The 71,957-nt window shown below is 38.6% G+C and overlaps 5 protein-coding genes across 6 annotated transcripts in view; 4 read left to right on the top strand and 1 right to left on the bottom strand.

Annotated features, from left to right (window-relative positions):
* Positions 1–19,723: 19,723 nt before the first annotated feature.
* On the top strand, positions 19,724–28,726 carry LOC136747763 (uncharacterized). 2 transcript variants are annotated; one of them, XM_066700941.1, is made up of 9 exons: positions 19,724–19,808; positions 22,248–22,427; positions 22,759–22,883; positions 23,233–23,299; positions 23,402–23,558; positions 24,312–24,457; positions 24,655–24,765; positions 25,095–25,285; positions 28,474–28,726. In XM_066700941.1, exons 2-8 carry the CDS (start codon positions 22,275–22,277, stop codon positions 25,275–25,277), a joined length of 942 nt encoding a protein of 313 aa, XP_066557038.1. In that variant the 5' UTR covers positions 19,724–19,808; positions 22,248–22,274; the 3' UTR covers positions 25,278–25,285; positions 28,474–28,726. The 2 variants fall into 2 exon arrangements, with proteins under 2 accessions (XP_066557038.1, XP_066557037.1); XM_066700940.1 differs by lacking the exon at positions 28,474–28,726 and having other exon boundaries at positions 25,095–26,967.
* Positions 28,727–29,676: 950 nt separating this feature from the next.
* LOC136747761 (uncharacterized) lies at positions 29,677–33,515 on the top strand. The gene is made up of 8 exons (XM_066700938.1): positions 29,677–29,922; positions 30,319–30,499; positions 30,970–31,094; positions 31,279–31,345; positions 31,456–31,612; positions 32,242–32,387; positions 32,878–32,988; positions 33,293–33,515. Exons 1-8 carry the CDS (start codon positions 29,708–29,710, stop codon positions 33,467–33,469), a joined length of 1,179 nt encoding a protein of 392 aa, XP_066557035.1. The 5' UTR covers positions 29,677–29,707; the 3' UTR covers positions 33,470–33,515.
* Positions 33,516–35,461: 1,946 nt separating this feature from the next.
* Positions 35,462–42,426, top strand: LOC136747762 (uncharacterized). The gene is made up of 7 exons (XM_066700939.1): positions 35,462–36,488; positions 36,788–36,912; positions 38,004–38,070; positions 38,173–38,329; positions 39,148–39,293; positions 39,811–39,921; positions 40,532–42,426. The coding sequence occupies exons 1-7, from the start codon at positions 36,336–36,338 to the stop codon at positions 40,712–40,714; spliced, it is 942 nt and encodes a 313-aa protein (XP_066557036.1). The 5' UTR covers positions 35,462–36,335; the 3' UTR covers positions 40,715–42,426.
* A 3,037-nt stretch (positions 42,427–45,463) lies between these two features.
* On the bottom strand, positions 45,464–58,045 carry LOC136747760 (nucleobindin-2). The gene is made up of 13 exons (XM_066700936.1): positions 57,911–58,045; positions 56,100–56,240; positions 55,585–55,692; positions 53,530–53,662; positions 52,589–52,692; positions 51,110–51,295; positions 50,645–50,735; positions 50,383–50,441; positions 50,003–50,095; positions 49,672–49,761; positions 49,233–49,403; positions 46,726–46,786; positions 45,464–46,505 (listed from the first exon to the last, which is right to left on the bottom strand). The coding sequence occupies exons 1-13, from the start codon at positions 57,923–57,925 to the stop codon at positions 46,417–46,419; spliced, it is 1,341 nt and encodes a 446-aa protein (XP_066557033.1). The 5' UTR covers positions 57,926–58,045; the 3' UTR covers positions 45,464–46,416.
* Positions 58,046–64,866: 6,821 nt separating this feature from the next.
* Positions 64,867–71,957, top strand: part of pik3c2a (phosphatidylinositol-4-phosphate 3-kinase, catalytic subunit type 2 alpha) — a 37,476-nt gene continuing 30,385 nt past the window's right edge. Inside the window, exons 1-2 of the mRNA XM_066700935.1 lie at positions 64,867–64,949; positions 71,172–71,957. The exon at positions 71,172–71,957 is cut by the window's right edge and continues 385 nt beyond it. Coding sequence (XP_066557032.1) covers positions 71,248–71,957 — 710 coding nt within the window. The 5' untranslated portion in view covers positions 64,867–64,949; positions 71,172–71,247. The remainder of the gene's footprint in view (positions 64,950–71,171) is intronic.

The raw sequence follows: 71,957 nt of genomic DNA, 5'->3' as shown, positions 1-71,957 counted from the left end.
ATAGAAAGGAATAATTTAATCAAGAAAAAAAAGGGCGAAGATCTTACATGCCCAGGCCATGCAAAATGAGTAACTGTGCTTTGGTACAACTTTTTGTTAAAACCATGAGCCAACGGGGTAACGGTTAGAGGAAACTTGATTGTGAACAGCTTTCTAGTATTTGTATCATAATGTCACTGGACGTTTCGGTTTCAGGTGAAACCCAGCCATGGTTTGGAATGCTAGGTTGAACAGACCGAGTGAACTGCTTTTTGATGTCTTCTGGCAGAATTTTTTTTTTTTTGGAGATTTCCAGAGCAGATTCCACCTTGACAAATTAAGGACAAATGTTAAATGCTACTTACAAAAGTTAAATGATACTTCTATTACTTTTAGACTCATAAATATGCCATTTACATCAATCTACATCAAACACATTAGCCAAAGGGTCACTGGCACTATTGTACACTGAAATATGATTTTCATTGTATAGACTCAAATCATCAAATTGAAAGCACCAGTTTCTTCCTCACCTCTTCTATCTCAATTCCAGGGTTTTTATGTACACAAAGCTAATCTCAGTAAAGGCATCTTCCCCCAGCCTATAGTCTCCAAAATCCACCACACGGATATTCATTTCAGTGTTGCTGGTCAAAAGGTACCCTTGAATCACAGACAATAATATCATTATTTGTTAGGAAAAAATAGGTTTACATGCAATATTTATAGATTTAGAAAATGTAATAATAAATATCCTATAATTATAAAGCATAGATTAGGAGCAGACATATTTACAAATGTATTACATGTATGCATGCCAAAATATTAAAAACAGGAACTGAAACGCAAACTAATTTAATGAGTAACATTTTCAACATGTTTTTAATTTCTGATTCATAAAATAAATGCTGTAGTTGCTGTATGCTGAACATGCTCACAGAAAGAACAAGTGTACTTAAACTATCCTAACAACAACAATAATAATAATAATAATAAACCATCATCAACATTTTAAAACTTGTATAAGTATCGCATACAAAAATACCAACACTATTTACACTATATGGAGCGAAAGGTCGGTACACATTAATGTGCAAGATAATATAATAAAACAATTGTGTAGACTCGAGTCTCACATGACGCACTTTACCAGATCAAGCGGCTTTGGGGTTACACACACCTCCGGTACAACGCGGCGCATTTCATTTGATCCAATTACACGTGTATATCCACTTTATACGCACTTGAATGTACTGCCAGAAATGCAGTTTAGTTTCGATCTTTTTTGATTGGACGTCATTCCGCATTTTCATCCTATTAAAACGTCTCTCAAAGATGTTCACATGTCCACACCCCCTCTTCAAATCTGCCTAATTTCATACTCTTAAGCTTTCACCTATTTACTTTCACCAGCTGAACTGAATTGACTTCAATAATAATAATAATAATAATTATTATTATTATTACCCGATTTCTTAGCAGACAACCTTATCCAGGGTGACTAACAATTGTTACAACATATCACATTATTTGTATATTTGTACCCATTTATACAGCTGGGCAGTGTAGGTAAGGTACAACAGCAGTGGCCCCCACCTGGGGATTGAGCCCACAGCCCTCCACGCCCTAACCACTACTCCACTCCCGACAATTAAGGCAAACTACAGACAAGATTAACTTCAATTACGGCAAAGTTAAAACCAAATGAGCAATGCTAAGACTGTCTGAAACGAAAACAAACAACAAGATGGCTGCCTCTCATCTGTACTCTCCTGTGTCTGCTTGTGGCAACTTTAATACTTCTGTTTACTTATCTCCAGATAGGCTATGTAGGGTGTGTTATTGATTTTCACAAATTATGCTTATGATTCACAAGTAAAACAAGGTTGTGACAGAATTCACAATTGTCCTTCTTCGTGTGAGAGTTGGGTTGTAAACGCTAGCCGTGCTTGGGATGTCGGGCAGCGCGAGTGGAATATCAAACCCTCACCTTCTTTGGATTGGAAGAACTATAAAGGAACTAAATAATTTCACTAAACTGACAACTATCTAAATAACTAAACCTAAAAAATATGGAATTAATACCTACTTGAATACCACAAAAATGAACAAAGGTTCACCTGGTCACTCGAGGCCGGTGCTCGAAAGCCGCCTGCCCTTAAACGACCAACACTAATGAAGACGAGATCTCCAACTTTATTTTTCATACATTTTCTATACCAAGTAAAACTATCATCAAAAGTAAAGTAATATATATTATATATATATATACTTAGTTATGTTTTTTTTTTTTATTTATTTTACATTAACTATGTACAACAGCGTTTCCAGAACCGGGCCGATTCCGCTGTCTGGGATGATTTGTGTGTCTGCCAAACAGGTCTGGTATTTTTTGGTTTTTAGTACTTCATTCACTAATATGTCTATGGTTTCATAATGTAATCTGAATCTGTAAAGTTTAAGTTATATGTGTAGAGTTGAAGTATGCACAGCCTCTATTTGCAACAATTAGGAAAATAGTGTTCAACACACTTAAAAAATCTGTTACTCTCATGTATAGTTGAACATTGTTTCAAGTCTTCAAAATCATGAAGCATCAACCACATCAAACCAGAGGAGCTTTTCCAGATCAGCAGGGACACACGCACCCGGGGACACAAATGGAGATTGGGCTTCAAGGCATTCAAGATGGAAAACAGGAGACACTTCTTCACACAGAGAGGCGTCACAATCTGAACAAACTCCCCAGCGATGTGGCTGAAGAGACAATTTGTAAACCTTTAAAATCAGACTGGATAGGATCCTTCGACCACTCAGTTATTAATGGACACCAAACGAGCACGATGGGGCGAATGGCCTCCTCTCGTTTGTACACTTTCTTATGTTCTTGTGTTCTAAGTCAGGAATTTCAACGCAGAGCAATGGTGGACAGACGTGTTTCAATGGAAGTTAAAACTTAATAGTTTCCATATTGTATTTTGTATTTGGAACATTTACAAAGACACATCTACTCACTCACATTACATAGTATAGATCACCTCCCTTTATCTATACCAGGGGTTTTCAAACCGGTCCTGGAGTACCCCCTGCCCTGCTGGTTTGTGTTCCATCCAAGGTCTTAATTGCTTAATTGAATCCTTAATTGACCTGACAAAGCAATACCTTTCAATTAAGTAATTAAGACCTAGGTTGGAACACAAACCAGCAGGGCAGGGGGTACTCCAGGAACGGTTTGAAAACCCCTGGTGGTGTTAAATTAAGTCCTACATTTCACTGTATTGCATTTATTTTAGGCTTTATACAATTTATTGTGGAGCTATAGAACACATATACATAGGCTATACATATAGTGGTTAAACTAAAGCGCAGGACTCTGAGTCTGGTATTTTGCGGGTTCGAATTATGATGTATGGATATTTTTTATGTATATATGTATGTATATTAAAAAAAAATACACAGAGAAAATAAATACATGATTGAATAAATACATGGATATTTAGGCCTATATTTCAAAATCTATTTATTCGTTTATTTATTTGAAAATGTATTTATTAATTCATTATTTTCAACATGTATATATTTCACTTTTGTCTCTTTTCTATTTACAGTGCGCTTTTAAATTTCGTAGCGTCTCTTGTATTGCATTTTCTTTTTCAATGTTACAAAACATTGAACTCTGTCAATCAGGGGTAGTGGGCGGTAGCCAGTGTGCGTATTGGCTAATCCAATACGTCTGTCCGCCACTGCTCTGCGTGGAAATGTCTGACTTTCGACCAGTTTTTATGGCAACATTGTAATATTCATGTCAATAATGATCTTCATGTTCATAACCACGTTCATCTTCATTTTGGCACTGATCACCCTCCATACATGTCAATTGCAACGAATTGAAAGCGCTCGCATGAGAGAGGCACTCGCTCCCTGGGCCCCCTCATCGCATCCCATGGTTTCTCCTACCACCACAGATGATGCTCAGATCTTCCTGTCTTTTCCCTCTTCCGACCCTCTCATCCCCTCTCGCACCTCTTCCTGCTTGTCTGCTATCTCTGCCTGGATGCACTCACAACACCTCAAGCTCAACCTCTCCAAATCGGATCTCCTGTTTTTCCCCCCCACTCTTCCTCACCTTCTTCCTATCTCTCCATCTCAATCCCCTTGGAATCCACCACACTCTTCTTCTTCCACTAAAACCCTAGGAGTCACCCTCGCGATTCAGCAGCCAATAGCAGGGCGGGAATGAGAGCCAATCGTAATTCAGTTCATCCTGGCCAATCAGAATGAAGTTACGAGTGAGTCCTGGCAGGGATAGGCCTGACACTTCATGATACCTTTCTTTTGCGAGCGCATTGTACACGACACCGGAGCTCCCTCGTTCAATTCCCGGCCCATGTGTGGAGTGAAAAAACGAGACAGGTTTATTTTTATTATTTTTTAAAAGATAGTACTTTGCTTCGGAGTGAAAGCTATGATCATTTTCTTTTTAGAACTTTTGTAAAATACATAATCGATTAAACAATGCAAATTATTCGCACGCCTCTGTACTGATGCTTGAGTATGCTATTACATCTTAAATAATCATATGTGAAGACTTTGCTTTTATATTTTTAGTTCCACAGTGTGAAAATGAATAAAATATTAAAAAGCAATTTTTAAAATTATCTGTTTTACGACCGTGTGTGGAACTAGAGAATGAGCATCATTTTAGTTTCGCTTTCAACTGTAATATTGTGTTAAGACTGTGTGAAAGCCTAATTCGTTTACACCACGGTTTACATACGGTGTCTAGAAAGTCTACACCCCCTTTAATAATATTTACTTTTTGTGGCCTTATAGTAATACATCTTATTTCCAGGCTATATAATATATATGCATTGTAATTAATGTAGCCCAAAGTGGATCACAGATTGCAGGCAGAGGTTTAAAAAAATGCCCCAGCTTTTTTTGTTATATATATATATATACACTCACCTAAAGGATTATTAGGAACTAATACTGTGTTTGACCCCCTTTCGCCTTCAGAACTGCCTTAATTCTACGTGGCATTGATTCAACAAGGTGCTGAAAGCATTCTTTAGAAATGTTGGCCCATATTGATAGGATAGCATCTTGCAGTTGATGGAGATTTGTGGGATGCACATCCAGGGCACGAAGCTCCCGTTCCACCACATCCAAAAGATGCTCTATTGGGTTGAGATCTGGTGACTGTGGGGGCCAGTTTAGTACAGTGAACTCATTGTCATGTTCAAGAAACCAATTTGAAATGATTCGACCTTTGTGACATGGTGCATTATCCTGCTGGAAGTAGCCATCAGAGGATGGGTACATGGTGGTCATAAAGGGATGGACATGGTCAGAAACAATGCTCAGGTAGGCCGTGGCATTTAAACGATGTCCAATAAAGTGTGCCAAGAAAACATCCCCCACACCATTACACCACCACCACCAGCCTGCACAGTGGTAACAAGGCATGATGGATCCATGTTCTCATTCTGTTTACGCCAAATTCTGACTCTACCATCTGAATGTCTCAACAGAAATCGAGACTCATCAGACCAGGCAACATTTTTCCAGTCTTCAACTGTCCAATTTTGGTGAGCTTGTGCAAATTGTAGCCTCTTTTTCCTATTTGTAGTGGAGATGAGTGGTACCCGGTGGGGTCTTCTGCTGTTGTAGCCCATCCGCCTCAAGGTTGTACGTGTTGTGGCTTCACAAATGCTTTGCTGCATACCTCGGTTGTAACGAGTGGTTATTTCAGTCAAAGTTGCTCTTCTATCAGCTTGAGTCAGTCGGCCCATTCTCCTCTGACCTCTAGCATCAACAAGGCATTTTCGCCCACAGGACTGCCGCATACTGGATGTTTTTACCTTTTCACACCATTCTTTGTAAACCCTAGAAATGGTTGTGCGTGAAAATCCCAGTAACTGAGCAGATTGTGAAATACTCAGACCGGCCCGTCTGGCACCAACAACCATGCCACGCTCAAAATTGCTTAAATCACCTTTCTTTCCCATTCAGACATTCAGTTTGGAGTTCAGGAGATTGTCTTGACCAGGACCACACCCCTAAATGCATTGAAGCAACTGCCATGTGATTGGTTGGTTAGATAATTGCATTAATGAGAAATTGAACAGGTGTTCCTAATAATCCTATAGGTGAGTGTATATATATATATATATATATATATATATATATATATATATATATACACACACACACACACACACACACAGACAGGTGACACATTATAGGAAAAAACAACATAACGTGTCTCAGTAAGGTGTTGGGCCACCATGACCCACCAGAACAGTCAATGTGCCTTGGCATAGATCCTACAAGTCTCTGGACTCTACTGGAGGGATGAACACCATTCTGCCAAAATATATTCCCTCATTTGGTGTTTTGATTATGGTGGTGGAGAGTGGTGTCTTAACACGTCAGTCCAAAATCTCCCATAGGTGTTTAGTTGGGTTGAGATCTGGTAGCATATGATTCAGATCATTTTCATACTCCTCAAACCATTCAGTGACCCCTCGTGCCCTGTAGATGGGGGCATTGTCATCCTGGAAGAGACCACTCCCATCAGGATAAAAATGTTTCACCATAGGATAAAGGTGATCACTCAGAATAACATTGTAATGATTTGCACTGACCCTTACCTCTAAGGGGACAAGTGGACCAAACCATGTCAGGAAAATGCCCCCCACAGCATAACAGAGCCTCCGGACCCCCTCACTGGCAACTTTGCAAGAGCTACAGGCTTATGTGGTCAAAACATGTGAATGTGACAACAATATCCCAAGCATTCCACAAAGCTGGGATTAAAACTGCACCGCACAGATGCTTCTATTCCCGCTCCACACTGTAGCAGCTCCACCCAGTAGAGCGATAAGCCCACTAAGCATGACAACAACCCAAAGAACACAGCCAAAGCTACACTATAAAAAAAAACAGACCTAAATCCATTCAAAAATGTGTAGCATGACTTGAAGATTGCTGTCCATCAACACTCCGCAAGGAACTTGACAGAGTTTGAAGAGTTTAGTAAAGAAGAGTGGTCGAATATTGCCAAATGTAGGTGTGCAAAGTTGGTACTCCTATCCCAACAGACAATAACTTTTTCCCCGCTTAACAGTGCAGAGTATAGTGTGTAGGCACTGACACAACAAAATAAAATGAAGAAGTTAAAGGGTGTGTAGACTTTCTTCACTTTGTGTGTATGTATATATGATATATACACCGATCAGCCATAACATTATGACCACTGACAGGTGAAGTGAATAACACTGATAATCTCGTTATCATGTCACCTGTCAGTGGGTGGGATATATTAGGCAGCAAGTGAACATTTTGTCCTCAAAGTTGATGTGTTAGAAGCATGAAAAATGGGTAAGGATCTGCGCGACTTTGACAAGAGCCAAATTGTGGTGGCTAGACGACTGGATCAGAGCATCTCCAAAACTGCAGCTCTTGTGGGGTGTTCCTGGTCTGCAGTGGTCAGTACCTATCAAAAGTGATCCAAGGAAGGAAAAGCAGTGAACCGGCAACAGGGTCATGGGCGGCCAAGGCTCATTGATGCACGTGGGGAGCGAAGGCTGGCCCGTGTGGTCCGATCCAACAGACGAGCTACTGTAGCTCAAATTGCTGAAAAAGTTAATGCTGGTTCTGATAGAAAGGTGTCAGAACACACAGTGCATCGCAGTTTGTTGCATATGGGGCTGCGTAGCCACAGACCAGTCAGGGTGCCCATGCTGACCCCTGTCCACTGCCGAAAGCGCCTACAATGGGCACGTGAGCATCAGAAGTGGACCACGGAGCAATGGAGGAAGGTGGCCTGGTCTGATGAATCACGAGTTCAAGGTGTTGACTTGGCCTCCAAATTCCCCAGATCTCAATCCAATCGAGCATCTGTGGGATGTGCTGGACAAACAAGTCCGATCCATGGAGGCCCCACCTCGCAACTTACAGGACTTAAAGGATCTGCTGCTAACGTCTTGGTGCCAGATACCACAGCACACCTTGTAGTGGAGTCCATGCCTCGACGGGTCAGGGCTGTTTTGGCAGCAAAAGGGGGACCTACACAATATTAGGCAGGTGATCATAATGTTATAGCTGATCAGTGTATAATATACAGTTAGGTCTATACAAATTTGGACAGTGACACAATTGTCATAATTTTGGCTCTGTACACCACCACAATGGATTTGAAAGTAAACAATCAAGATGTACTTTAAGTGTAGACTTTAATCTTTGACGGTGGTTACATCCAAACAGTGTAGGAATTACACCCATTTTTATATGTGGTCTCCCACATTTTAGTGTCTCAAAAGTATTTGGACAAACTAACATAATCATGAATTACATTGTGAGTTTCAATACTTGGTTGCAAATCCTTTGCAGTCAATGACTGCCTGAAATCTGGAACCCATAGACATCACCAGATGCTGGGTTTCTTCCCTGGTGATGCTCTGCCAGGCCTGCACTGCAGCTGTCTTTAGTTCCTGCTTGTTCTTGGGGCGTTTTGCCTTCAGTTTTGCCTTAGAAATCAAAACAAACCAATCAGAGAGATGGCAAAAGATTCTTAAAAAGAAAGAACGCACTGGTGAGCACAGGAACATCAAAAGGCCTGGAAGATCCATGAAAAAAACAATTCTGGTGGATGACAGAAGAATTCTTTCCCTGGTGAAGAAAAACCCCTTCAGAACATTTGGCCAGATCAAGAACACCGTCCAGGAGGTAGGCGTATCTGTGTCAAAGTCACCAATCAAGAGAAGACTTCATCAGAGTAAATACAGAGGGTTTACCACAAGATGGAAACAGGAAACAGGAAGACCAAAAAATAATCTAAAGAACCCTGTAAAGTTCTGGAACAACATCCTATGGATAGATGAGACAAATATCAACATACCAGAATGATGGGAAGAGAAGAGTATGGAAAAGAAAAGGAACTGCTCATGATCTGAAACATACCACCTCATCTGTGAAGCACGTTATGGTACGGACATGTATGGCTGTCAAGGGAACTGGTTCCCCTGTATTTATTGATGATGAATTCTGAAGTGTTTAGGGCTATATTATCTGCTCAGATTCAGCCAAATGCTTCAAAACTCATTGGACAGCGCTTCACAGTGCAGATGGACAATGACCCAAAGCATACTGGGGAAGCAACCAAAGACTTTTTTTAAGGCGAAGAAGTAGAATGTTCTGCAATGGCCAAGTCAATCACCTGACCTGAATCCAACTCAGCATGCATTTCACTTGCTGAAGGCAAAACGCCCCAAGAACAAGCAGGAACTAAAGACTGCAGTACAGGCCTGGCAGAGCATCACCAGGGAAGAAACCCAGCATCTGGTGATGTGTATGGGTTCCAGACTTCAGATAGTTTCAAAGGATTTGCAACCAAGTATTGAAACTCATAATTTAATTCATGATTATGTTAGTTTTTCCAAATACGTTTGAGATGCTAAAATTGGGAGGACCGACATGACAATTGGTGTAATTCCTACACCATTCACCCAATTTGAATGTAACTACCCTCAAATTAAAGATGAAAGTCTACACATCTTGTTTAATTTCAAATCCATTGTGGTGGCATACAGAGCCAAAATGATGAAAATTGTGTCACTGTCCAAATGTCCAAATGTGTGTATATATATATTATATATTAATTAAATATATTTAAATGCATATGTTTATTTATTATGTGTGCTATGTACCCTGTGTAGGCTACTCAGTGTTGCATTTTCCCTGTTGTATAAGAGTATTACATTATAATAAATCTTTATTCTTTTGTTAAATTTAAGTCTATTCATGTCTGTGATTGTTTTCAGAGTAACTGTAAGACTTCTGAACCCCAAAATGAATATTCCTGTGGTTGATTTTGGAGCCTATATGCCAGAGGGAGATAAGGTTCTTGATGAGCAGCTGAGAAACATAGTCGAAGAGATGAAAGAAGCCTTCACTGAGATTGGCTTTGTGTACTTGGAAAACACTGGCATTGACCAGGAACAGGTGAGCAAGAAACAGTACTAAAATATAGATCAGATCATGATGTTGTTGTGTAGAGAAACACTATTCGTTTTGCTTCTAACCTGTTTACAAGCAGCAGCAGTAAAACTGTCACCCCCTCCAATTGAAACCAAACTGCAGTTAATCAGGCAGACAAGAGATGGATTGGTTGCAAGACACGACATTCCTTGCTCCTTGATAGTTTGTGCCATATGCATTTATCTTAAATCAAATGAAAGAAAAATGTGTGCCCTTTCGTATTATAAATCAGCTGACCGCATCTGTATAGTTATCATAAAAATACAACTTATTTCTCAGATCATCGTCCATCCGAAAATAATGGGGGATGTAATGTAAAGGATTAACATTGAATAAGTGTGTACAATACCAGTCAAAAGTTTTAGTACGCTCTTATTTTTCCAGTTTTTATTGAAATTTAAGCAGTTCAGGTCCAGTGAATAACCTGACATGGTACAAAGGCAAGCAGCGAACTGCCAGAGGTTAAAAATAAAGTTTAGGTTACCAAAAACTGAAAAATAACGTACATTTCTCTAGATGTACTGTACTGTGTTACTACATCCTCTTAAGCATTATTTGGCAGTGTTACGTGCAGCTCCTGTGCATAGAAGTTACACTGTATTCATGCAATGCGCACATCATTTGAAAGCTTATTCTCTTGGCTTCAAAGCTTCATTCTCAAACACATCCGATTTACAGTTTCTGTGTCGACCGCAGTCATTCAGAGCCCGGGGGGGTAAACGTGCAGTCTGCTCCAGGGGGGAGGGGTCTCATTCAGATGGTCACAGATCACTCAGTTTCAATATTATTTGATGTTCTATCAAACACAGAGAAGTTCAGATCCAAATATGTAAAATCGTTGTGTATTAGTACACTGTAAACAGAGTTTTCAGGGACATCGCTAGACCCTATTTATGTATTTTCTCTCAGCCCCCCTAAAAATAATACGGTTTTGAAGAAACGGCACGGCCAAACAGTCCGACAAAACACTATCAGCCGCCCCTTGTGTTTGCTTCCCCCCCCCCCTAAAAAGAATACAACAAAAGAATACAAGAATGAAGAAGTAACTCCACATAACACTGTCAACAACCCCCTTGGGGGTATAAAAACCAAATTTTTCACATCAGAGAATGCTTCACATCGTTAGAAAGCTGAGAGTCTCAATTTTCAATGGATACAAAACACTTGGCAAACAACACAACAGTGAAGAGTACACATGGGATTAAAGATTTTATCTCCAATTGTTTATTTGTTATATGCTTTAATTTCAGAGTACATTGAGACATTAAACTGTCAATTTCAATACAAACTGGAAAAATCAAGGTGTTCTAAAACTTTTGTCCGGTAGTGTATGTCTAAACATCTCTCTATGAGACCCAAAATCACCAGATTTTTTTAACAAATACATTAAAGTTTTTTTGCGAGTGTGTCATAAAAAAAGACTCATTCTTACACATTTAAATTATTTTAAATACATACCAATTCAAAGATTATATGGTGTATGGAGGAAACCAGAGTACCCGGAGAAAACCCACACAGACACAGAGAACATGCAATTTCCACACAGAGAGGCAGGACTTGAACCTGGCAATATCCACTGCATCACTGTGCCACCCACCACAAATGCAACGTTGTTGAAATCATGTGCCAGAGAAAAAACTAAGAAAAGCTGGGAGCAACAGGCATCTTTCACGTGTAAATCCAGAGCTGGAAGTGCCCTCTGATTTTGAAAGTGTAACTAACAAGAAGGCCAACAGGGGCTAATTGAAGAAAAACATTGTTATTAATTATGCAAGCCTTATCCAAGGCTTACAAGGTTTTCATGCACTAAAATACAATGAGATATATAATATTATATAATTGTATAATAATATACAACATTGTGCAGGGTGACTACCAACAATTTTGTATTTGTATAGAACATTTTCTTTTGATTACTAGTGTTAAGTATATCATTAAGAAAACTGACAGTGGAAATGGTCTCTTAGAGTTTGTTTTTTTAATTAATATTGATAATGTTAAGAAACATAAATAAACAATACAGAGAAATGGAAAAACAGACCAACTAATCTGGGGTTTCTAAGAATCTTAAGTTAAATTCAACTTCAGATTTGAATCTCGAAAATCAAGGACTTGGACTCGGACCATGGTGATTCGGACTTTGACGCACACCCAGAACATCGTGACTCAGACTCAGACTTGAACTATGGTGACTCAACTACAAGTCTGCTACAAGTACACATAAAAGTATAGAGAAATATAAACATATGCAAAATGTAGTAATCCTTATATCTTGTTTAGGGGCATGATTTTAGAAAATGTACTATTTCTTCTGAGAGTTCAAATGTCAGCAAATATGTGGCAAATCAGCTTTGCCACTGCTTCCCATAGGCTTCACAATTCTTTGAACTTGCATTACTTCTAGTCAAACTGTCACAGTTTCATCCCATTATTCCCAAGTTCGCCATCAGAGGTCATCATCACCCGAATTATAAACCCTGGCTCAATCACATCACTCAACCAGTCTTGCAATCACTCAATCACATTCCTCAACACCATATGCACTTGCTCAATCATCCTCTGCTACCATTCAACCAGAACTCCCCATCACGACTCTCTGCTCCCCTCTACCCCTTTGTGACTCCCTGTCATTGCTAAGTCGTGTCAACCTTCTCCTGCATGATTATAATTTCCTGCCTTCGACCTCACCTGTATTTTTGACCACCGACTCCTGGATTTTCCCTACTATTTTGTTTGCCTGGTCTCTGACCTCCTGCTTGCCTTATCGGCCATGCCTTCTGGATTCTCCTGGACATTATTGATTGTCGGCATTGACCCCAGCCCGTTTCTGACTATCTCTCTGTCCCTATCTACTGCAGTGCTTCGTTATGCAAACGATTTCATATTGCCAATATTTAAAAAAATAATCACACTCCTAATCAGAATTGTTACACATAAATTAGTCCCTCCAGAAATCTGCGGACATTGTTCTTAAATTCTGCGATATAAAATGGTGTTTTATGTGGTATTCTGCCGCAGTGATTAAGATCAGAAACATTGTGTTTCATGTAATGAAAAGAACAATTAAAAAGCATTAATTGCGACAATGATTGCTGCTTAAACTTTTGAGACAATTTCCATGTCTCAAAATGAACATGCAACACTATGAATGCCAATTTCAATGACAATGCTAATATATTTGTCATAACAAATCAATATGAAAATCAAATCTGATCTGATCTAAACTATAAATGCATAAACATACATTACTTTTAGATGGCATTACTGTAAATGAAAAACTTTAAATACAATTGTCTATATAAAAGCTATTTATTTTTTAATCAAATTAAATGTCTATTATAGTATACACTCACCTAAAGGATTATTAGGAACACCATACTAATACTGTGTTTGACCCCCTTTCGCCTTCAGAACTGCCTTAATTCTACGTGGCATTGATTCAACAAGGTGCTGAAAACATTCTTTAGAAATGTTGGCCCATATTGATAGGATAGCATCTTGCAGTTGATGGAGATTTGTGGGATGCACATCCAGGGCACGAAGCTCCCGTTCCACCACATCCCAAAGATGCTCTATTGGGTTGAGATCTGGTGACTGTGGGGGCCAGTTTAGTACAGTGCACTCATTGTCATGTTCAAGAAACCAATTTGAAATGATTCGACCTTTGTGACATGGTGCATTATCCTGCTGGAAGTAGCCATCAGAGGATGGGTACATGGTGGTCATAAAGGGATGGACATGGTCAGAAACAATGCTCAGGTAGGCCGTGGCATTTAAACGATGCCCAATTGGCACTAAGGGGCCTAAAGTGTGCCAAGAAAACATCCCCCACACCATTACACCACCACCACCAGCCTGCACAGTGGTAACAAGGCATGATGGATCCATGTTCTCATTCTGTTTACGCCAAATTCTGACTCTACCATCTGAATGTCTCAACAGAAATCGAGACTCATCAGACCAGGCAACATTTTTCCAGTCTTCAACTGTCCAATTTTGGTGAGCTTGTGCAAATTGTAGCCTCTTTTTCCTATTTGTAGTGGAGATGAGTGGCACCCGGTGGGGTCTTCTGCTGTTGTAGCCCATCCGCCTCAAGGTTGTACGTGTTGTGGCTTCACAAATGCTTTGCTGCATACCTCGGTTGTAACGAGTGGTTATTTCAGTCAAAGTTGCTCTTCTATCAGCTTGAATCAGTCGGCCCATTCTCCTCTGACCTCTAGCATCAACCAGGCATTTTCGCCCACAGGACTGTCGCATACTGGATGTTTTTCCCTTTTCACACCATTCTTTGTAAACCCTAGAAATGGTTGTGCGTGAAAATGCCAGTAACTGAGCAGATTGTGAAATACTCAGACCGGCCCGTCTGGCACCAACAACCATGCCACGCTCAAAATTGCTTAAATCACCTTTCTTTCCCATTCAGACATTCAGTTTGGAGTTCAGGAGATTGTCTTGACCAGGACCACACCCCTAAATGCATTGAAGCAACTGCCATGTGATTGGTTGGTTAGATAATTGCATTAATGAGAATTGAACAGGTGTTCCTAATAATCCTTTAGGTGAGTGTATACTATTGTGACTGCATAATAAACAAAACAAAAGCATAAGCTACAGTTTTAATCTTTCTCTTATATATGTTTTGTGAACATTATGTTTGTAAATACCAGCGTAACTTTAATATAATTTTCATTAGATTACACATGCACACAGCGATGCTTGGAATCCAAAATACATAGTACCACATGTAACATGTAACAGACTGATAATGATTTAGCTAAGTTAGGCTAGGATGCAAGTGGTTTGCATTTGTTAACATGTTAACGTTAGGTAGCTGTGTGTGTGCTTGTATGCAGGGCTGTTGTCTTCAGAAGCCACCATTGTATGTAGAGTTGTTGTCAAGGATGGCGTTTTAAAATTAGTTCAGGCTGGGAGGAACAGTGCTACAGGACTTTCACTTTGTGTGCTGATTTGATTTGAGATGTGTGGTCAAGGACTTTGTTACAGACCGTACAATATAACTTGGTGCCATCCTCGTGAAGATCTGTGTACTCCCATGCCCCCCCATCCCCCTGTACCTTCTGTTTAGCTGATTCAATTTCCAACATTACTTTTTGATCTAATGCTATTTGATCTAAAAAAAACACTCAATTTTAAACCTGCCTCTATGGGTAACTGATTGTGTTGGTAAAGTTCAGCGATTTAGTTTGAGCCCTCCTATAACAGCAATAGCAGATCAAACAATACAAAAATACACGATGGAGATCAGTAAGAAGAGGTGGTTAAATGTGAATGAAATGCAAATTAGACACTACTTACTTCATGTACATATTACATACATGGTACATATCCCTGGTGCCGTCCTGATTAACATTGCAGACCTCATGCAGAGATGGACTTGCGATCACTTTGTCTCTGTGGTGAGATGCAATAGTTGTGCAATGACTGTCAGAGCCACAGAGCACTGTGCATGTAGAAGACAAAATATGTATGTTTTTAGATTTAAATAAACCTATTGATATTAAGTGGTAAAAGTAGTTTATTTATTTATGTTAAATGGTTCTGCATTCTCACATTCTCCCACATTCTCACTGAGGACCTGGGATCGGTGCAAATATTAAAATGCTCTAAATGATTAAATTTGTAATTGGAGAAAGACACTTTTGTTTTTAATAATCTTATACATTAGAAAACAATAAGCATGAATAGTGTTGCTTGTTTTTATCTTTCAATAGAAGCACAGAGTAATACTGCCCCCCCCCTGGCGACAAGAGTACGAGGCAGTCTCTGGCCTTCTTTGTGCACCCTGACGACAATGCAATGATATCTTCCTTTGATGGGTCAGACAAATACGCTCCAATCAACGCACTGGACTACCTTAATGAGCGTTTGAGTGATACTTTTTCAATGTAGTAGCAGGAAATAGAAAATAGAGCGGCGTCTGTGTTGGGTTGCTTCAGCTTAGTGTTTTTCAGGTTCCTAATGTTCCACAAATTACCATTCATCAAGGTATGTTTACATGTATGTGGAAAAATAAATTGCTCCGCAGTGCTTAGCTTTTGGTGCAGCTTGAGGAATATAAGTATTTTGTGCTCAGAAACTGTTTCCAAGAGTAGAATCATTTTAATTATTATTAAATATCTGAATCCTTTCTGTAGTGATGCACAAACGTGATTTGACTTTTCCAGGAATGGTACTTGCCATTGAAGATCAGCCATAGTGCAATGGGAAGAAATATGAACAACCCATTCACCTGGCATCAGAGAATGTAATATGCTTCTGTGAATTCCTCTTCTGTTCTGCCAGGTGAATGGCTTTCCCAAGCAGATGAATTTGTTACGCAAAACATTCAGACTTGTTTTTTAAATGTTCAACTGCTTTGTTTGTACCTTGCCTATTACTTGATTACTATTACTATTACTATCATTTGATACTTTAATATGTAACTTATCTAAATGTGTAACTTGATTTATACTTGGTTTATACTAGTTGATTTTATATGGCTTATTTGTTACGCATTTTTTATAAATAAAATATTTAGCAGGTACACAGAATGGAATCCACTTCAATCAATGTACACACCACTCGGTAGTTGGCAGGCAGAACTCAGAGATGTTTGGTTCAAACTAGATACTTACATATCTGAAGCAGTTAACATTACCAGTGAGGTTAAAGGTAATGGTGTTAAGAAACGCCTGTGGTTGTAAACGTCCTCCAATTCAGATCCAGTCTGAATGGGTTCCTATTCCCATCTTTTTAGCAGTATGTTTGTTTTCAGACTTTAGTTATCTTTGAAAGGCAACCTTTATGAATGGAAAAATCTCAACAATGGAGACCCATAGCCTCTTCGTTATGTTAACCAGTAATGCATTTTCCTCATTTCTGCTGTTCTAAACTTATACATGTATTCTTGCAGTTTCAAGCAGATTTTGTAATCTTCAGCCTTACACAGAAATGGACCTCCTGTAAACGTGACTGGAACTAAGACAATTCAGTTTAAATATTAACTATGTAATAAGTCACAATACAGAGCACAGTATATAGGTATACTGGGTACATCAGGTCAAGGCTTTACAAAGACTTGATTGAGAAGTCAGTCTTTTATAATTTGAACCCTTGTCCAACTCCACCTTCCAGAGTGACCACCCTACCCCCGAGAGTAGCCAATGGCAGCTGCCTATATAATACTATACAAGGTGACAATGGAGCCCTCACTTCCCCCCTCTCCCACATTCCAGAGTAACGAATTTGGTCGCCACAACCGTACCTCTGAGGTTATTAATGCCCAGTTTCCACTGCCAGATGCGTCCGGACGTGTCTGGCCCCAGACCCTTAAATGGGTGTTAAGCGTCTGGATGCGTTCGGGTTTTCTGGATGCTTAAGTATCTGATGCCAGACGTGGCTGTAAGCGTCTGTCATGCCCGCTAAGGATATACTGACAGGGAAGAGAAACACATCAGAATCAGCTACATTATAAAGTGCTGTGTGCAAACACAAATAAATTACAGTTTTATTAGCAGCTTGGATGAAGTCCACATACAAAAACAATTACTGCTTACAGTTAATATAGAATAAAAACTTGCCAAACATGGATTTTACAGGACCACAGGGGATGCTGGAAAGATTTACAAAGACTTCCAAAACTGAAAAATACTTATTCTGGTCTATCGGAAACTTGTGTTTGAATTGAAAATATTGTATTATATAGTGTAAATAATATTAATACTGATCTTTATTACTAATAATAACAACAACAATAATAATAATCATACTAATGAATACACATTTTCTACAATTTGTCCAACTGAACAGAATTTGTGAAAGTAATCTGGCATTAAAAGGTACAATAGTACAACAATAGTTTCATGCTGGGAAATTATTTCTGAAACTGGGAATAGACATCCAAACAGGTGTCCCCCATGCCTAAATGTAGTGTCTTGTGAGCGTACTGGAGCTGGCTTTTTATTCATTAAAAGACAGTCCCCAGAACCATTTTGGGTCCTTTGGATAATAGAAAGGATCCCCTTTAAACCTACAATAGTTTCATGCTGGGGAGCTATTTGTGGGGCTGGGAATAGACAGCCAAACTAGTGTCCCCAATGCCACCAGTTTGTGTGTTAGATTGGGTTGTTAGCTTTCCAAGGGTTGCTTTCCAATATTGAAAAGAAAGTCACCACAACCATTTTAGGTCCAATTGATAGAAGAAAGGTGTCCCCTTCTTCAGTAAAATTGTGTTATCCTGGGGAACTATTTATTTGAATTGGTATTTCTCACCCACATTGTTGTCCCCTATGCCACACATTTGTGTTTTAAATTGCATTAGGGGTCCTCTGCCTCCACCTCTGCAACTTAAGGTAGTTTCAAGTAACATACCCCTGAAAGTATGCAGAAAACCCCCAAGGCCACAGATGAGGAGAAGGTTCTCGTGAAGCTGAAAAGACTGTGCAGAGCTGTATTGAACTGAAATGTAGGTATACAAGGGAAATATCTATTGGCTTGGGTTGTCAACTTTCCAAGTGTTCGTATTCCTTCGGTTCGGTTCGGTTCGTTGCCACAACGTTATGTGTTAGCAGGGATGGACTTCAGACTGATTTATTCCTTATGATCCTTCCATTCTATGCGTTTAACACTGATACCCAAAGCTTTCTAAAGATGTTTAACAAGCAAAAATTACAACAGGCCACCGGACACCACACCCTCCGAATCAAATTAGCAAAAGTGAATAGGCCTAATTCTGTTGTGGTATTACAGTTATTGCTGTGTACACCTGAAACGTAGGCTGTGTTAATTTTTCAGAGCATAATGTGTTCATGTTATCCGGAGCGCAAACACTCTTTTGTTGTTGTTTCAATCCAATGTATTGATTTGTCACATATGCAATATTTAATGGTAGTATAGCTTTTAGAGTTGAAACTGTTCATCTTTGCCTTTTTCAGAGAGACACATAATGTATTGTTCTGAGTGAAACGCTCTTTTGTTGCTTCAATCTAATTAATTCTCTACAAACGCAATATACTATAGTTGTGTGTTTGATAATACAATTTGATGTACAGTAAAATAGTAGGCCCTACTTTGTTGTGCGTTGTGTGTAGGTGGTGTATGTGTGTGTGTTGGGGGATCATAGTCTGACTGTCCCGAATTTCACCCTATTGAATCTGTCACCCTATTTAAAAGCAGAGCAAAGGTACTTTGTACACACAAGTATTTTTACACAGTTTATATAAAGCATTCCAAAACCCATATTTTCCCCTCATCAAAAATCATTCATTACACCCAGTCTGCAGTGGCTTACTGTGGCTCAGCGGGATCTCAAGCAGCAGTTCCATGTAAACGAGAATAAACAAATGCATTAAAAACTAACATGGTTGCCACCAAATTATAAAAATAATTTGTTCCACAGAAAGCCTTCCATTATCAGTTAGGATTGTTTCTACTATTCATTAGTTTAGGTAGTTGTGAGCAGATTTCAATCAATTAATATTAACTCGATTCAAAAAGAGTCGAGTTCTTAAAATAAACGCGGGTCGAGGTTGGTAGAGTGGGTGTCGTGGGTGGAAGTTTCATTACGTGCTAAGCAGCACTTAAACACAGTACACGGTAAGATGCAATATTAGGTGAAATTCAAGGGGAAAAGGGAAATGGTGTTTAACTTGGTTAGTGAAGTGGTATGATCATTTCAACTTTTGACTCGTTATCGTTCCGGTAAATCACTGTGTGTGGGTTGGACTTTGCAACCTGTCTAGACAGCTTTCTAATAAATCCAACCAGGGAATTGTGCTGCTTTACTGGTAAGAGTATTCCTATTCAATGTCTATTATACACAGGAAAGCTGATCATTTTATATATACATATAGTCTATATGTGTTGTATAGATGTGTGTGTGTAACACGAAGGTCGGGGCAATGTGTTCGACACACACATTCTCACAGACTCTTCACGATAAAACAGTATTAGGAAAACACAGGTTAACTTCTTTATTTTAAAATCACAATAATGCAAGAACTGGGTATGGGTATGTATCCAAAAGGAATAGCAAAATAGATATTTACATACCAAATCAATATCACACACACAACCTCACACAGTAGAATTATGAGCTCAGAAAAAACATGCAGAACACAGATGATCCAGTGGTTAGTACGCAGCTCCCGTAGTAAACTAGTCCGCAAGTTAAATACCATTGCAACGAACTTGGTGGCTAAAGTTATTCCCAGTTGCGGACTAAACAAGGTCTCCATTGCAACCAGCCTCAAAATCACTGCTGCTGCCTCCAGAGGAGCCGAAGTCCGGGCATTGACTACTTTTGTAACTGAACTACTCACGCCTCGATTCATAACCATTGATCGTTTTGTTTTACATATTACATAGTTACGTTTTTGACATTGACAAAATGTAATTTATTAATAATGTTCTGGCGTACACTGGTGAAATTAACACCACAGCTAACAAAAAAAAAAAAAAAAAAACATAAAATAATAACCAGTGTACACATTGTCGGTTGAAAGGTTTTATTAAATACTATGAAATAACTGAGAATATATTGAAAGCTCTACATGAATTATTACCCAGCTGGAATTGAAATGCAACATTATATTAATAATATAGAGTTATAATACGATTGTGCTGTATGTAGCCTAAGTCGACTTAGTATTAGTATTAGTATTAGTATTAGTATTAGTATATGCCAATATCAAGGAGCGGTGTTGGGCTGCGGTGTGAGAGGCGCCGGGTCCGAACCTCAGCGTGTGCATCACACATATTTTCGTTTTGGGAAATAAAGTGCAATTGGAAATGAAATTAAGCTTTAGCTATATATTTTTTGCCATATATGTCTTGAGTATATATATATATATATATATATATATATATATATATATATATATATATATATATATACACCGATCAGCCATAACATTATGACCACTGACAGGTGAAGTGAATAACACTGATAATCTCGATATCATGGCACCTGTCAGTGGGTGGGATATATTAGGCAGCAAGTGAACATTTTGTCCTCAAAGTTGATGTGTTAGAAGCAGGAAAAATGGGCAAGTGTAAGGATCTGAGCGACTTTGACAAGGGCCAAATTGTGATGACTAGACGACTGGGTCAGAGCATCTCCAAAACTGCAGCTCTTGTGGGGTGTTCCCGGTCTGCAGTGGTCAGTACCTATCAAAAGTGGTCCAAGGAAGGAAAAGCGGTGAACCAGCAACAGGGTCATGGGCGGCCAAGGCTCATTGATGCATGTGGGGAGCGAAGGTTGGCCCGTGTGGTCCGATCCAACAGACGAGCTACTGTAGCTCAAATTGCTGAAAAAGTGAATGCTGGTTCTGATAGAAAGGTGTTTAGTTTGTTGCGTATGGGGCTGCGTAGCCGCAGACCAGTCAGGGTGCCCATGCTGACCCCTGTCCACTGCTGAAAGCGCCTACAATGGGCACGTGAGCATCAGAACTGTACCACGGAGCAATGGAAGAAGGTGGCCTGGTCTAATGAATCACGTTTTCTTTTCCATCACGTGGATGGTCGGGTGTGTGTGTCTCGCTTACCTGGAGAACACATGGCACCAGGATGCACTATGTGAAGAAGGCAAGCCGGCAGAGGCAGTGTGATGCTTTGGGCAATGTTCTGCTGGGAAACCTTGGGTCCTGCCATTCATGTGGATGTTACTTTGACACGTACCATCTATCTAAGCATTGTTGCAGACCATGTACAGTATAATAAAAATGTGTTACTTGTGTGTGTATATGTATTGTGACAGCTTGAGAGGAGTGGTACACGAAAAGGGAGGGGGTACTTTAGGGTGAAATCTCCACGTCACGCACCTGTCCAGCTGGTGAAATTACACACCTGTCCTGCATTGAGCACCCACCACACTCACAGCACAACCCAACCGACAGTCCAGGCAGGGTACCTGTGGGGAAAGCACAGAGTGAGAGCAGAGAGAAACTGAATTAAGGGAGAAAGATTGATTGATCGATCAATCACACGGCACACTACCTACCTTTGACTAACAGCCTTACGTGGAAAATGAAGCCGGGACGGACATTGATAACTACACTGTTACATCCTCCAAAACAACCCAAACCAGACACAGCTCACCCCCCACGTCGTGCCAAAGTATATGTATATTTGTGTTCTTTCTCTGTATTTATGATTATTAATTAAAGAAACAAAACAAAACAAAAAACATCGTTGACAAGCCATTTCTTGTTTCTGAATGCTTCCAGAGTACCTGAGAGACCTGACCTCCTGAAATGAAAATCCCTGTGGTTGATTTTGGAGCCTATAGGCTGGGGAGAGAAGAGGTTCCTAATGACAAACTGAGAACCATGATCAAAGAGATGAATAAAGCCTTCACTGAGATTGGCTTTGTGTACTTGGAAAACACTGGGATTGAGCCAGAAGAGGTGAGGAAGAAACAGGTGCAAATTAAATAGTGCATACCATCTGCGGGTTAGTTTGAGTGTGTTTGAATGAAAGTTACAATTTCATTTAAGTAGTGGTGGTAACCATTTGACTATTGTGTATCTTGTAGGTTGGCTGGAACCATTACCAGATGCTGTTTTAAAACAAGAGCATAGTACCTCATGCAAAGCTTTTTAAAGTTGCTTGATGTCTTCAAACATTTATTAAAATATTGCAGAATTGAAAGTAGGCAGACATGGGAAATGCACCAGTCTACATAATAACAATACTTTTGGTAAGCAGCATTTGATATTTTGTCCTTATTTTTTTTAGGTGAAATCAGTGCTTGACATCTCCAAAAAATTATTTCTTCTGCCAGAAGACATTAAAAAGCAGTTCACTCGGTCCAGTCAACCCAGTGTCCCAAACCATGGCTGGGTTTCTGTTGAGACTGAAAGGTATGGTGACATTAAGATACCAATTAAACTCAAGATACGAATAAGGGCACCTAGTCTGAACAGAAACTATATTGAAGAGAATCTTATTCTGTTGTCTGTTAGACCTTGAAGCACACAGGCTGCTCACAGTGTATTCAGTGTTTCTCTCTTTCTCTTGTAAATGTAATAACGTGAAATAGCAGACTTGTCACTGGTTTTGCTACATAAAATATATTGACTTGGTGTTGAAAACTCAATTAAAAGTTCACAGTGTCACACAGTTCCACTTGAAGCCTGATTAAACCCTATGTGTTCATGATGTTTTCACTTTAAGAAACCTTAGCACCTAATGTTCCCTTTTATTTTTCAGGTTAAATCCACTTTGCCCAGGAGACCTCAAAGAAGCGTTCAATATTGTTTCCATACAGCCTGACATAGTAACTACCCTATCTTATTATTTTACCTATGTGGCTATTGTTTCTTTTAGAAGAAACCTATTTTATATATTTATGCATTTGTTTTTCACTGAACATCAACAGATGTGGCCCTCTGAAGAGGTGCTTGCTGGTTTTCGGAGGATTATGGAGTCGTTCTTCACCAGATGTGAGCAGCTGTCCCTGAGGATACTCCGAGTGATGGCCTTGATCCTGGGTTTGGACAGTGACTACTTTGTGAATGCACACAAATGGATGAATGGTATGTAGAACCATTCTGCAGAGTAGATTGTCATAATATTTTTTCTAGGTTCCTTATAACGTGTATCACAACATCCAAAAAGAGGAGAAAAAACGTATTGTGAGAACAATCATAATTGCTCTTTTTCAGTACAGAGGTTGAGTATGAAATAATCTTAATCTGCTGTGTCAAGAAATAAATTGTAAATAATAATGTAAGCTGTAAGTTAATCATCTTTGCATGACATCTACTGTTGTGGTTCTTTTTTAACTCAATGTTTAGGTTAGTCTTTTGCTGAGCAACAATGAGGTTGATTGTGGGATTTAACCATTAACCAATCTGAACTAAATAATGCAGTACTTTGTCCACTGTATAAATAAATTATTGATGGATCCTCATTGACTCCAGTGCTGACAAGATAAGTATGTAGCTGTTTAAAGCCACCTCCGTTTAAAGTAAATTTCCCATTACCACAGATGTCTTGAGCATAAAAGTTCTTCAGAATTACTACTGGTACTGAAGGGGGCTTGTGTTGCTTCAGATGCATTTCCTTCAAAAGTGAACCCACTTAGTAAAGACAGAGGGTTATAGAACATTATGCTCAGTACCAGCAGAGACCATGTTCTGTCAGTAGCTCAGTGTGTGTGTGTCAGTCAGTGGTGGGGGGTGTGGTTACTCTTTAAGATCTTTAAGGTAAACCTCACTGAGCAAGTTTTCTGAAGAACCACCTGTGCTTGCTCTCTCAGTGTATAATGACAATGTTGTTTCTCACAGGTGATAAAAATGCCACCACTCTCAGGACCCTGTACTACCCCCCAGTGGACATGTCCTCAGTGAAAGAGGGACAGATCCGGTGTGGAGAGCATTCAGACTATGGATCTATTACCCTGGTGTTTCAAAGTAGTGAGGGCGGACTACAGGTATCGGTCAGATGTTGTGTTTCTTGGCTTGTGCCGGCCATTCTGAGTTCATCATTTCCAAAGTAATTTTTAATTGGGTTGGAAAAAAAAAATTTGAACATAAAATACAAGGACTGAAAAAACGTAATTGCCACATTCTATTAGGTTTCACATGCCAAAGCTACATCGACTCTAAGGAGATTGTTTGTTTATAACAGGTAATGAACAGATCAGGAGAGTACATATCAGCACCTCATATTCCTGGCACCGTCCTGATCAACATTGCTGACCTGATGCAGAGATGGACAAGCAATCTCTTTGTTTCTGCGGTAAGATCCAGAGATTGCAATTCACTGATTTTAGTTAAACTGTTAAAGGATGGTAGTAAATCATATTGTTATTGTCATACGGAGATATACGTGTATGTCTCGGGTGAAATCAGTTCAAAATATATCCAGTACCTGTAACCCTCAGCCTTCTTCTCATCATTTAGTCTCAAAACAGTTTATAAAGGAAGAAAGCTGTAATATGTGTTGCTTTAAAATGACTAGATGCTTGTAACTGAAAAAACAAATGAGAGAAACTATGGCTTAAATTAATCTTAAATGTAAAACATTATAGTTGTTTGGCTTGATTTTTTTTTTTTATATATATATAGAAGCACAGAGTATTACTGCCTCCTGCTGATGACAAGAACACAAGGCAGTCGGTGGCCTTCTTTGTGCACCCTGATGATGATGCAATCATATCTTGCTGTGACAACTCAAACAAGTACCCTCCAATCAAAGCGCTGGACTACCTCAATGAGTGTTTTTATGCATCTTATGGAAAGCGGGATTAGGAAACAGTGTAAGTCTACCACTGGCTAGTGATTTTCAGCTCCATACATCACACCAGTAATATATGGGTCTTGATCATGTTTGTCACTGGTTGAACACGTTTAGGGGCAATTCCAACATTATGTATTTGTTACCTTATTCAAAGCCTCCTTTAATAATTAACTAAATATGATCGATTACTTAGATAATGTGCTTTCTGAACTCTGTCATGTTCAAATATCAAGGTTCAAAGTTTCACCATTCATTCTTTATTATCCAAATAAACTTATGTTATTATAGTCATGACATAAATGGACAAGCATTGCTAAATCATTGCTAAATTGCTAAATCCCAAAATCATAATAAGTAATATATCAGATTTTTTATATTTTCATAATTACCTCGAAGTGGCACGTTATGCATGTCACACCGCCTGAACTGTATTGAAAAAATGTACTTGCATATTATTTTCAAAAACACTTTAAATTGATATCTGTTATTGGAAGCTTGACTGCAAGAGCAATTTGAACAAAAAAACAATAACAAATGATGAGAGTTTTTATAATAACCAGGAATCACACCACTCTAGTCAATTTCATTTAAGCAAGTTAAAAAAAGATAATTGGTGTAAATGAACAAAAACTTTCAAAACAGATGCATTTTACGCAACACTGCTGTTCCTTGTTTAGCTTCAAAGCTAACAAAACTTTTTAAACTTATTCAGCCAGGAATTTTTCACTGCAGTCTTATCTGTGTTGGTTATCAACAACTGGAATAAGTTTCCTGACAGCCTGCTCAGTTCCAATACAGCCTTTGTCTTCCTTTGCTGACAAGACATTTACAAATCCAAAAATTGTTCTAAATGACTAAATTTCACAGAGGTGTTTACAAAAGAAAAAACAGATAACATGCCACAGGTTAACAACCAGCCCAGTCAAACTCTAAGAGAGATCAGGATAAATGAGGAGGAGGTACTAAAGGGACTAGCAGAATTTAAAACTAACAAATCAGATGGTATATTCCCAACAGTACTTGGGGACATTATTTATAGACCATTAATTAAAATATTCCAAATGACAACAGGGGATGTGCCAACTGACTGGAAGATGGTAAATGTCATACCAATCCACAACAAAGGGGACAAAACTGAGCCAGGAAATAACAGACCAATCAGTCTCAACTGCATTATTTGTAAAATGTTGGAAAAAATGAAAATGATTCGACAGAAAATCGAAGAGTATCTTAATGAAAACCATATTCTTGGAGATAGTCAACATGGATTTAGATGAGGCAGATCATGTCTTACTAATTTATTAGAATTTATTGAACATGCAACTGCAGCTGTGGATCATGTGAAAGCATATGATATGATATACTTAGATTTTCAAAAAGCTTTTGATAAGGTTCCACACCAAAGACTGGTCCTCAAATTGGAAGCTGTAGGCATTCAGGGTATTGTAAGTAGATGGATTATGAACTGGTTGATGTATAGGAAACAGAGGGTGTCGATTAGAGGAGTTGCCTTTAACTAGAGTGAGGTTGTTAGTGGAGTTCCACTGGGATCAGTACTAGGGCCTTGCTTTTTCTAATCTACCATAAAACTTCCAATACTTGCCGGGTTTCAAATAGCAGCTGGTCTCCAAGAATTGCTGGGTTGATTTGCATAATCATGTAAACAAAAGCCGGTCTCTAATAAATGTCGAGTTACACGTCTTTCTTGTTTTCAGTAAATGTATATACCTTATATTAAAAAAACACCATCACTTGTGTTTTTATTAATGTATTTCTCACTTAACTATATATACACTACCATTCAAAAGTTTGGGGTCACTTAGAAATGTCCTTGTTTTTGAAAGAAAAGCATATTTTGTGTTCGTTAAAATAACATCAAATTGATCAGAAATACAGTGTAGACATTATTAATGTTGTAAATGACTATTGTAGCTGGAAACAGCTGATTTGTAATGGAATATCTACATAGTGTACACAGGCCCATTATCGGCAGCCATCAGTCCTGTGTTCCAATGGCACATTGTGTTTGCCAATCTAGGTTTATCATTTTAAAAGGCTTTAGAAAACACTTTTGCATTTATGTTAGCACCGCTGCAAACTGTTGTGCTGATTAAAGAAGCAATAAAAGGCCTTCTTTAGACTAGTTGAGTATCTGGAGCATCAACAATTGTGGGTTAGATTACAGGCTCAAAATGGCCAGAAACAAATAACTTTCTTCTGAAACTCATCAGTCTATTCTTGTTCTGAGAAATGAAGGCTACTCCATGCGAGAAATTGCCAAGAAACTGAAGATCTCATACAACACTGTGTATTACTCCCTTCACAGAACAGCGCAAACTGGCTCTAACCGGAATTGAAAGAGGAGTGGGAGGCCCCGGTGCACAACTGAGCAAGAGGACAAAAACATTAGAGTGTCTAGTTTGAGAAACAGACGCCTCACAGGTCCTCAACTGGCAGCTTCATTAAATAGTACCTGCAAAACACCAGTCTCAACGTCATCAGTGAAGAGGCGACTCCAGGATGCTGCCCTTCTAGGCAGAGTTGCAAAGAAAAAGCCATATCTCAGACTGGCCAATAAAAATAAAAGATTAAGATGGGCAAAAAAACACAGACACTGGACAGAGGAAGATTGGAAAAAGTGTTATGGACAGACAAATCTAACTTTGAGGTGTTCGGATCACAAAGAAGAACATTCGTGAGATGCAAACCAAATGAAAAGATGCTGGAGGAGTGCTTGACGCCATCTGTCAAGCATGGTGGAGGCAATGTGATGGTCTGGGGGTGCTTTGATGGTGATAAAGTGGGAGATTTGTAAAGGGTAAAAGGGATCTTGAAGAAGGAAGGCTATCACTCCATTTTGCAATGCCATGCCATACCCTGTGGACGGCGCTTGATTGGAGCCAATTTCCTCCTACAACAGGACAGTGACCCAAAGCACAGCTCCAAACTATGCACGAGCTATTTAGGGAAGAAGCAGTCAGCTGGTATTCTATCTATAATGGAGTGGCCAGCACAGTCACCGGATCTCAACCCTACTGAGCTGTAAATGCATCACGTTATATGCATATTGTTTTGGAGTGCTGTTTAATACAAATACTAATTTTAACGTATGCCTATTTGTATAGTTACAATTATTAATATATATTGTTATTTTACAGCTGTTTTACCAACTACATAACAACAGGACATTTACTTATTTAATTGCAGATTCTGAAGATGTCAGCCCCATTTAAAAAAAAAAAAAAAAGAAAAACTAAGTTCAAAGAGAGGACCTTTACGTTGAAGTGTTGGAACTGCAGAAGGGAAATATTTTGTTGTAAAGGGAAAAACTTGATCTAGAAATGAAAATGTTAAAGTTAAAAATGGCAAGATTCGATTAAAAGGGGAAGGAGAAAAGTATTATCGTAATTTATTGAGTTGTTGGTTTTTAATACAGTTGTCATTGTTTATAATAGATACTAGATAATAGATTTGAATTTATATTGTCATAGTTCACCTAAAGTATTAATACAGTTTTTATTAATTAAATTAAACATTTCAGTATCAAATTAGTTGCTACTATTATTAGTTAAACTTCCATTACTTGGTATGTATGCCCTTTCATATAAAACATCTAAATTACCTGGCATATGTGCTGCCATGTTGGTTTCAGTTTCTATAGCAAAATATACATTTTTTCCCCATTTAAGCCTGGTGTAGGGTAGGCTTAAAACATTAATTACATTTAATACCAAACTGATTTTTTGTTGTTGTTGTTGTTGTTGATTTTTTGTGTGCAACAGGGCTATTTATTTTGGGCTTAAATTTAAGTCTAAGACCTAACAAATTGTTTTAAAACCATGTAAGACCTTTTGTGCAACTGGTCCCTGGGCTCCGCACTTCAAGAAAGATATCGCTGCTCTAGAGGCAGTTCAGAGGAGAGCAACCAGACTTATTCCAGGTCTGAAGGGAAAGTCCTACTGAGAGACTGAGGACCTGAACCTTTTCACCCTGGAACAGAGGAGACTACATGGGGACTTGATTCAAGTCTTCAAAATCATGAAAGGCATCGACCACATCAATCCAGAGGAGCAGTGTCACTGAACTGTCATTCTTAAGGGGCAGCAGGTCGAGCTGTTTAGCAGCTTTTTCTCCACACAAAAAAATGCATCATCCGTGAGCCGCTGTACATTTACTTGGTTGTGTAATATGTTATTAAGAAGGAATGGAAAGAAAAATGCCGCTGAGAAACGAACTTGTCTTCTTTTTAGGTTTGTTACCATTCGTTTAACATATACTATTATAAAAGTTTCACCTATTAAAACGTTTCCAGTTAAATACCGTATTGCCGCAGGGAAATGGAGTTCACTCCATGTGTTCCGTCTTTTTAAAAGTACGCATGCGCAACATTGCGTAGCTTCTATGAGACGGAACCGGAAATAGGTGTGGGAACTAGGAAGCAATGGATTTAATGAAAACAATGGCTCCACCCCTAAATACACCGACGAGAAAGAGACAAGGTGACAACCAAACAAAAGAAATTAAGCATGCAAAGGTGGATATTCACGAAAAGAGAAAAAGCAGATCTGCGACCACGCCAGAAACTGGGCAGGTGCGAGGAAGCCGCGGCCATGACAGGACCAGGAGCCAAACGCGCGGCAAAAATAAGCGAGACAGGTCCGTGCTCTGCGGGATGTAAATAAATGTGCACGTAAAGTGGTCCGATCGGTGAGAATGACCAAATAAACAAACAAAAACAAAAAATACAGAGATCGAGTTCTGTTTTGTTTATTGTACATGTGTATTTATTTTGACCCAGGGATAAGTGCAGTATAGGCCCACTACTGTGTTAACGGGAAGGCAATGCACATAGGGATAGAGTGACAGAAGGGCTAAAGGCAGTCAGTGACACATAGCAACTTTTCCAGGCAACCTTCTAACTTTTTGTTTGTTTAATTGTGTATGTATTATGTTTGATGTATGTTATTATTTGTGTTGAGTACCCTGTGAAGGCTATTTAGTGCCCTGTTATGTATCAGTGTTAAATGAAAACCTATCTGTTCATGTTTTCAGAGGAATGGTGAGACCCGACAATCGTGAAATTAAAATCCCTGTGGTTGATTTTGATGTCTATGGGTTGGGGGGAGATGAGGTTCCTGATGAGCAGCTGAGTAACATAGTCAAAGAAATGAACGAAGCCTTCACTGAGATTGGCTTTGTGTACTTGAAAAACACTGGCATTGACCAGGAACAGGTGAGCAGGAAACAGTACTAAAATATAGTTGCCAACATTAGTTACATGTTCCCCTACAAGTACACACAGAAGTATAGATGCAAATGTAATCATTCTTATTGTGTGGAGGCATGGTTTTAGAAAATGTACAATTTCTTCAGAGAGATCAGATGTCAGCCAATTTGTGGGTACTCTGCTTTATTTTCAGTGCTACAGCTTCCCAAAGGCTTCACAATTCTTTGAACTTTCATTAATTGTAGTCCAAATGTGTTAATATTGCCAATGCAAAGATTAAAAAAAAAAAAAAAAAAAAAATCATACTCCTGATCAGGGCCCCCAATGAAAGACATTTCTATATAAGTCTTAAAATATTAAAATTCAACAAGGTTTTTAATATAAAAACCAAGTAATTACATAATTATTCCACGTAAATGAATGAAAGGATAATAGTTTGATAGGAAGCAGTTAATATTTGTCCTTAATATTTCTAGGTCAATGAAGTAATGGAAATCTCCAAAGAATTCTTCCTTCTCCCAGAAGATATAAAGAAGAAGTTCAGTATATCAACTCAACCAAACTTCCCATATTTTGGTTGGGTTTCAGTTGAGACTGAAAGGTAATATCACATTAAAATTAACATACCAATCGTACTCAAGACTTAAGAATGCCACCTGCTTTAATAGTGCCGTGACTTTTCTCATGTTTTTTATGGCTCTCATTCAATTCTTAGTATTCATGATAGCCAACAAAACTTTAGGTTCTAGTTACCCAACAAATAAGTGATGCATTTTATTTTTCAGATTGAATCCTGATCGCCCTGGAGACCTGAAAGAAGTGTACGGTGTTACGACCTTACATCCTGACATAGTAACAGACTCATCTTATTATTTTAATCTTCTGGCTATTATTTCTATTACAAGAAACATTTTATTTATTTATTTAATTCATTTAGATTTCCCCCCAAAACAATTCAATAGGTGTGGCCCCCTGAAGACACGGTTGCTGGTTTCCAGAAGACTATGGAGTCGTTCTTCAACAGATGTGAGCAGCTGTCTCTGAGGATCCTCAGAGTCATGGCCTTGATCCTGGGTCTGGAAGGGAACTTCTTTCTGGACAAACACAATGAGATGAGTGGTATGTGGAGCCAGCCTGGTTCAATAAGTGTACCCATGTTTCTATGAAAAATATAACCATAGGCATTCTACCAATGTCCTTATATTTTATTTTTTACTCTCCTAGCCCTTCAACATGAATTGAAATGTGTTATGAGTAATTGAATGTAAAACTTCCTGTTATATCCCAGTATCCATGATTTGTGTAATAGTGTTTTGGTGAAGGTCAAAGATAATGCCAGAATGTTAATTTAACAGGATTGGGTTTTAATTTATGGAGAAGCACTTGGGCACTCTGAAATGTTGAAAAACCTTGGTTCGAGTTCATTATTCCAATTTACAGTGATGGTAAATTGTATCACCCTGTCCAATATTAAAGCAATATAATTGTTTTGTTCCATATGGATAGGAAGTCTTGCTCAGTGATGGTAGAATGCAGAGACCATTTTCTTTCAATAGCTCAGTCTGTACACCGACACAGCAACTCCACTGTGGCAAGGAGATGACAAAGACCGGGGGTGTCTGAGGGAGATGGAGGGGTGGGATGATTGCTCAATAAGATCTATAGTAAAAATTGGAGGTTAATTAGTTTTCTGAAGAGCCACCTGGGCTTGCTCTCTCACTGTCTAAAGACAGTGTTATTTCACACAGGTAATAAAAATGGCACCACCCTATCCACCCTGTACTACCCCTCAGTGGACATGTCCTCAGTGAAAGAGGGACAGATCCGGTGTGGAGAGCATTCGGACTATGGATCCATTACGCTGCTGTTTCAGAGTGACAAGAGTGGATTAGAGGTAACTGTCCAGCTTGGCCTGAGCCATTCGTGCTCCTGATTTCACTTCTGAGCACATTATGTTCAGGTTCAAATCAGGTCAGACAGCTGCTTTATTGGAATATTTTCATTTTTCAAGGTAATGATGCTTTCAGTCTAATACTGAGTTTTGCCCAAAATGATCTACATTTTGAATGAAGCATCTTTTATAAAGGAGCAAGAAAACAATAATAATCTCGGGGTCACTTACAAATCAGCTGTCAGAGATCCACAAACCAATGCTGTAGACCAGGGGTGCCCAACCAGTCGATCGCGAGATATTGTCCAATATGGAAAACCTATCGCAGTGGCAGAAACCGATCTTGTCTCTATACAGCAGTACTACTGAGGGAAACTTTGACAAGTTCATTGCACATACACTCCTGAGCATTGATTATCAGAGTAATGAAGTACCACTGGAAATGTCTTGCAGTACTTAATGTTGATTTTAGTACCCATCTACTTTTTAACAGGTAATGAACCAAGCAGGGGAGTACATATCAGCGCCTCCAATCCCTGGTGCCGTCCTGATTAACATTGCAGACCTGATGCAGAGATGGACTTGCGATCGCTTTGTCTCTGCGGTAAGATGCAATAGTTATGCAATGACTGTCAGAGCCACAGATCATTGTGCATGTAGAAGACATGATATGTATGTTTCCAGAGTTAAAGAAACCTATAGATATTAAGTGGTAAAATTAGTTTATTTATTTATGTTAAATGGTTCTGCATCCAGCATGAGTCTTCACTTTCTCACTGAGGCCCTGGGATCGGTGTGAATATTAAAATGCTCTAAATGATTAAATGTTTATAATTGGAGAGAGACACTTTTTAAAATTAACCTTAAACATTAAGACTGAAGTTTGGCTTGTTTTTATCTTTTAATAGAAGCACAGAGTAATACTGACCCCCCCTGGCGACAAGAGCACCAGACAGTCTCTGGCCTTCTTTGTGCACCCTGACGACAATGCAATGATATCTTCCTTTGATGGGTCAGACAAATACGCTCCAATCAACGCACTGGACTACCTTAATGAGCGTTTGAGTGATACTTTTTCAATGTAGTAGCAGGAAATAGAAAATAAAGTGGCATCTGTGTTGGGTTGCTTCAGCTTAGAGTCTTTCAGGTTCCTACTGTTCCATCTACCATAGAACAAGGTGTCTGTAGCTACATGTGGGAAAATACATCACTTTGCTTCTTGTATAACATAAGGAATACAGATGTTCGTAATACTGTACAAATTGTTGTGCTCAGAAACAGTTTCCAAGAATAGTTTGGTATTAATTATTTTGCACATTTTTCTGTAGTGCTGCACAAAAACTATATGATTTTGCCAAGACTAGTGCTATGGTAGACAGAGCAAAATGGGAAGAAATGGGGGCGACAGATTAATCTGGCAATAGAGATGGATAAACCCTGTATATGTGTTTCTGCTAACATTTTCTTAATGCTTTTTGCTTCAGTTGCCAAATTGTTCTGCTTTTTCAAGATCAAATATATCAAATAGATCGAATAGATCAAATATAAAAAAAGGCAGAATGTATTTTGCTCCTCTGCAGGAGAGAACATATTTATAATCTTTCAAACTATGACAAGCTTTAATGAAGGATTACAAAGGACAGGGAGTAAGTTTGAAAAATATGTATTTCATTTGGCTTTTTTTTTTTGGTCTCTATGCATTTCAGAATGTTTCAATAAATGTGCATAGATTTTTTACTTAGTAGGTGATGTCATTTTAAAGCACTAGAGGTTAGGATGCTGTAGTATTTGGAGAACCAAAAAGATTGACTGAGGAGACAAACCCAAAAGGTGTTAATTAAGAAACTAATACTTAAACTAAAACTAATCACCTAATCTTCAATAATCTTCCTGAGCAACATACCCCGAATCCGTCCCTTCCTCACCGACTACACGATTCAGCTGCTCGTCCAGTCACTGGTCCTCTCCCACCTGGAGTACTGCAACTCCCTCCTGGCCGGCCTGCCTGCAACTACTGCCCATGCGGCTCGTATGGTATTCTCCGCCCCGATAAGCACATGCTATTATTATTACTATTATTATTTATTTCTCATCAGACGCCCTTGTCCTTGACTTTTGTAAGTCGCCTTAGACAAGGCGACTCCACTGCTCCGCTCCGCTCCCTCCACTGGCTTCCGGTACTGGCACGCATTCAGTTCAAGACACTGACCCTCACTTGTAATTTGGTCATTCATTCTCCTGTAAGATTGCACTTATACAACATTTTGTAATATTTCTTGCTTTGCTTTACTAGTACGTGTATTGTTTATTTTAATTTCCCCTATGCTGCCTTTCCATCGGCCCTTGACTGTGACTTAACATCTTGTCTGCACTTATCAGCTTTTACAATCTAGGATGTAAGACATATCTTGTTTATTGTATATCTCGTACACACTTGTGTAAATTGGAATTTGCGAAATGTATTATGCACTGTATTATTGTTATTATTACTTTGTATTGCTCTTATATTTTGTAAGTTGCCCTGGACAAGGGCGTCTGCTAAGAAATAAATTAAAAAATAATAATACTAATACATAGTCATGACATAAAAATAAAACACATATAATTTTACTGTCCACTTTACTACCATCTCAACATGCATACAAATTGTAAATGAATACAAAACAAGTTCTAATGTGTCCTAAAGACTTGCTCTAAAGAAGACAACAGATATTCAGATTTTTTTTTTTTTTTTTTTTTTTTTTTTTTACTAGAATGAACCCTGTCTTCAGGTTGTGAAATATGACATCTATCTGTATATATATATATATGTGTATGTGTGTGTGTGTGTGTGTGTGTATATATATATACACACACACACATTTACACATTTATACATATGTATGTGTGTGTGTTCCATGGGCTATAGATGTGCTATAGACCAGTGGTGCCCAAATACAGTCCTGGAGAGAACGGATTTGGCACATGCGTACATTTCTTTAAACTGTGTTGTGTGTGGTTGTGAATGCAGATTTATTGTGGATTGAACAGGATAGCAGGTAGTTTACAGTTCTAAGGCAGACATGGGGTCAAATGTGCAACTGACAAACCGAGTTCATATAAATCATAGCCAACTCCCAATCTCATTTGATGTTTGAGTAGAAAATAATGTGTATTTTGTGTGAAGTCTTAAACAGGGTTGCTGTTGTGCATAGCCTAAGCCTAGCCATAGGATAATCGTTGCTTTCTCGATCCCTTTTTTAAGATTTCTTTGCAGTTCAACATATTCTTTGTATTTTGTTTAATCTCTATCCCTTTTGTATGCTCTATACAACATTTTCTTTCTCTTGATATTTTCTTGCATACCTCTATTAAACCATTTTGGCCCTCAATTTGCTAAATATTGGTATACATTTTTCCTGAGCCTCAAGTAGTATATTCTTAACATATAACCATCCGTTTTCAACCGAATCTGTATCCAGTGTGCTCCAGTCTACCTCTTCTAAATGACGCAGTCATTTACCATCTCAACCATTTCTATTTCTGCTTCTGTAGCCCCGACTGGGCTTTCCCAGTCTATGTTTGGGAAATTGAAATCCCGCATTATAACAGCCACATCCTTGCTACATGCAATCCTGATTACTATCCTTGCCTATATTCCATTAATGTTTTGAGAACAGTGATATATTTTTTTAAAGTGTAACAAAGGCTCAAATTATGAGAAGAAGGGTGCTGACAAATATTGCAGTACACATGTTGAAATATTTGGCATCACTCTAAGGGAAGACAGGGGATGCCAATTTGGCAACATGTATACTGAAATATTTGGCATCCCCTGTCTTCTCAAAGGGGGGTTGCATGATTTTCCCAGTTAATCAGTGATAGTTTGTTGTCTGGACCCCTGATCTACTGATTCAAGATCAGTCACTAACTGAATGCTTCCTGAGTACCTGAGAGACCTGACCTCCTGAAATGAAAATCCCTGTGGTTGATTTTGGAGCCTATAGGCTGGGGAGAGAAGAGGTTCCCGATGACAAACTGGGAACCATAATCAAAGAGATGAATAAAGCTTTCACTGAGATTGGCTTTGTGTACTTGGAAAACACTGGGATTGAGCCAGAAGAGGTGAGAAAGAAACGGGTGCAAATGAAATAGTGCATACCATCTGCGGGTTAGTTTGAGTGTGTTTGAGTAGTGGTGGTAAACAAATGGTGTTTTAAAACCAGAGCATAGTACCTAATGAAAGCTTTTAACAATTGCATGATGTCTTCAGACAATAACAAATTGGTGTACATAAACTAATAATTGCAGAACTATTCCAAATTACTTATTGAACATAGGCAGCCAGACACAGCAAATGCATCAGTCTAAATAACAATATTTTTGTTAAGCAGCATTTGATATTCAACCTTAATTTTCTTTAGGTGAAATCAATCCTTGACATCTCCAAAACTTTTTTTTTCCTGCCTGAAGACATTAAAAAGCAGTTCAATCGGTCCAATCAACCCAGTGTACCAAACCATGGCTGGGCTCCTGCTGAGACTGAAAGGTATGGTGACATTAAGATAAACATACCAATTGAACTCAAGATACGAAGAAGGCCACCAAGTCTGAACTGAACTACACTACCGGTCAAAAGTTTTTATTGAAATTTAAGCAGTTCAATTACAGTGAATAACCTGAAAGGTAAGCGGTGAACTGCCAGAGGTTAAAAAAAAGTTTAGGTTTCCAAAAACTTAGAAATAATGTACATTTCTGTACATGTACTATACTGTTAATACACCCTCATAAGCATTATTTGGCAGTGTTACGCGCAGCTCCTGTGCATGGAAGTTACACTGTATTCCTACAATGCGCACATCGTTTGAAAGCTTATTCTCTTGGCGTTTCATTCTCAGACACATCCGATTAATATTTTTCATATCGCCCACCGTCATTCAGAGCCTGGGGGGTAAAAACGCAGTCTGCTGGGGTCGGGGGGTGTCTTATTCAGACGGTCACAGAGCACTCACTTTCGATCGGATTTCTTTGCAAATAGGCTTGTTTTTTTTCAGAACAACCTAACGATTAATTATATTATGTGATGTTCTATGAAACACAGAGAAGTTCAGAACTAATTATGTAAAATTTTTGTGTATTAGTACACTGTAAACAGAGTTCTCCATCTTGACATTCTGAGCTCTGTACGGGTGTGTGTTGCTTCTACCAAAACGTGGATGGTCTTGTTTTGATCAGTAGACTGTCTGGTTCCAGAATATGTTATAATTGTCATTATTTTCTGTGACATTGTATTCCTACTCAGACCAAGCATCCCCCCACCCCCCCATTTCAGAATGCATAGATCTGGGATTAAAGAGAAGCACACAGACTTGGTGCCCTTTCAAGGGTACCAGAGGGGTTTGTCAGTTTAAGGGGTTAAATGTTGTTAAACAAAACGATTCCATTATTTATTTTTTATCTTCAATTGTTTATTTGTTATATCCTTTAATTTCAGAGCGCATTGAGACATTAAACTGCGTACATTTAATTAAAAACTGGAAAAATGGAGGGGTTTTAAACTTTTGACCGGTAGTGTATATATGTTGAATATGTTTTCACCTTAAGAAACCTTAGCAACTAATGTTCCCTTTTATTTTTCAGTTTAAATCCACTTCGACCAGGAGACCTCAAAGAATCGTTCAATATTGTTTCCATACAACCTGACATAGTAACTACCCTATCTTATTATTTTACCTATGTGGCTATTGTTTCTTTCAGAAGAAACCTATTTTATATATTTATGCATTTGTTTTTCACTGAACATCAACAGATGTGGCCCTCTGAAGAGGTGCTTGCTGGTTTTCGGAGGATTATGGAGTCGTTCTTCACCAGATGTGAGCAGCTGTCCCTGAGGATACTCCGAGTGATGGCCTTGATCCTGGGTTTGGACAGTGACTACTTTGTGAACGCACACAAACGGATGAACCGTATGTAGACGCATAGATTGTCATAATCATTTTTCTAGGTTCCTTTTAACTTGTATCACAACATCCACAACTAATGTAACAACAGAAAAAATATATGTGAGTATGAAATAAACTTAATTTGCTGTGTCAGTAAATAAGATAATAATGTAGTCTGGGTTGATATGTTTATTTGTCTTTCTGGTTTTTCAATTAGTTGTTTGCAATAATCTTTGCATGACATCTGCTATTGTGGTTCTGTGTTTAGATTTGTCTTTTGTTGAGCAACATTGAGGTTGATTATGTGATTTAACCATTAACCAATCTGACCTAAATCATGCAGTACTTTGTCCACTGTACAAATAAATCATTGATGGATCCTCATTGACTCCAGTGCTGACAAGATAAGTATGTAGCTGTTTAAAGCCACCTCCGTTTAAAGTAAATTTCCCATTACCACAGATGTCTTGAGCATAAAAGTTCTTCAGAATTACTACTGGTACTGAAGGAGGCTTGTGTTGCTTCAGATGCATTTCCTTCAAAAGTGAACCCACTTAGTAAAGACAGAGGGTTATAACAACATTATGCTCAGTACCAGCAGAGACCATGTTCTGTCAGTAGCTCAGTGTGTGTGTGTGTGTGTGTGTGTGTGAGAGAGAGAGAGAGAGAGAGAGAGAGAGAGAGAGAGAGTGAGTGAGAGTGAGAGTGAGAGAGAAGGGGGGGAGGGTGCGGTTACTTTATACAATCTACAGTAAGTGGAGGTAAACCTTGCTGATCAAGTTTTCTGAAGAACCACCTGTGCTTGCTCTCTCAGTGTATAATGACAATGCTGTTTCTCACAGGTGATAAAAATGCCACCACTCTCAGAACCCTGTACTACCCCCCAGTGGACATGTCCTCAGTGAAAGAGGGACAGATCCGGTGTGGAGAGCATTCAGACTATGGTACCATTACCTTGGTCTTTCAAAGCAGTGAGGGTGGACTAGAGGTATCGGTCAGCTGTTGTGTTTCTTGTCTTGTGCCGGCCATTCTGAGTACATCATTTCCAAATTATTTTCCAATAATTGGAAATAGTTATACTATTAGTTATACTATTAATAGTTATACTACTATACTAATAGTAATACTGGATATAGTTATCAAATCCAAAGGTAGTTCAAATACTTTCAAAATATTTGAAAGTCAGGTTTGCTGCCAAAAAAAAACGAGACGTACAAGCCCAATCCCAAATACTGAATAGATGATGGTAAACATGATGAGAACATGGGAAAAACACACCCATTTACACATTTAAGCATTCCTCCAGCATGATTACTGTTACATTATTACTTTATTAATGTTAATGTTGAGGAAATGAAAACCTGATTGCATGCCTGCATTGTATAGTGAAGGACACTTCTTAAATTTGTCCTTGGCTCAGAACAATAGATAGTACTTAAATGGTAGTGGAGATGCCTCCTGAAGTGTTATATTGAGCATGGTATCATTCTACTTGTTTTTAACAGGTAATGAACAGATCAGGAGAGTACATATCAGTGCCTCATATTCCTGGCACCATCCTGATTAACATTGCCGACCTGATGCAGAGATGGACGAGTGATTACTTTGTCTCCGCGGTAAGCAATAGAGCTGTAATGACTATCAGAGCCACAGAACACAGTGCATGTAGAAAACATGAGAGTTGATCTGTCCAGAGATACAGCAATAGGTTTTGTTTTTTTCACTGACATCCATTAAACTGTTAAATGATGGTAGTAAATCATGTTGTTAATGAAGAGACTGAGAGCAGACTTTTTTATATATGTCACCTTTAGGTGCAACATGTTTACTCCTTGGAATACAAGTTATTTAAACAGAAAATTAAGCTTCTCGGAATATCCTTGGTGCAGCTCATGGTGTCTGCTTTCCAGTGTACATAAATGAGCTAAACTGTTACCGGAAAAGGTGCAGAATCATGACTGCTGAAAGTTAACTATGCTAAAAGTTAGTAAACATGGAGAAATGTATGTCTTGGGTGAAATCAGTTCTAAATGTATTGAGTACCTGTAACCCTCAGCTCTCTTGTCATTCAGTCTCAAACCAGTTTAAAAAAGCATGAAAGCTGTAACCTGTGCTGCTGTTAAAATACTTGTAATTGAAACACAAATCAAAGAGACAGACTATGACTTTAATTAATCTAAAACATTAGACTGAATAGTTTGGCTTTTTGTATATATATATATATAGAAGCACAGAGTATTACTGCCTCCTGCTGAGGACAAGAACCCAAGGCAGTCGGTGGCCTTCTTTGTGGACCCTGATGATGATGCAATCATATCTTGCTGTGACAACTCAAACAAGTACCCTCCAATCAAAACACTGGACTACATCAATGAGCGTTTTTTTGTTTCTTATGGAAAGCAGGATTAGGAAACTCTAAGGCTACATCTGGCTAGTGGTTTTCAGCTCCATGGGTCCATTCTTCGTACGTGGATAACTAGGGTAGGCTAAGTTTAAGGATAACTTGGCATAAACTCAGGATATTTGAGCAAATCTACAGTATGCAATGCTGTTTCGGAAATTGTAATGTATTATTCTTTTTAAGTACTGTGTAGATAATACACTATTTTGGTTAATTGCAGTTATAACATTTATTCAGCAGCAACACCCCTCCTTTATGCCCATAATTTAGTTGAATTATATCCCCTTTGCATTTTTGACGATAAGTGTTGATGTGGGAATAGAGTGTTGTTAAATTGTCAGAGGGATATTTTCATTTAAAAAATAAGTTTATTGCACCAAATGTATCAGGGATCAGCCTGAATAGAATTAAAAAATCAGATCTAGTTTAACACTATATGATTGAAACCTTGATATTCAAGTGTAGACACAACAACTAAATATCCCAGTTCAAAGTGTCCTTTCATATCCAAACGGGAACAGGCACTTATCTGTGATAAGCAAATTCTGTTTTAAGATAACGGGATAAATCAATTTAGCCTGACTTTGTTAAGCCACGTACGAAGAACGGACCGCATATTTCACACCAGTAATACATGGGACTGGATCATGTTGGTCATTAGTTGAACATGTTTAATCAAAAGGGTACCAATACTTGTACGAACAACCAAAAAGCATGACTTGGAAACAGCTTCATCTTCAAATTTAATCCAGTAAAGACATTGCTCCAAAGAGCAAGTAACATGTATAATATGGAGGGGGATGGAGGCTTGATCTGTAATTATTTTTTTAATACTTCCAGGGAACAAAGGTTAATTTAATTATCCCTCCCCCCAGAAAGCTACCCAACCACTGAGTAAAAGAGTAGAAGTCTCAAATACCTGTATTCATATAAATACAATACAATAGTACTGAACAGCAATGTTGATTTTGCAATGTTTGGGTTATCTTTGGTCACGCTAAGTGTCTCTATCCTGACCCTCTTTGTAGTATTAACTGTGTACAGATCTATGAAATGGTGATGGAAAGAGTACAAACAGGGAGAAGAGGTAGCAAGACAAGTCAAGACTATCATAGCCAAATCCAGACTCCAGAGCAAATGGGATGCAGTAGTATCATTGGCCATCTGGCCCTCACCTTTTGTCTGGGGTTCAGAGGCCAAAATGACTGACAGAAGGGTTCATATGAATGATCAATGCCTTTCTTTAATATGTATACCATTGCATTTAATATGATCAATGCTTTGTTGAATACATATAATCATTGCTTTTCTTGTGTGTGTGTGAGATTGATTCTGCTTACGTGTAATGAACGTCTTATTGTTTATTATATTGTGAGTTTTTACTAAGATCCCACCAAATACGGTTGGAACAAGACCTTGAAAACGGGTACTGAGCAACTTCTATATCTTTGGACAACATAAAGGTTTCTAGTATAAGACGTAAGCAAGTTGTGAAACTTTCCCAGGCCTTCAATATTATACAAAACCATGTAACTGTATTTTTGGCTGTTTTTGCTTCTGTATCACTGCTTGCTCCAATAGGAAGAGAGGGGACTGGCCCCTCCTTCTGTAGATCACCCCTTTTGGCGGGCAATATAACTGCTTGTAACCAGGGAATCAATAGGCCTTGCTGTCCAATTCAGACACAGGCTGATTGACAAATAAAGCTGATTGACTGAAACTCCTGTCCCAATAATGATTTCCAACACCTTTCCTGTCTCAAACAGCCTTCCATTTACTTGAGGCTGATCATATCTTACGCATACATTTTGGCACAGGTTGACTGATCTGCTTTTCCATTCATCCTGGATTTCCCATTATTAAGAAACAGAAATAATGACATGGTACTGCAGAGGTTGAGGTACAGTGCCCAGCAGATCACCTGCAGCTTGGTAATACACACCATTTCTGAACTGCACATCTATCACCCCAGAGCTGCACTAGACCAGTTGAATTGTTACCAGAGTTGTATCTTTTTTCACATTTACTGGAAAGCTACCAATGGTATTTGCTTCAGTGATTATATATTGAATATTTCTAGAATTCAATTTAATATTTGTAGATACATTTTACATTCCTAGATTTTTAAAGCTTATTTCTTATTTCTTATTTATTATTTCTCTCATTTCAAATATAGCTATCTTATCTCTAAGGCTCTGTATTCTGTTGTTTCACAACATCTTGTTGTTTAACAAAACTTGCTGAGTTGGCATCCTTGACCAAGAGGTTATTCATTCATAAAGTCTATGTAGTAAGTAATTTCAATGTCTCTTGTTAATTAGTTACAATTTGCTTAGTAAGCTTGTTTGCACCTATCAAGAAGGAAAGAACTATCTTCTCTGCCTTGAACACAACCCATAAAATACCAAATGTAACTTAGAATTGTTGAGACTGTCTGAGGAAACTTCTCAGGTCAGGCTCCCCTGCAGCTGCCAGAATAAAGAATCAACCTTCTACCACACACCGAGTCTCTTGCTATTTTCTGCAACTCTTTATATATATACACTGATCAGCCATAACATTATGACCACTGACAGGTGAAGTGAATAACACTGATAATCTCGTTATCATGGCACCTGTCAGTGGGTGGGATATATTAGGCAGCAAGTGAACATTTTGTCCTCAAAGTTGATGTGTTAGAAGCAGGAAAAATGGGTAAGGATCTGCGCGACTTTGACAAGGGCCAAATTGTGATGGCTAGACGACTGGGTCAGAGCATCTCCAAAACTGCAGCTCTTGTGGGGTGTTCCCGGTCTGCAGTGGTCAGTACCTATCAAAAGTGGTCCAAGGAAGGAAAAGCGGTGAACCGGCAACAGGGTCATGGGTGGCCAAGGCTCATTGATGCATGTGGGGAGCGAAGGCTGGCCCGTGTGGTCCGATCCAACAGACGAGCTACTGTAGCTCAAATTGCTGAAAAAGTTAATACTGGTTCGGATAGAAAGGTGTCAGAACACACAGTGCATTGCAGCTTGTTGCGTATGGGGCTGCGTAGCTGCAGACCAGTCAGGGTGCCCATGCTGACCCCTGTCCACTGCCGAAAGTACCTACAATGTGCACGTATCAGAACTGGACCTCGGAGCAATGGAGGAAGGTGGCCTGGTCTGATGAATCATGAGTTCAAGGTGTTGACTTGGCCTCCAACTTCCCCAGATCTCAATCCAATTGTGCATCTGTTGGATGTGCTGGACAAAAAAGTCCGATCCATGGAGGCCCCACCTCGCAACTTACAGGACTTAAAGGATCTGCTGCTAATGGCAAATTTTTTTACACACCTATGTTGTTGTCTCTTATTTGATTTTCACCTTCAGGTTGAACAATTGTAGATTTTATTCATTCAATACATCAATGTACAGAAAGCTGGCAAAATAGTCTTCGCTCTGCAGTACAAAACTTTGAAAATTTGTAACAATCTATGAAGAAACTACAACCCGTCTTTATGATAACACTGTAACATTTTTTGTTTTTTTTTTGTTCCTGGGTAGTAAGTGTCATTTCCTAATTGCTTATGCCTCAAAAGTATAGAAAATGGCTATTATTCCCCACAAACTTTTCTTTTGTGACCAGGACAGTGATATTTTGAAATGTACCTATTTCCAATGAGAAAACGGGCAAATGTGTCTTTTAAAAAAAACTACTCACTTCTAAATCTCTTGTAGTCATTTTCTTTATTACTTTAGTATAAATACATGTTAATTTGGATTCATACATTTTTTTCTGACTTTATGTGAACGAAAAGACACATTTTTCCCGTTTTCTCATTGGAAATAGGTACATTTCAAAATATCACTGTCCTGGTCACAAAAGAAAAGTTTGTGGGGAATAATAGCCATTTTCTATACTTTTGAGGCATAAGCAATTAGGAATTAACACTTACTACCCAGGAACAAAAATTGTGTTACATAGTCAAGGACAATTGATCATAATCAAGGACAAACTTAATCAGAAAAGATGGGGTTACATTTTGGTCCTTGTTCTACACAGCATCAAACAGTTCTTAAAATACTTTGACAAGCTTATCTCTATGTATTTAAAGATTGCAGTGAAATGGCGGACTGAGACATTTTTACCAATCTGAGATTGACAACACACAAACTTTATCTGGTTCTACAACAAGTTGAATGACTTTCTACCTGACCATAGTAGTAGAAATGACTGGCAGAAACATATATGCTCATCTCTAATTTTTCAGCATTCAGTTTCTATAAGAAGGAAACATCTTTATTTAGATATTAAATCTATATTTTCCTTATTTCTTAGCAGAACATAGTTTATAGCAGTAGAGGTTAGCTGAGATCTTAGTTTGTGTAGTACTCCTAATTGTGCAGTTTACAAATAGGAAGAGTACAATATGTAGTATTAAAATAGTTTCAAAAGATCTGAACACTGAAAATACCCAAAAGATTCCCCTTGAGACAGAAACCAAATGCAAATTTGACAAAATGTAATTTAAAGAGACATGCAGTGTTTGTTTTTTCTTTTTAACTGGGGAAACAATTCACTGCAGTTCCATTCTTTCTAAACAACCCAAAAAATGTTCATTAGGAAACTTAATTATGTATACGTCAATGGAAATCCAACACAATAGTGATCAAATTGAAGGTATTAAAAAAAGTAACTTTATATGAACCGTAAATAACATTTTACTGTACATCTAATTATTACAGGTACATGACACATACCATGTCTTCCCCGTTATTAAAACAGCAGTCCAAAAACGATTAAGTTCCTGAATATTTATTTTGTATCACATAAGGACATATACATTCATTTCACTTTCATGAAAGGGGAAGTGGAAACCTTGATCTTGTAGCAAATTATCAATACAAAGATGTTGGAATCACTTAGACTGTTAGTGTCATTTGGCTATGGAGGTGGAGTTGCTTTGTGTTCATGGCCGGAGTCAAAGGGAAATGACATTCATTATCAAATGTTTCACATGAAAGCATTATGCAGCCAAAAAACAGTAAATGTAAACATTTCTTCCCCCGCCAAATTCATCGCATCTATTGGATTAGTTACCGATCCAGTTCGCACAGTGCCATCTAAAGCCGTCACTGCTCTATCAGTGTAAGACTATAAAATACCTTCAAATATTCTAAAATAGAAGTAATTCCTGATTTTATTTGTACCCCTGACTAGTTAGTGGGGTCTTATGCATACAAATAGATGAATTGATCATTTGCAATGAGACAATGGTTCATATTACACACATTACTTTTTATGAGGCACAAAATAGATTTCCAGGAACAACTATCTTAATTAGCACCTCCAGAATGACCCAATAACAACCTTCATCAGGATCAAATTAAAATAATAATAATAAAAACAATTACCAGCAATTCCTTTGAAGTGTTTCACAGATTACCATATCGAGGAGGTGAAAATGTGACGGCTTTCCTGACAAAAACTCCTGTCAGGCACCTCTTTGTGATTTGCGACTATAAATAATTCACCCTCTTAACAGTGCTTACCCTGACAAGCATGAAATTGGTAGGTTACAATTGCAGGAAAACAAAACCAAAAACATTACAGAAGTTTTTTTGTTTCGTTTTGGAGTCAACTGATTGAGAACGTCTGCAGGTTGTTTCGTCTATATAGGCCTGCATGTCCACGGGCTGCAGGCTCACATAGACACACATTCGGCACATGGAGACCCGAGTGGAAAGGCAGGTTAAGAGTGAGGCTGCGTTTCTGCGTTGTGTCCTGGAGGCAGGGGCTCACCATTTCCTCCTGGGGCAGCTGGAGGTGCGTTTCCATCATCTAAAAGAATACAAAACACACACAGTCAAAATGCCACCGCCTTATAAACAGCAGGGTCCAGAATTAGTGCCCCCACAAAGCCTCACACTAACAGACACAGATTGTTACACATTGTTAATCACAGTCCATTGGGATTCAATAATTCACAAAAGTCACAAAACAAATGTTTTCTAGCAGAGCAGATTAAGAACATTACGATTCCAAAGCACCCCGAACTCACCGGCGCCATCTGGAGGAGCCTGTGCTTTTTGACTTTTTAACTTCTCCATATGTTCTACAGCCTTGAAGGGAAAGAAAGAAAATAAACTGTCAAACACAATGGATCATATATCAGTGCTGTTACCATTTTTTGTAGCTGCTCACATAACACACGTGAAATCCCTCATAATGCCATCAGCCCTGTGTTATTCTCTTCTTTTGAGGCCATACACTCACCTAAAGGATTATTAGGAACACCATACTAATACTGTGTTTGACCCCCTTTCGCCTTCAGAACTGCCTTAATTCTACGTGGCATTGATTCAACAAGGTGCTGAAAGCATTCTTTAGAAATGTTGGCCCATATTGATAGGATAGCATCTTGCAGTTGATGGAGATTTGTGGGATGCACATTCAGGGCACGAAGCTCCCGTTCAACCACATCCCAAAGATGCTCTATTGGGTTGAGATCTGGTGACTGTGGGGGCCAGTTTAGTACAGTGCACTCATTGTCATGTTCAAGAAACCAATTTGAAATGATTGGACCTTTGTGACATGGTGCATTATCCTGCTGGAAGTAGCCATCAGAGGATGGGTACATGGTGGTCATAAAGGGATGGACATGGTCAGAAACAATGCTCAGGTAGGCCGTGGCATTTAAACGATGCCCAATTGGCACTAAGGGGCCTAAAGTGTGCCAAGAAAACATCCCCCACACCATTACACCACCACCACCAGCCTGCACAGTGGTAACAAGGCATGATGGATCCATGTTCTCATTCTGTTTACGCCAAATTCTGACTCTACCATCTGAATGTCTCAACAGAAATCGAGACTCATCAGACCAGGCAACATTTTTCCAGTCTTCAACTGGACAATTTTGGTGAGCTTGTGCAAATTGTAGCCTCTTTTTCCTACTTGTAGTGGAGATGAGTGGTACCCGGTGGGGTCTTCTGCTGTTGTAGCCCATCCGTCTCAAGGTTGTACGTGTTGTGGCTTCACAAATGCTTTGCTGCATACCTCAGTTGTAACGAGTGGTTATTTCAGTCATAGTTGCTCTTCTATCAGCTTGAATCAGTCGGCCCATTCTCCTCTGACCTCTAGCATCAACAAGGCATTTTCGCCCACAGGACTGCCACATACTGGATGTTTTTCCCTTTTCACACCATTCTTTGTAAACCCTAGAAATGGTTGTGCGTGAAAATCCCAGTAACTGAGCAGATTGTGAAATACTCAGACCGGCCCGTCTGGCACCAACAACCATGCCATGCTCAAAATTGCTTAAATCACCTTTCTTTCCCATTCAGACATTCAGTTTGGAGTTCAGGAGATTGTCTTGACCAGGACCACACCCCTAAATGCATTGAAGCAACTGCCATGTGATTGGTTGGTTAGATAATTGCATTAATGAGAAATTGAACAGGTGTTCCTAATAATCCTTTAGGTGAGTGTATAATGTATTGCATTTAGGAAAGGGGAAAAACACTTGGATATCAACTAGGTGGGTCCGCTGAAATGAAAAATAATCAAAACCGCAACATTGTTTTTTTTTTTTAGATTTTTCATTATCCCTTGGAAGTTCTAATGCATTTCAATCCTGGAATGGAGATGCTGTCCCTTCCTCTGAGTGAGAAGACCGAGACAGATTTCCCTTATCTGGTCTTGTGCCATTTGTATTACGTGGAAACATGAAATGTGAAAAATATTTTAATGCCTTTGTTTTGCATCCATAGCTGCAGGCTGGGCATACACTGCCCTGATAATTATGAATTGGTCTATTTTCCTAAATTACATAATGGTGCTCCGATACGGTGGCTGTTTTTTGTCTTTTCTCCTCCAATGCAAAGCTGACGAAAACACAGAGGTGAGGGCTCCTTTTGCCCCATCCTAGATAATATGGCAGTTCAGGACAGATAGAAAAGTCAAGATCATCAGTCTAATTCAGGAAAGCTTCAAACAGCATTGAGGGAAAACATTCATTACATACATTTAGGAGTAAGCACAAAATAGATGTTATGCAATGAAGAGGTTAAGATAGTTCAAAAATATTTTTCTTCCCCAACCGGCATGTATATGTATGTTGTGGCGAGAACCGATTGTACTTTGCATCAGCTGAATCATGTTGTCAAGATCCAAAACGATATCGTCTTTTGCTGCATCTGTTTTGCTGTAGTTGCAAGGGTAAGCCTTTTGCACCTGTAAAACCTGTTGTTTATGTCAGGACAAACTGAATGTTATCTTCTTACACTTGAAAAGCTCCCGTACCCATTGCAGAGTTAGGATGATTTTAAGGAGCATGCAACACCAGACGTGCTTCATATCTTGCCGATCATGGAACTAGTCTGACTATAATTTTTGGCACTTACGTAACCAGGTTACTGGAGTGTTTTTTATTGTTAACATCTATGTAAATACCCGTAATAACCCATAAATATGGGTTATTACAGGTCAAGCTTGTAGTAGCAATGTAGCAAGCATCTATATTCAAATAACAGCCCCACAGTATAGCGACCTCTATGGTTACCTCACCTGCTGCAGTTCTAATTTCTGAGCGTTCAGTTGCTCCTGTTGTCTCTCCAACTCCTCTTTTTGTTTCTGAAGATCAACTGTTTTCTGGTTCAGGTCTTTCTCCTCCTTGGCAAGCTGCTCCTCAAATTCCTTGAGTTCGTCATCCGTGTAAGCAGGATTTTGTTCCAGGGTCTAAAAAACAAAAACCCAAAACAAGAAGTCAGTAACTTTTTTGGACAGTAGCCAAGAAGCTTTATGTATTCAGAATATTAAAGACGAATTTCAAGTGCAGGGATCCTGATCAAAGTACAATAAACATTTAAGTTTTAGTTGAGATTTAGATATATATATTCAGACTTATTTATTTTATTAAAAATTATGATAAAACTTTCCATGGAGACCATGCAGTATCATCTATAAACAGCAGACAGCAGGGAGAACAGAAGAAAGACCAACTTACCTCCCAACTCTCTGGCTCCAGGAACTCCTTTTTCTTTGTCGCCACCAAGAACTCATCTAAGGAAACCAGTCTGTCCTTGTTTGAATCAACCTGTCAAACCAGCCACCATCACATAAAATTAGAGAGTGCTGTTCGATTTCATATTGTGGACCGGTTATTTCATTCTAGTTTATAATTTCTGCAAAGAGAAACATGTTGAAGGACAATGTGCAATAGGTCTTTAGCATTCACAATATATTGTTTTATGGAGATACATTAAAATGGTTCCTAAACAGACACGGAACAGGGCCTCCCTACAGTAGATGCAGTTAATTGTGTGTGCGGACATTACCTCATTCATAACATGCTCTCTCATCCGCAGTCTCTCCTCTTCCATCTCCACCATGTCATCTTCCTCATTACTGGGGTCATAGAGCTTCTCCAGCTAGAATCACAGCAACCCAAGCAATTTCACTGAAGTGCCTTTCAAACTACAGCAACAGCCTGTATTGGTCATCTATTGTGTAAGGGCCAACTTTTAAAAAACTCAAACATTTGCTAAAGCCTAAAGATGCAAACAATGTACAGTAGTAGTCGGTGCCGTAAGGCTTTGACTTGAATACTCTTAAGTTCAGCATAAGCCTGCCCGGAGCCAAGGTGGTTGGTTTCCTTTGAAGTGGTATCCCACAGTTCCCTGTACATTAGCGGTGGCAGTGTGAACACTAGACATACCTCCTTAGTAAAGAGCGCTTCCAACTCTTGCTCGTCGAAGTAGCCATCCCCATTGGTGTCTGTGGAGCCAATAATTCGGCAAGTGAGACTCACATTTTACTTTGAAACATTAGTTTGCAATTTGGGGGTTTTGCCTTTCTACAGTCGGTAAACCCTGCGAGTCATGAGGTAGAGTAGACACTAGGATTGGTAAACTAGAACAGACTTGACATTATTAATTAAACAGGCCCTGCCAGGTACTGTATTAAAATGCCCAACTTACCGTGCAGGTTAAAGAAAGTCTTTGGATCGAAATCCTCAGGGTCCAGCCCGTCAGCTTCCTCCCACACCTCCTTCAGCTGGTCCTGACTTCCCTGCGCAAGAGACCATAATGCATTGGGGAATATTCATACAATTTATTCTACCATGTGAAATGAATAATACTTTTAAGAAATCCAAGAGCCAGCTCCCATTATAAAATTAAAAGTAATGGTTTGTGATGCCTTAGAGGGGAAAAATGTGTGTATATGAATTAATAATAATAATAATAATAATAGACTTAGAACATCAGTGCAAAACAAAGTGCAAAAATACAGTTAAGTAAAGGCATCATGAATGTGGTAAATGTGCGATTTAACATTTGTCCTCTTTCAGGAAACTGAAGATATGCACAGGGAACTGCTAATGGTAAGTCTGCATGATCTATACATTCAGGTGTGTAGATGGAGGGGGGTGCGTGCAGTCTTACCGGGTGATTGATTTTGGGATGGTCGGCGTGCTTCTTCTTCAGGTCCTCAAAATGCTCCTCCTCCTTCTTCCTGTGATCCTCGTCCAGGGACTTCAAGTGCTCTCTCCTCTCGTGCTCTTTCATCATCTCGTACCTCTTGAATTCCTCGTGGCGCTCCTTGTCATAGTTTTCTAGATCTTTTGTAGCCTTAAAGGAAGAGAGACCATTAGAAGAACCGGCAAAAGTAAAGAAGACTAAGAGCGAATTGTTTCTGAGCTGCAGAAACACAAATCCTTAGCAACAGCATCATTTTGTGTGGTTGGCTGTGTTCAACCAGGCTCCACCTTTCAGACAATTTTGGTCAATGCAGAACTTCCAGAACTATACTTGAACCCTTGTCAGGGGACTCTGGGAAATCTTCCATGTATAAACTGTTTTATATAGGTTTTATCAACTGTGTGCAAGGTTTACCTATTACTAGTTTGTGGATTGTAACATAGCAACCAATACACAGGCCATAAAACATCATAAGACAGCGCAGTCCTAAAGGATTCTGCAGTCTTTAACTTGATCTTCACTGCCTTGCTTTAGGTTACTTGGCTCAGAAATGTTCACTAATGTGCCACAGAAAAAGCTTCGTCCTCTGACGACAACATACATAAAAATGGAATAAAAGAGTTACATTTCTACAGTGATTTTGACACCCCTCTGAAACACTGTTGCATACTTTAATAATTTCCCCCATTACATGAAAACAGATGACTAGCATAGAATAAGCTGGTGCGCTGGTAAAAACAACTAATTCAGGTGATTAGGTTAGTCATAGAAATTATACAGCTATCACTTCATTAGCTTTCATATCACTGGATTCAATGTTGTCTAATCCCTAGGGCAGTGATTTGTATGCAATAACTATGTTTTTTAGGCAATTAGGATCACAAGGTTTTCACTCCAGATTTGATAAACTCCCGAAGCAATCTGGTCCCCACAGTGTACAGTGTACCCAGCAGATTTATGCAGGATTTTTATATCATATGATCAGATTCAGAGAGCATTTTGCTTGCTGTCGGCAGGAAAATCTCTCCACTGGTTTTATTAGTTTGTCCACACCAAGCCCCCAGCTTTCCCCTCTGTCAAAACCATTAGTAATTTACCTCACAGACACCAGCTCGCTCCGACAGGGGTAAATTACACTGAATGCGCTCGGCATTCAAATAGGACCTGCGTTGCCAAAACATTAACAATTCACACACTCTCTAGAGGAAAGCTCAGGCTTACAACACAAAAATAAATATATAAGTGCATTAGAGTCCTAAGCAGAAAAATAAAGAAATACAAATTAATTAAAAAAAAAAAAAAATACTATACAGTTAAGAAGGAAACATTTTATAACACACAATAAGTGGCTTTTTGGACAGTGTAGAATCAACTATAGTAGAGCCAGTGATCAGGTGGACCACAATCCAGAAAGCTTTAATGGGAGCTGATGCTAACACTTACTGATTTAATTAACCTGTCCAAATCTTCCACCTCAAAAGTGTGCGGGTTCATGTGGTTCAGGTACTCAAACTGCTTGAGCAGAGCCTGGTGGTCAATAACAGTGTCTGGAAGAGATTCAGGCACAAGAGATCCTTGCAGACAGTGCTAGACTTGGTTGTAACAACACATAAAATCATGAACAGTTATAGTTTCTATCAAATAAAAAAATAAAAAAACAACTTCATATGGCAGATTTATAAGATGCTAATTTACAGCAGCATTTGCAAGAGATGTATACACAATCATGCCCTTAAACACAGATTAAAACCCCTTAAACAGTCAAAGTAAGTTCAAAAGTGCCTCAAACAGACATATTCCCAGAATGCAAAGGCACAAATCCATGTCTGAACAGTCTAAAGAGGTCTGCTTTTGTTTGGTGTTTGTTTTTCACCTGCAAACAAAGATCTAATGGAGGATACCGACTGCTAAGATGACGTGTACTTGCTGCAGGTGGTCGTTATTCATTTATTGCTGTCAATTGTGATTCATGGCTTTCAGCAAAGTGCTATTTAGTATTTTAACTTTAACTAAAGCATACGCTGTAAGCTGGATAGTTATTTGAGAGAGGCACATACAAATAAAGGATATTGACTGAAACACCATGTAAGGCAAGTACAACATTAAGCAGCTGGCTGGTTCTTCAACTGTTTTGAAACCTGTCCTCGAACTCTTGTACAGCTAACTGCAGACATTACACTATTGCGTAAACACAAAAGATACTGGGAATTTCAAAAACAAATTCAGCTGTTCAAACAATTACAATAAAGTTGAGGACCCAGATGCGTGGCATTTCAGTCGGCTACATTTTGCCCCTTTGGTGTAGTGCATTCAAATTCAAAAAGTATTAATCTCACAGCTTTCTGTGCTATGGTCGTCTAGCAGGTTTTGTTACGGCGTAATACCTTTCCCCCCTTGGATATCTTGCTTGGCTTTAATCAGCGTTCGTAACCTGTTCACCTCCTGTCTTTTCAACTCATCCAGCTTTGTTCTCACATGATGGCTCACAAAGTCAAGCTCTTTGGCTAGCTTTCCTTGCTGTTGAGAAACCAATTAAGGGAAAAAAGACAAACTCAGTTAAAAGTTAAATGGGGAATTTAAAAGCACTTTCAATGAAACACCCCTAAATAAAACGGTTGTGTAATGTAAAATCAAGGAACTGCAAGAACATGTGGACTCTAGCAGAAGCTTTTTTTTGTCTTGATTGTTCCTGATTCTATTGGCAGAAGAAACTGTAAATAATAGTTTGTCACATATGCATCTTGCTTTTTTATTTTTTCCTTGGCATCTTGGCAGGTGTAAAAGATTTTAACTAATCTGTGCCAAATGTTCTGTACTAACCCAAATACATTCATAAGATCTGCAGAATTTAAATGGTTTCTATTCAGCGAATATTTCCTCAGATGTGCTTTACATGTTAATGTGATCTTTTTGTTAAAAATGTTCACAGCATTCTATTTTTATTTCAGCTCTTATTGACGTTGTTATGCAAAACTGAAACAGCTCACATAACAAAAGACGCAGTTTTGAGGAAACATACAACTAATTTTGTCCCTTATATAAAACTGCAGATCACCCTTAAGTATTAAATATTATCATAATTGTGAATTGTCATTTTCCATAATTCTCCCTTTCTAACTTACACAGGCTCATAGCAATCAAATAAAACATTGAATTCCCTGGAGCAGCTGTGAGTTTAGCTTCAGTTAACAGTTATTTCATGTATGTGCTTCCATCTGTCTTAAATTTTACCTGGACATGCAAACAAAAGGAAAGATTTCAAAGTGACAAATATTTTATATTAACCCAAGGGTCATATAAAAGTTGTTTATTTATATTAATTCATTAAGTTTCTATGATATACAAAGGGGACTCACTGTGCACTAATTGAGCTTAAGAAAATAACAGAGCATTTAGCTAGACTAATTTTCTAGTTTTATAGCTGTGGCAAGGAGGGGGTTAATAGTCCCATTTTTGTAAAATGGGTTTTAAAAACTTAGTTTGTAAGATAAGATTTAAGCAAACTACAAGGATAAGCTGGGCACAAATGTAACATCATATTTGCTAATCACAACATTATACACAAGACAATATAGACAACATCTCCACTCGCCTCCAGTGCTTCAATATGGACACATCCCTGAGCATTTGTTCAGTGCAAGAGGGAATGGTATTAGTGAACAGAATTGGGTCCCCTCAACATAAAAAAGAAAATGCCTGATATGTATGTTTAAACATATTCATCAAAATACTTTAGATTTTTTGTAGACTTGTATAGAATACGTAATGTACAAATGTGCTATCCACACAGCTTTTGAGTATCTATTAGTCAGCTTTTGAGAGTCAGTGTTTTGCGACCATTGACTTCCAACAAGTGTGCTAAGCTAACAAAATGAAAAATTCAATATTTCTTCAAACTGGACACAGGATTAAAAAGGTTTCCATGGACCCGTAAGACATCTGGCTAAAATGCCAAAATACCAAAGCATCCCTTTAAGGAAGAGCTTAGGAAGCAAGCAGGTGGTATGTTTGTGCTTGCCGTTCCGTTTTTGTGTTTGTTACATAGTGAAGTTAAGGACCAGCAGCCTGTGTATTTTTGTTTATGTTTTGTGTACCTTTCGTTTGGCCCACGTGCTCGTTTACTTTGTGAGCGTGTCCGACTCTGAGCCTCCATTCCCCGCTATCCTGCCAGAGTAGCCAATGCAAAATGTATTCTATTCCATGCGTTTTGGAGAGTGGATAGAACAAATAGGTAGAACAAGACATCTCTATGGTGATTTTTTTTTTTTTTAATCTATAAAATTTTACTCCCTTAAAGAAACGGCACAGACATTTTACAAGAATTGGTGAGCTTGAGAAGAGAGCGACAGAGTGAAAGTTGCCTATATCACGCGTCAAAACGGATTAGGGTCACAATACGCCCAGCAGCAAATTATTCTATTAAGCATACATCCCTTTACCTTTATGTCCTCCATGTCCGTGTTGTGCAGCTTCTCTCTGAAATGTTGGTCTTTTTCTAGAAAATCAATGACTTCTCTGAGGTAGCGATCATAGTGCAGCCCAGTATCCTGACACAGAAAACCAACATGTTCATGTTAAAGGGATAGTATGTTGGGGAAATAAGACCAGCTGTCTGACTTTTTGTCTTACAAGGTCTAGTTCACACTAGCATAATTGTAAACATGAGAAATGTAATTCCCTGTACTCTGAAAGTGTCTCTAAACAACACGAGTACACATAATACTGTATGCTGCATCATGATCACATATTTGGATGTGTTTCCTGGTCAGGAGATATTTCCTTATCATATAATTCTATTCCCAATCATCTTCTAACAAAATTTGCATCCTCTATGTACAGGGGAATCATTTGATTCCTTATGGAAACAATTATCTCTGATGATCAATGTGGAGAAGAAGCCATTTGTATTAATGTGTCTTGGAGTGTAGCTGTCCACAAGCATGAAAACACTCACCGCACTCTGTGACTTTTCTTCTTGTTTTTCTTCTGGGGGATTTACTTTTGTCTTGTCTATACTAATAGGCACTGCTTCAGCACAGACAAGGAGGCAGATGAGCACTGAGCAGAAATGGCATAAACCTGTACGCGAACATACCTGCAAAGTAAAGACAGGCCAAAAATCAATAGCCTTAGTCTGTTTAATCAATTGGTTAACATCTAGTCTAATACACGGAACTGGAAGAATGTGTTCCCTGTTATTATTTAGAAGTAATGAATAATTATTTAATGTGGAAAGTGCCAGTAAACATCTTAATTCCCTGTGAGCACTACTGCAATTAACCAGTCTGTACTTACAAATGCAGGACTTCAACCATTTCTGGAAACCTTCACTGCTGAATAAAGCAGTTAAACAGTTGGCCTTTTGTAATTTATATTTTAAAGTTGTATTGCATATTGTACATGTAGAGGGTAGTGTACATTTGATGTTGCACCATGCATCACTAACATGATATTACAGTTTATATCAGCCTTGTAAGCTTTCAAACAAAATACCGTTCAGTTCAACAGTCCTCCTAAGTCGTGGTAAGTTAATTTGACATATTTTTACATACCCCAACGTGTATGCTAAAATACGATTGCACTTCAGGTCTGATAGTCTGCTAAATCAATGCCCTACCTACCATATGTTATCCTTTGCTTAAAGTAATCAATCATGGTTTTACTTTGTGTGTTAAGAAAAATACCACCCACCCTCACCCACGACACATCAGGTATTCCTTCAAAACTAAATCAATATATTATTATTATTATTATTATTATTGTCATGCTAACATGCTAAAACTAGTCTATATGTATTGAATGTAATTCTAGTCAGTGATTTTTAAAACCGAGTCCTACTACAAGCAGATCTTAGAAAGGAGAATCACAATACCAATAATCATGTGCAGGCAACACTACAGTTTTTATATTTCCGTTCGACAGAAAACTAAACCCAGGGGTGTAACAAATGTAACAAATACATGGAGCTGGGTTTTTTAAATGACAATCGATACTAGGCATGTGCATCCATCTCCTTCCCTGAATCGGTGCTATCATTTCCATCCAATTTTCAGGGCATATATACGGCGAGCTACTTTCCAGTGATTCCCAAACAGATCTTGTAGGACCCCCCTCTCTTGCAGGTTTTTGTTCCAGCCGAGATCTTAAATTGCTTAATTGAATCCTTAATTGAACTAACAATGCAATACAAGGCTCAAATATGTAATTTACAGCTCTGCTGGAACAAAAACCAGCAGGACAGGGGTTGGCAATCTCCGACCTATACGGATAGATAGAGCTAACTATGGCCAAGGGGAACTAGTTGAGTGGGGACCGTCACATGTCATTTCACTCTTGCTTAAACATTTCTTTAACAGTTATTTAGAGGTTTTCCTCAGTGACGTCAGCCGTAAATGTGTCAGATTAGCCTTTGTTCTCGGCGTTCTCACACAAGACAGTGCTTGACCTGTCAAATGCCAAGTGATTCATCCTCGTTATCTTTTAAATCTTCTAGTTACACACTCCCGTTTCTGCTCTTCTTGTTCCACACATTATGTCGATAGCACTGTCTGTAGAATAATACATTTTAAAACAGAAACGCGTCTTAATAGACTTAATTTATGATCTGATTAGCCCAGACTCGGTCTATTTAAAAGAAACCTGTGTTAATAACATAGCAGTCCTTGTATATGCCTCCAATCCCATTCAAGCTGCTCAAAAAGTTGTTCTCCTGTAAAAACATAAACACTGCCTCGATCGCAGCAAACGAGTGATCTTCGCACTTACTTTATTAGCTGTCATGGCTTTGTTTTCGCAATTTCGTCCACTGCTTCTTCACTCGATGGTTCATTCACTCGGATCTCAAGCACAGCCCCTGTTTTAGTTTTTAATGTAATACAAACACGACGTTTCTAACCCAACCCCTTCCTACCTCACGCCCAACCCAAACTCTTAACTACCATAGCAACCCCCCGCCCTCCTCACAGCGGATTGGACAGAATCGCCCTGCTCGGCTTCTTCAAAGTTTCACCTCGTTCTTCTATTGGCTGGAGCGGGTGTCTGTCAAAGTCTCTCTGTGCCGACTTCCCTGTCAAGTTGCGTTGCACTGAGAGGTACGTGGCGTTCGCTTGAGCCAGTATCGGAGGTGATGTCAGTGAGGGGTTGAAGATGCTGAGGTAGACCTCCGAAAGATTATCTGTTTGTTCATTAAGATGGACTGAAATTAATAATCATAACGTTTTCTACCAAAGATATGGGACGGGCACAGATTAACCCTTCACGGAATACATTGTTGCCAAAGATATATACACAAGGTGCAACACTTACAAAGATGTCGTCTAGGAAGTTGATTGAAGGTGATTCTCAAGAGTGGGCCTCCATGCTGTAGTTAAAGTCTAGTGTCTGCTGCTCAGTTTTACTTGCTTACCAACACCAATCATTTAGCTTAGTCCGGTACAAATAATGCTAAGTATTTTGTATTGGTCAAGCTGTGCCAAAGACAGATTTGTATGGTGGGTGAGCAAGTTTGCTTAACTACCTATTCTATGCATTTACACTTACAGTGTTGTATGAGTACTTTTTATATAATGTAATGTGATAGGTAGCTGACTGTTGTAACTACATAAGAAATCTCACTAATCAGATCAGTTCAATCAATTTTCCCTCCATTGCAATTGTATTTTTGTTGTGCATTGAGATAGGTAGGTATATATGTCCCTGTCAATTAGCAAGTATAGTGTCTGTGGTGCAACTGCTGCAACTGCATGTGTGACCAGGCCTAGTGTTGTCAAGACTCCGCTACCACACGTCCACAGTCCACAACAAAACCACAGCCACAACTTTCTTTTCAAAAGCTATTTATTAATATTAGTTATTTAACAGTTGCTTTGATCCATAATCATTACCATTATAATAAACAAACTTGCCCTGCAATCTCCACAAGACATTCAAGATCTAACCTATATTAATGATCTGGACTCTGGGATAGTCAGCAAACTTGTCGAAGTTGTAGATGATACTAAAATAGGTTGCTCAGCAGATACAATCTCGGCAGCAAGGCTATTCAAAGGGACTTAGATAATATAATATTGTGGGCTGACACCTGGCAGATGAAATTCAACGTGGACAAGTGCAAGGTATTACATGCAGGTAACAAAAATGTCCTCTATAATTACACTATGGGAGGAATAGAACTAGATGAAGTAACGCATGAGAAAGACCTAGGAGTCTACACGGACTCCTCACTTTGTCCAGCCAAACAATGTGGGGAAGCAATAAAAAAGGCAAAAACAATGTTAGGGTATATTGTCAGAAGTGTAGAATTGAGAACAAGGGCAGTGATGTTCAGACTGTACAATGCACTAGTTAGAGCTCATCTGGATACTGTGGACAGTTCTGGGCTCCACACTTCAAGAAAGATATCGCTGCTCTAGAGGCAGTTCAGAGGCGAGCAACCAGACTTATTCCAGGTCTGAAGGGAATGTCCTACTGAGAGACTGAGGAACTGAACCTTTTCACCCTGGAACAGAGGAGACTATGTGGGGACTTGAGTCAAGTCTTCAAAATCATGAAAGGCATCGACCACATCAAACCAGAGGAGCTTTTTCAGATCAGCAGGGACACAAATGGAAACGGGGCTTCAAGGCATTCAAAACGGAAAACAGGAGACACTTCTTCACACAGAGAGGCGTCACAATCTGAACAAACTCCCCAGTGATGTGGTTGAAGCTGAAAATTTGGGAACATTTAAAATCAGACTGGATAGGATCCTTGGACCACTCAGTTATTAATGGACACCAAACGAGCACTATGGGGCGAATGACCTCCTCTCGTTTTGTTCTTAAGAGATCTGCACTTTTAATACTACAATATTGAAAAGCCTACTCTCACTACAATACAACAAGGCATCAAGTTTCCAAGCCTTCAAACTATTATCTGTTAATCCTGTCATTTTCAAATACTCAGGGACTGCCACATCACTGTGTGTCTTGACATCCAGTTTTAAATATGAGACCAGTTGTACCACTCAGTGTAAATGTGACTTGTGATAAGCACATAGGAAGTCAACACTTGTTCAACTGCGTGAGTGTGCAACATGTAATAATTGATCTATTCAGCTGTTAATACATCCTATTAAGAGTACAGAAGAAGCTTGCATGTAAATAATTATTAGAGAAAAAACACAGAATAAAGAAAGTGCATTTGAATACACTAACATTATAGTTGGGACATCATCTAGATTATTTCCTGTGTAGTGTAAGATGCACATTTTATTGGGCTGAATAACATTTCCATGACTTTACAGTGTTTTTCTTCTGTGTGTAATGCATTGTCTTGTAATGTGTAATGCTTGTAAGTCACTTTCAGATAAAGGCGTCATGCTGAAATATGCTACTGACCCTTATAGCTTGAGATGCATTTTATGAAGAGATATCAGTCAGTTTGTTGATATTAGCATTAACTATGAAAAGTACACTGTCTTCTCTGCTGAAGGGTATCCTATCTTCGTGCATCAGTATTTATCAGTATGTGAAAGAACAATTGTGCAAACTCAGTTCCCCCTTTAACCCTTTACCACATTATTGTGTAAAAGCGACAGCAAGATTTAAGATTAACAATATGATGTTAACTGCTGTCATAAATGGTACAGTCATGGAAACAACAAACTGGCTTCAGTAGGTCATGGCACCAAGACTAAGGATATATTAAATTATGGACATTTTTGCAAATGGTTACAGGTCTTGCTACTCCCTATTTCATGGGAAGTTAATAATGGATTATGAACAAATTATGAACAAATACCTGTTTAATTAGCCCACGTCTTAGGTCTGAGTTTTGGAAAATTAACAATAAAAATAAAAAATGGAAGGAAAACATTTTCCTGAATGTAACATTATCACTTATGTCTATGAAATTAATTGTAGCAAAGGAAACTTAATGTTCCAGCAACAACTCACAGATAAGCATTTCAAACAGAGTAATGCATGTTCTCACTGAAGTTCATATTGGGAACTCTTTTAGTTTCTTTAGAAAGGAATTTCACATGAGCGTGCTGGTCTGGCAGAAAGAGGCCCATGTTAGTGTGCAGATGTTAAGGGTACAGAGTTTACTTTTGGTATGATTTAGAGACAAACAACATACAGGCCTTTCTGTTTAAATTAGAAAATGGAGAATCTAAAGTGATCAGACATATTTTGTCTTTTAAGCATTCTGGAGATATTTCATACCTGCAGACACACAAGGCCTAAAGAGTACAAAGTTTTGATTAATGTTATATCTAGCACAGTATTATCCTAGTAAAAACTGAGAATATCTTGATAATCCCCCAAATCAAATGAATACTTAAAAACATTAATGATCCCTTCCCAACAGTAGAGCTTTCATGTTATTTGTCATATCAAAATAATTAAATAATATTACTGGGAATAAGGCAATCAGCATTTGTTTGTAAAAAGATGTATGCAAGATTGTATGCATGCCTGACTCATTCAGTTTCACTCGTGATTTTTCCCTTTGAATGTCTAGGAATCTGCTTGTATAAAATGGCAATAGTCAGATGGCACTTGTAACATTGCCTCACTCATTCAAATGTTGACATTCTTGCAGGATAGTACTGCATAGGAACAACATACTATATACCAGGGGAGGCAAACCCTGCTCCTGGAGATCAGCAATTCTGCAGGGTTTCTAGGTCTCTTTAAATTACCAATCATAGGATACCATGAACACAGGGACATTTTGCACCTTTTTTTTTTTTTTTTTTTTGCCTGCGGCTCTCCAGGACCATTGTTAGCCATCTCTGCTATATACAGTGGGTTGCATACAGTAAGTATTCACCCCTGTTTTGGACATTTTGTAGTGTTACAATCTGGAACTAAAATGGATTTAAATTAGATTTTCTGTCACTGATCGACACAAAGTATTACATCATTTCGATATTGGATTTTTTTAAAAATTAAATACAAATATTAAAATGAAAAGTCTTGATTCTATAAGTATTCACCCCCTTTGCTATGACAAACTTATGTAAGATGTTATGCAGCCCATGCAGTCAGAAAGCACATCATTAGTTGAATAGAGTCAACCTTTGTGCAATTAAAGTGTCATATAATTTCAGATTAATACACCTGTTTCTGGAAGACACCAGAGTATGTCAGAGTGCATATCCAGACAACCACACCAAGAAGCTTTCAAAACAAAACAGAAAGTTCTGGAAAAGCACCAGTCGGGGTTAGGCTATAAATAAAACTGACTGGCCCCAGCAAGACAATGATCCTAAATACACAGCTAAAGCTACAACTGAGAATCTGTGGCAAGACTTGAAAGTTGCTGTTAACCAATGGTGCCCATCCAATTTATGTGAGTGTGAGCAATTTTGCTAAAAATAATTTCAGGCAAAAATTACAGGAAACAGTTGTGTAAAGCTGGTAGAGACCAAACGATTCACAGCTGTAACTGCTGCCAAAGGAGGTTCTAACAAGTATTGACTCAGGGCAGTAAATAGTGACTAACTAACAAATTTCAGGGTTTTTTATGTTTAATTAACATTTGTTTCACAATTTGTTTTAAAATAAAAGCACCTTTAAGGTGTTCTGTATGTTCAATCCAGATTGTATCATAACAAAATGTGACAAAGTCCTTGGGTGGTGAATACTTATGCAATCCACTGTAATTATTGTTGAAAACAAAACAAGCATGCAGAATAATCTCACAAAGTCAAATTTAGCATTTTTGCTCATCTAAACACTATATAACTTCTTTCCACTTTACATTATTACATTACAGCTAATTGTAAAAATATTGTGAACTACTCCTTCGACCACATACAGAAGCAGGGGTTGAACGAGATACACTAATGCCTACATTAATTAAAAGATAATTTGACACAATTATTTTCACCTTTACATTAAGCTCACTTTTTTAATTATTATTGTTAAGCTAATATAATTACATTTCGTATGCTCAAAATGGCCTTGAAACAACAGAATTGCTGTGCAACAACTGTGTAAGAGACACTAAAGGTTTCTTCTGTGAAGTCCATGTAGACGTTTGCATGCAAGACAACCAAGATAAGATCACTGTTTCCACATTCTGGAGGATGTACTTCATTCCTCACAAGTTTGCACAGTACTTCCCTCTTCAGATAACATACAGTGAACAATTCTGACTCACTGAATTGTAATATTTTATTGTTTTAATGTATTATTATTTTGTGGAGAAGAAAATCTAACTGATCATTAAAAATGAAAAAAAAAAAAAAAAACGTAATTGTAATCAGAAAAATGTAATAAATGTTCTGGACCTATAAACTAATTATACATATTCCTTAATAGTGTAGTGAGCTACTTATTTTGTTGTTCACTAAATATATTTTATATTACATTTAAATATATTCTGCAGCAACAGTACGCCCAGCATACTGAACACTGATGACATGAATTGTGTCAGTCCCAGTCACTATGGATCTTTTCAATGGAAGATGTTACCATGTTTCAATTTGGTTGGTTGTTTGATAGAGGGAAAACAAATATCTTAGCTACCAAATGTATTAATATAATCATGCATTTGCAGACTTGTGGGCTTTAAAACCATCACTGTAGTTTACATGGTAGAGTCTAAACAGAACATGAATGTGTCACCCTTTTTATTGCACACACATTAGAAATATTGTTGACTGAAATTTGACCCTGGAAGCAGATTGTGAAATAGAGAATGGTATTTTAGGACTGAAGGATTCGGTTAATAACAGAATAATTAACCCATGTGATGAAGCCAGAAAGGAAACTCACACCCGGTGGAAGAGGAAGAAGGTCTTTGAGACTGGTGAGGATTTGCATTTGTTCCTGACTGGCAAAACAGAGATAAAGAAGTTGTAGAAAGCCACTAATATCAGCCTACATGTAGCTTGTAAAGGGCCCAGTTTTACATCTGTGTGAAGAGTCTTGAATGGACTGTAGCTTAATTACAAATGTGCAATTCAGCTGGTTAGTGGAATTTAAGGGGCTAAACAGTTCAACATAATGTGCAGCAGGTGGCGTTTTTGTGTTTGCAGTGTTAAACTGAAAAATTGGTTTACTGTTTTAAAAGTCTATCCATCTAACTGTCAATGGAGCTGAAGCAACTCTGCTTCATTTCCTTTGCTAATGTCCTCATTACTCAGCATGATAAGATATCCTTTATTAAATCAAGTCAATCAGTTGGACACTAATGGGATATCAACAGGATCATATTGTTTGTTTATTTATTGGTTGATTAATTTATGGTTTGCACAAGTCATGTATTTCGATTCAGGGCCAGTTGGTTTTATGTCTTCATTTTCAAAAATGTTGTATTTTTGTTTATCATATTCACATTTTGCATTTTCTGTTCACACCATTTTAATAATTTTTCTTTCTAACAGTGCAGGCAATGAACAGCACATTTGCCATTTTGGTAATGGTGTGTGTGCTACATAACCAGAATAGAAGAGTGTTTGTTTAATGCATTGTCTATTTCCAGAAAGCGGTAACTATAAGCACAGAAAGGTAGACAGTGATCCTAACCTGCATTCTTCAATGTAATCAGACAGTGTCACTGTTACACTGCACGGCTGTGTAACTGGTCGCGTTCGTGTAGCGCAGACGTCCCCAGTTCTGCGCAGATCTGCAGAATCCCCCCGATCCCATTGGTGGAGCAGCGCAGATCCACGCAGACCTGCGGACGTTTGCGCTACTCGAACGCGAACGACTGCTTCGACTTTGAGACAGGAACTGACGTCGTGTCTGTGTGTGGATGGATAGATTTTCAGCAGCAGGAAAATGGCTACACGGATCGCCGAGTCTGCAAGGTGGGGAAGCATTTACTATTTCTCAAAACTGTACAAGGCAAAAGTTAGGACAGTGAGTTCAAGGCGTTTTGCTTGGGGTGGCCAGTGTGCTGGGCTGGATTTGGACAACACCGGTGCCTTTTCTTTGTTGTGTTTCACTTTGTTGGCAGGTTAACTGTGTTGATGTTTTAAATTATTCAATCAGTGTAGGATAAAGTTCAGGGGGAAGGTATCCTTTAAGTAAAGAGTGTTCCTCATTGATATAGCTAGCCAATTGTAGCTTAAAAATACGTGTAGAAACATCTTACGTATTGGTATATTTATGTTAGTTGATGTTCAGTTTCCTCCTCTGTGTAACCACCATCACATTTATATTATTATAATGCAATCTGAAAAAAGTAATAATTAAAAAAAAAAATAGCTCGGTTGTTTCTTTGTATAAATGTAATTTCTTATGGTTCTCTAGAATATAAGAAGAAATGATGGAAAGAATTGAAACAACTAACTTTCTATAGACTTGGCTTATGTTTCTTTCACATCTCTGGCTGGGGTTTCTTCCTTGCTGCTGTGTGAGCAGTCGCATGACGTACACTGCTTTTCAACACTACCTACAGTGCTAGCACTACCTTTTACTCATTTACCAAGGGATTTGGATTACTGTGTCATTTTCCATCTTGGCTGAAATTGTTGAGGCATAATCTTATTGTACTGATCTTCCTTTGAATGCATGTGTATGTAATTCTTGCGTGTCTTAAATGTAGATTCGTTGACTTGCATATTGTTCGGGGAGCATAATCTTAGGGATACATTTGTGCAACATTAAGGAGACATGGAACTCCTGTAGATATCTGTGTGTATGTATTTTATATATATATTCGAGTAATGCTATATTCATTTTCTATACGAATACTGATTCATGGTTAGGTATAACTGAAAGTAAATAGCAGTTCATCAGTACAAGAAATGAGGTGCCCAGCTAAATCGGTTATCAGGCTTGGGGTTGTAGTGATGTTTATTGGAAAGCGCTGCTCAGGGCTTGTAATGGCTGGGATTTCCTAAAAGACCTTTATGTCAAGAACATTGTATGGACATGCTGACTGTGCAGTTCAAATCATGGTGGAGATGGGGTACACAGTGAGGCAAAAGTGACTGACCAAAAAGGGTAGATGAAACTGGTCAGACTGCACTGCATTGTGGGTCTGAGAATTTGGTATTTTCCTCTGAACCTTTGTGTCAATGGGATTCTTGGCAACCAATGCTACAGGATTTGGGAGAATACACATTAAGCATTCTTAACAATCTCGTATGCACCCGTGCTTTTTATGGACATTGGGACAAGTCATCCAAGCTTTGCTAAAGCAGACCAGCATAGGATCGGGATGAAGCGTAGGTCTTGAACACTGAACTGGAAAGCACTTAAGTTATTTTCTGCTTTTCTCTCGTTACTCCATATTTCTTCACTTTTGATGAGTTGAAACTCGCCATGTTCCTGCATTCCGCATTCTTCATTGTGGGGTTTAGTATTTGGGAGTTCTTCCGCATGGGGTTCACATAATGTATGAATACGGAGAAGAACATTACATCCCTGTATATTACAATGATATTTTGTAAGTCAGAAACCTATGCTTTGCAAAATAAGAATAAAATCAGATTAGCAGTATGAAAAGAAAAAGTGTCCCTGCACTTGAGCGAATGTGGTACAGCATGAAAGCTTTCTCTTGTATTGTAATAAATAGCTTTAATTGGAATTGCTTTGAGGTTATGAGAATTACCTGTTTGTCAGTTCAGTGTAATGTGACAGGTCTGCTGTTCCTCTGTGGCTGTTGTTTGTTTTATTGGAGCACTGGACGTTGTTTTTGCACATCTCCAACTAAGGGCTTCCCTCTGTGTCTGCTCAGCTCAATTGCAGCCCGCTGAGAATACCGGTAGTCTAAATTTGTGACAGCTACTGAGTCTATGCCAGATTGAGCAGCTGAGATGAGGAGAGTTTGGTTTTTCCATTTCAATGCACATTATGAGTGCAGTATTATAGGAACAAAACAACAAGTATACTGTATTTAGTGGATTTTCACAAATGTATTATGTTTTGTAGTGCTTTTTTATTACCCTTTTGTTTAGGTTTCATTCTCCCATTGTTTTGCTGCATTCTTTACCTAGTAAAATAATAATATGCAGAAATCAGTCATGTATTTAGTCCCTGTAATGGAAATCAAATGAAATGTCAAGCAAATCTTATATAATTCTGAATTCTCCTGATAATGCAATGTTTGTTTCTTGCAGCCTAGGCTATATTTTGATATTCTGGAGAATTACACGAAATAAAATATCCAATTTCTTGTAACAGTGGAAGAATGATTGATCATTTACTTTCCAATTCCACAAATTGCTTCAATTAATGCAATCAAAAAGCATTAACTGGTAACTGTACTTCCACTACCTTGTGTTTATACTCTTTACTGGTGCACAAGGACTTGAGAGCTTTATTTACATCTCTAAAAATCATGGCACGTGACAGCGCAGTATTTTCACTGTAGCCCAGCTGTTGAATTAAAGTCAAGATATCTCTGTTTATTGCCAGGCATGGTGGGGTTATGCAATTCCTTGTAATGTTTAGACCTGGAGGACTGGACAGCACTCCTTTCTTATTTGTGTACAGTGTACCAGGGACTCATGCTTCCGAAGCAGTGTTATACTGTTCCAATGATACCATGGTTTGTTTTCGCTTGCCTGTCTTTGTACTCTTTGTCTTCGGACGTCTTGTAAAGTGCCACAAGACCAGGAAGTTCAGCTGAATGATCTTCAGTTAGACATTGCCATTCTAAAGCTGAGTTCAAAACAAGTATTTAAACACTTATGACGCTAACTGGTTATTCATTTCTAGGCTGAAGATCCTACTGTACTTTGATCAGCTGTATAGTAGCTTGCTTTCTTGTGTGGCTAAGGGTGATGTTTAAAACTCCACCACTTTGTGAGATAGTTTAAAATGGAAGAGGTTGGGAGATTGTAGAAAATGGGACACAAACTGTGAAATCAATCTCCTTTAATGCAAGGTGACCAACTATGGTCCTCAATGATCACAGTCCAGCTGGCTTCGTAGGTCTCTTCAAATTAACTCATGCTTAATTCCTGAATAAACTGCACAAATAATCAAATTAAGCACTTAATTAAGGCCTTGACTGGAATAAACACAGAAGGCCATTTGGCACATGAGCACTGAAGTTGGCCACTCCAGCTTGAAACTTTCCTTAATGCATCTCTGATGTTACTTTTCTTCATAAGGTGCCCAAATGTCATGTTAATCATTCTAAACTTTGTAATTGGAGAAATCCTCATCCAGTCCTTTCCTTATAATTGTTTAATCAGCTGATCGAAGCAGTACAGAACCCACGTGTTTCCCAGGAATGCAAGATGGTCTCACTTAGATTCTCTTGTCCCTGCATTACTGCCAATGTAGCCTACATACTTTCTTTTTTTTTTAGGGCTGAAAAAATGCCTGCCATTTAGGTCAGGACCCTGTGTACTTTTGATTTGAGGTTACTTTTCTTTCTCTTTGTAAGTCAGAAATTTGTCTCTGGCAAAGTGGAAAGCATCATGTTTTTTTGTAGAATGCAGGGAAAATTTGGAAGTTTGCTTGTATATGTGGAACAATATTGTTTTTGCCTGGTATTGAAGAATTTTAATTTTAGGGTCTGTGTGTGTTTGACTTTTAGATATTTTTATAACCTAGGAAGAATCATGTTTTATTTTCTGGTTCTCGTCTGTCAAAGGAAAGATAGATTTACTTTCGATCGAAAAGTAATCTGTTCTTATAGCTGGCATACTTAATTGGCAGGAGTTGAAAACATACACATAATTACCTTCAGCTGACAGAGTGTATTGTGCTGGACTACTGCTGAGAAGCTTGTATTTTTTCATGTCTTGTTTTGTTTTTCGGAATGACTCTTGTCTTATTAGATATAGGGAACTTATTTTGATAGGTCTGGTCAGAATATATCTGCCTGATTGTGTTGCTAGGCTGCTGTATCTTATGAAAAACAAAAAAAACAATTAGGCCTATACAGAAATACAACTACATTTTCTCTGTTTTACTGAAAGAAAATGATAGTAAAATTATTTTAAATGTTAATTTATTTTGGTAGCCCATTTTAATGTGACCCTTCGTAAAAGTCTCTCTCTCTCTCTCTCTCTCTCCCTTTTATCCAGCAGTGTTTCAAGTCTTGCTGTCTGTGATTGCTGTGGCCTATCAGCTTATTAGGCATTCACAGTGCTACATCATAGCTGGATGCCATACTGCTCCTTGGTTATGTGTGGCTTAATTGATAAGGGTGAAAAAATACATTCCATGTAGCACAGACACTTTTAACAAGAGGGACCAATCTGACGGCCTTAAATGCTGAGTTCCTTTGTCCTTCCTTGGTACACAGTGGTTTGTTTCATTCAAAGTAAAACAGTCAGAAGGAATGAGCATACAGTGTAGCGTCATGTTCAGTGGTGACTCATGAGGACATTCACACGAGAAAACATTGAAGAGCGAGAGACACTGATGTCGGAGGGATTGTCATGAGAAACTGCTCTCTGCATCTTTAAGAGCTGAGTAACGGGCTCCTTTGAAACCCTAAATAAAGTGAACACTGATGCACACAATGTGAAATGAGCTGTTGTGGTTACAGAATGTCACAAAGAAACTACTGGTATGCACTTGTGGTTGTCTGTGGCTAACTATTTAGTTTGCAAGCAGATTTGGTGTCTTTCCTCTCCATTTTAATGTACTGGAAATATGAATCGACTCCCCCCCCCCCCCCCCCCCCATTATAACTGAATGGCACTATGTGGATTTGCATTCGTATAAGCTCTTTCTTTGCCAGGTTAAGAAAGTATGTCTTTGAAGGTTCTAGATCCTTTGTTAAGGTGCCTGTTACATCAAAATTACGGTGAAAATGTGGAAACTTAGAAATAGGATATGATGGACCCCTCATAGGTTTGTGTGTAGTTCCTTACATTTCAGGTTAGCTCACCAAATGTAATGCCTGTTTCCTTGACCACTATTTTGGGGATTATTTACCCTTAATGTAATTATTACTTATGCTTGTCAATGCTATTGAAGTATAGACGATGTAATTTATGTTCAAAGTTAGTTTTTTCAGTCTTTATTTCCTTTTTTTGTATTTGTGATTGTGCTTCTTCAGGCTTCTTTTCTGCATATAGCTGACATTTCAGTTTTTTTTATTTTATGACTGAAACTCTTCGGTTTCTCTGAATTGTTAAGTCGTTAGTAGATTTGCAGACCCGTTCATGTCACGCTTCAGGTTTATGGAATGCCGCCAAAACATGCTGTAGACAGACATTAGCAAGATTTTGTTTGCAGTGAAATTTAAGTGCTGTAACTGCCTGCTACTGAATTAAGCAACAAGTTGCAGTCGAGGGATTAGTACAATTTTATCACATATCACTTCTCATAGGTTTTGAACCTCAGGCAGAAGTAATTAGAAAGCTTAAACAGATGCTCAGCCTGCTCTTGTCTGAAATAAAAAAAACAGACTATCAATCATTAGCTTCGTTTTATTTTTTTCCCTTTTGGCTTACAAATTCCGTTCTATTTTACATTCAGGAACGCATCTGCAGTTTACAGTCTTATGTTTTCAAGGTCGTCTTGTTAATGCCATCATCCTTTTTTGTTTCAAATTCATGTATATGTGATTTCGGGATGAAGTTTAAAAAAAATACTTGTCTCTGAAAATCCCATTCTGTTCTGAATTAGTGCCTAACTGTGTTTTTATAGATTTCAGTTACTGAAATTGCCTTCGATTTTATACTAGGATGCCAGAGTAGAGGACAGTTCCTCCCAGATTCAAATTAAAAAGCTTTGGGCTAGGTCAAATGCTCTCATAGATTGTCTGCCTTTGTTGTTCTCTTGTCATGCATTGGTGTGTGGTCAAACTTATTACAAAAGTTGCCATAATTGTTCACATAGTTTGATCTCTGTTCATTGTGCATTATAATAATGATTCCCTGTTTTTTGGATCAGGAAATTGTATGTATGTGCAATACAGGGATGAGAGGTTATTGATTTTGATAATTTATAGTGAAATCAGAGTACTGTTGGCAATGTATTCACAATCTGTTGACCTTGTTAAGTAGGGCAAATCTAACTATCCTATTCCTAATTGATATTTGTGACCCAAGTTCATTATTATTATTATTATTATTATTATTATTATTATTATTTTTAATTTGTTGTTTCAGAACCTTGAAGTGATTTCTATAAGAAACCATCGTTACCCACACTGGACCTTATACATGGCACCTCCTAGTTGACACAATGGCCCAGATATCCAGCAGCAATGGGTTCAAGCAGAATCTGTCCCCATCCCCGGGGACAAGCAGGCAAAAATCTGTGGTTGGGAAGGAGGAGGCCCTACAGATGGAAGCTGATGCTTTAGAAAAGCTGCAGAAGGAGAAAAAGACTACGCTCAATGTTGCTGTTAAATCCCGCAGTATTGCCAGGCAAAAAGTGTCTTCCGTGAACAGCAGGACAGAAAAGGACCTCATTGTCTTCCCAGAGGCTGATGCCAAGAAAAGGGCGGAGAAGGATAAGTTCCAGGACATCGACGTGGAAAAACTAACCAATGAGGAACTGGAGAAACTATTGTTGGACGACAACTTTGGTGCTAACAGCAAAGTGTCAAGGCCTTCGACTCTGCCAGGAACAGTAGGACTGAGCTCCTCATTTCCGGGCCAGACGTTCACTGCTTCTCTGTTCCACTCTGGGCAGTGGACCCCTGGACTCTCTACCCCTGCAAACGCTTCCTTGGCCGGTACCGTCATGCAACCTCCCATTTTCCCATCGGCGCCTTTTCCCAAACAGACTGGCTCTTTCCCAAACGGCTTTAACCCGGGCATGTCCTGGGGACAGCCCCAGTTTCTGCCCTATGCACTCCAGGCCACCACCCCCGTCATCCCGGTGTACCAGCCCGCTGTTACTCCAGAGATGGCCAAGCTGTTTGACAAAATAGCCAGCACCTCGGAATA

Source organism: Amia ocellicauda, chromosome 4 (assembly GCF_036373705.1).
Source record: "Amia ocellicauda isolate fAmiCal2 chromosome 4, fAmiCal2.hap1, whole genome shotgun sequence".
Classification (NCBI taxonomy): Eukaryota; Metazoa; Chordata; class Actinopteri; order Amiiformes; family Amiidae; genus Amia; species Amia ocellicauda.
Note: the sequence above shows the minus strand (reverse complement) of the source record. Positions and strands in the feature narration are given on the sequence as shown.

Excerpts from the sequence above, each read along its gene's own strand:
- LOC136747763 (XM_066700941.1), top strand. The coding sequence starts at position 22,275 with ATGAAAATCCCTGTGGTTGATTTTGGAGCCTATAGGCTGGGGAGAGAA. Across the intron at positions 23,300-23,401 it reads TTTCCATACAGCCTGACATA|ATGTGGCCCTCTGAAGAGGT; the intron begins GTAACTACCCTA and ends GAACATCAACAG. Across the intron at positions 23,559-24,311 it reads TGCACACAAATGGATGAATG|GTGATAAAAATGCCACCACT; the intron begins GTATGTAGAACC and ends TGTTTCTCACAG.
- LOC136747761 (XM_066700938.1), top strand. The coding sequence starts at position 29,708 with ATGGATTTAATGAAAACAATGGCTCCACCCCTAAATACACCGACGAGA. Across the intron at positions 30,500-30,969 it reads CTGGCATTGACCAGGAACAG|GTCAATGAAGTAATGGAAAT; the intron begins GTGAGCAGGAAA and ends TAATATTTCTAG. Across the intron at positions 31,346-31,455 it reads CGACCTTACATCCTGACATA|GTGTGGCCCCCTGAAGACAC; the intron begins GTAACAGACTCA and ends ACAATTCAATAG.
- LOC136747762 (XM_066700939.1), top strand. The coding sequence starts at position 36,336 with ATGAAAATCCCTGTGGTTGATTTTGGAGCCTATAGGCTGGGGAGAGAA. Across the intron at positions 38,330-39,147 it reads CGCACACAAACGGATGAACC|GTGATAAAAATGCCACCACT; the intron begins GTATGTAGACGC and ends TGTTTCTCACAG. Across the intron at positions 39,294-39,810 it reads GCAGTGAGGGTGGACTAGAG|GTAATGAACAGATCAGGAGA; the intron begins GTATCGGTCAGC and ends TGTTTTTAACAG.
- LOC136747760 (XM_066700936.1), bottom strand. Across the intron at positions 50,736-51,109 it reads ATCCCAAAATCAATCACCCG|GGAAGTCAGGACCAGCTGAA; the intron begins GTAAGACTGCAC and ends TCTCTTGCGCAG. Across the intron at positions 46,506-46,725 it reads GGCTCCTCCAGATGGCGCCG|ATGATGGAAACGCACCTCCA; the intron begins GTGAGTTCGGGG and ends GTATTCTTTTAG.